The 69,563-nt window shown below is 47.2% G+C and overlaps 5 protein-coding genes and 1 pseudogene across 6 annotated transcripts in view; all 6 read left to right on the top strand.

The window, feature by feature from the left end:
- Positions 1 to 19,016: 19,016 nt before the first annotated feature.
- Positions 19,017 to 25,606, top strand: LOC120700121 (homeobox-leucine zipper protein HOX33-like). The gene is made up of 18 exons (XM_039984309.1): positions 19,017 to 19,436; positions 20,930 to 21,089; positions 21,266 to 21,384; positions 21,472 to 21,562; positions 21,648 to 21,743; positions 21,809 to 21,922; positions 22,015 to 22,098; positions 22,364 to 22,519; positions 22,639 to 22,713; positions 22,826 to 22,932; positions 23,041 to 23,236; positions 23,386 to 23,574; positions 23,660 to 23,740; positions 23,833 to 23,967; positions 24,061 to 24,392; positions 24,552 to 24,657; positions 24,760 to 24,909; positions 25,166 to 25,606. Exons 1-18 carry the CDS (start codon positions 19,213 to 19,215, stop codon positions 25,310 to 25,312), a joined length of 2,562 nt encoding a protein of 853 aa, XP_039840243.1. The 5' UTR covers positions 19,017 to 19,212; the 3' UTR covers positions 25,313 to 25,606.
- A 3,318-nt stretch (positions 25,607 to 28,924) lies between these two features.
- Positions 28,925 to 33,552, top strand: LOC120700120 (release factor glutamine methyltransferase-like). Of its 2 annotated transcripts, XM_039984308.1 has the most exons (5): positions 28,925 to 29,639; positions 30,340 to 30,585; positions 30,970 to 31,164; positions 31,950 to 32,367; positions 32,470 to 33,552. In XM_039984308.1, the coding sequence occupies exons 1-3, from the start codon at positions 28,962 to 28,964 to the stop codon at positions 31,099 to 31,101; spliced, it is 1,056 nt and encodes a 351-aa protein (XP_039840242.1). In that variant the 5' UTR covers positions 28,925 to 28,961; the 3' UTR covers positions 31,102 to 31,164; positions 31,950 to 32,367; positions 32,470 to 33,552. The 2 variants fall into 2 exon arrangements, with proteins under 2 accessions (XP_039840242.1, XP_039840241.1); XM_039984307.1 differs by having other exon boundaries at positions 31,950 to 32,524.
- A 3,169-nt stretch (positions 33,553 to 36,721) lies between these two features.
- Positions 36,722 to 42,246, top strand: LOC120700119. Its single transcript, XM_039984306.1, has 9 exons — positions 36,722 to 37,844; positions 38,961 to 39,090; positions 39,211 to 39,698; positions 39,780 to 39,860; positions 39,971 to 40,069; positions 40,338 to 40,451; positions 40,539 to 40,610; positions 41,160 to 41,231; positions 41,361 to 42,246. The coding sequence occupies exons 1-9, from the start codon at positions 37,524 to 37,526 to the stop codon at positions 41,619 to 41,621; spliced, it is 1,638 nt and encodes a 545-aa protein (XP_039840240.1). The 5' UTR covers positions 36,722 to 37,523; the 3' UTR covers positions 41,622 to 42,246.
- Positions 42,247 to 45,602: 3,356 nt separating this feature from the next.
- On the top strand, positions 45,603 to 48,786 carry LOC120701144 (annotated as a pseudogene).
- A 12,135-nt stretch (positions 48,787 to 60,921) lies between these two features.
- On the top strand, positions 60,922 to 64,343 carry LOC120700118 (diphosphomevalonate decarboxylase MVD2, peroxisomal-like). The gene is made up of 10 exons (XM_039984305.1): positions 60,922 to 61,268; positions 61,620 to 61,818; positions 62,110 to 62,173; positions 62,333 to 62,396; positions 62,491 to 62,571; positions 62,755 to 62,841; positions 62,965 to 63,122; positions 63,207 to 63,255; positions 63,664 to 63,785; positions 63,868 to 64,343. Exons 1-10 carry the CDS (start codon positions 61,050 to 61,052, stop codon positions 64,088 to 64,090), a joined length of 1,266 nt encoding a protein of 421 aa, XP_039840239.1. The 5' UTR covers positions 60,922 to 61,049; the 3' UTR covers positions 64,091 to 64,343.
- Positions 64,344 to 66,171: 1,828 nt separating this feature from the next.
- LOC120700117 (WPP domain-associated protein-like) overlaps positions 66,172 to 69,563 on the top strand; it is a 4,140-nt gene continuing 748 nt past the window's right edge. Inside the window, exons 1-4 of the mRNA XM_039984304.1 lie at positions 66,172 to 66,693; positions 67,409 to 68,838; positions 69,074 to 69,200; positions 69,498 to 69,563. The exon at positions 69,498 to 69,563 is cut by the window's right edge and continues 36 nt beyond it. Of these exons, the coding sequence (XP_039840238.1) occupies positions 66,676 to 66,693; positions 67,409 to 68,838; positions 69,074 to 69,200; positions 69,498 to 69,563 (1,641 nt within the window). The 5' untranslated portion in view covers positions 66,172 to 66,675. The remainder of the gene's footprint in view (positions 66,694 to 67,408; positions 68,839 to 69,073; positions 69,201 to 69,497) is intronic.

The following is a 69,563-nucleotide window of genomic DNA, read 5'->3' as shown; positions in this document are numbered from 1 at the left end:
TGCGCAACATAAAAATAAAACCTATCCCTAAGAGAGAGTATCAGGTATATCCACTCCCCGATCCAATTGGCTACTAGGCTTGCCGCGTACCATATTGACGGCATGTGGCTAGTACTTTCAAAGACTTAACCAACGCTACCACACACCGCGACCTTAGCAAGTTCAATAACACAGACGGGGTCTCACATGAAGTTATGATATCGATCACAACCCCGTCCGTCGTCCTTATATTGATAACAGAACGTAAACAGACAAATCCTATAAAACTCGCGAGTGACAGGCAATCACTCGACTTTTACCGGTCCTATAAGCTTAGCAAGTAGTCAAACTCAAGTCTAGTGTTCAGTATATAGGTTCCTAGGATCATGCATCTATGGTTTCAATTCAAATCCTAAGAACTGTAAATGCACAAGTAAGTAATACAGTAAAAGGTATTAATTTGAAATATAGGTTATGTCCGGGGCTTGCCTTCTCGGTAATTACTAACTATTTCAGCGCTAGGCTCTTCCGAACTTTGGTTCGGGGCTTCAGTTAGTTCCGCAGTGTTTACTTGAGCTTCGAGATCACCTCCGTCAGACTCCGGAATCAACTCGTACGTCCCGTCCGACAAAGTAGTCGTATCTATATGTAATGCAAGAACAATATTAAAAACACACATGGGCAATCGTTTATAGAGTAGTTAAATAACAAATCTAACTACACAAGGCATCATGATCAACAGCACAAAAGAAGTTAACTAACTTCATAAAATGAGTGGTGTTTGGTTCCTATAGCATTTAACTCAAGGTTTGCTAATTAAATCAACCACTCAGAGTACAAATAGTAATAAATTCTACCAAAATTACACTAAACAGAACATGAACAAAGTAATCTACCCTGTAAAAATCATGCCAAAACATTTAACCATGTAAACACAATAAATCATTTATGCAGGCAACACCTAGTACAAGCTTGAATTATACCGATCAAACTAAAACAGATCAGAAGCTCAAAATTTAACATGAGATCTACACAGGGATGATCTAGCTACTGTGAATTTTTCATGAGTTGATCTACACAGAATTTATTCTGAGAAAATAAACAAAACAGACATCGGTTTAGCAAGATTCAATTTTATCTCCTGTTCTAGACATGAACTGAAGCTCAAACTTCCTGGACAAGCTAAGATACTCAAAAAGAACATGCCGAAATAAAATCATGATTTATTACGAACAGAAACTATTTACCATAAATAAAGTGTACTAAACAAAGTTTAAATCAAAGAAAAAGCTACACAAGAGAACTGATCATGAAATTTTTATAGCAAAGCTAGTGTAACATGAGTAAACTACCACAAAAATTTGAGAGCAAGACCAACTTTCAAGCATTAGATAAGAAAAAGACTAAACATCTAGTATTTATTTACCTAGTGACACAAAACCATTTACACAGCAAAAACTTGCAACTAAAGCCTAACATATTATGGTTCCACTGCATAGAGCTCTTCAAGAGGATTCCAAGACATCAAAATTTTCTATTTTATGAATTTTCTATGAATTGATCTAGAATTTCAAAGTTCACAGCAAACTAATACAAACAAGTCCTTATAGCACTATTTCCCTGAGTCACTGACAACGCAGACAACCCCCTGGGGTTTTTCAAATTCAAACCCGAGGTCCTCGGGTCGGGTCAGAGGGGGAGCGCGGGTTTTGACCGGCGATTTCCCGGCGAGGGGCTCACCGGCGGCGAGGGTGGAGGGGTGCGTGAGCCTCACGGGTGCAAGGCGCACCTCTGGGTGCTTGGAATCGAGGCTAGGGCGGTCGGAGGTGGGGTGTCGACGGCGAGCGGCGGCTTGCGGGCTCGGAGCACGGCGGCGGGGTAGCTCCGGTGAGGTTTGGGCGAGGGGAAGTGGCCTGGGAGCTGCGCTAGGACGAGGCGGCGCTAATGGTGGGGGCTGTAGGGGTGGAGCGGGCCTGCAGTGGCGGCTCCGCGGCGGGGTGAGCTCGCCGGGGTTCAAGCAGGGCGGCGGAGGCGTTCTGCGGCGTGGGAGCGATGAGAGAGCGAAGGGACGAGCGAAATTGACCTCTGGGGTTTAAGTAGTGCTTAAGCGCTCGCTAGAAGAGGGCGGCGTGCTCTGCAGCGGCCGTTCCACGGCGGCGTCGCGGTGGCGGCCGACGGGGTGGTTCTGGAAGCGGCGGGGCGCGTGGCAAGGGAAGAAGAGGGCCAGCGCGAGGCAACAGGAGGGGGAGGTGGTCGTCCGCGACGCGTGGGCGCCAGCGCACGGCGGAGTAATGGCCGGAATGGCCGGGAAGGCGTCGGCGTCGGCGCTGTCGGTGGCGTCGGCGGCGAGAAGCAGAGCAGGGATGTGGGAGATGGTCATAAGGGTCGATTTGTAATTACCAAAAATTCCAGGGACCTCTCTGTAAACAAGCAATAACTTTTAAACTAAAGCTCAAATGAAAAAGTGCCCAACATGAAAGTTGTTCAACTTTTCAAGATCTACAACTTTGATGTTGTGCAAAAATTTATTTGACCAAAGATCCAAGAGCTAAAATTAAAATCATTGAAGAGATTTTGAATTCTAGGAAATTTGTCTTTTTCAAAGCAAATTCACTTCAACACTAGACTCAAAAGCAAAAATGGCTGCCATGCATTAAATGCACTGAAATTTTGCAAAAACACCCTCCACTAAAGCTATAAATACACAACCTACTCAACACAACTGCAGAAAGGACCTTGCATAAAATCATAATTACACATATAACCTTTCATAATTACAAAAAGATCCTTTTTACTTAAATCAAGCACATAATGCATAGCAAACCTACACAATTACTGTGCAGACACCTAATTAAATTACTGTGTAAACACCCGGGGTGTTACATTCACAATGTCGAACCGAGAGAAATCCCTGGCGCAGCGGGAGCAGGATTTCAGCCTGGAGGTTGTTGGCTTCGCGGCTCAGCGGTCCGACCTCGAGGCTCGCCTCGCGGCTCAGCAGTCTGAGCTGGAGACTCGCAGCGAGGACTTCGAGGTCCGGAGGCAGGAGCTCGACGTCTTCTCTGCTACTCTGCAGGGATTGCACGAGCAACTGCAAGAGAGAGCAGGTAAGCTGACTAATGCCGAGGCGGAGCTGGAGGAGGCCCAGAAGTCCCTTTATGCACGGGAGGCCCACGTCACCGGCATAGAGAAGGAACTTGGCCGCCAGCTAGACTCGCTTAAGAAGCTGAAGGAGTCGGCGGAGCGGAAGGAGGCCAAGCTCGAGGAGAGGTCCCGCGAGCTCGAGGAGAGGTTCCGTGAGGTGGAGGTGGCCTAGGCGGCTCTGGACACCCGGGTGCAAGAGGCGGTCCAGGAGGCGGTCCGGAAGCACCAGGAGGACCAGCTCGTGGAGGCCCAGCGGATCGCTGACTGGGCGACCGAAGCGAGCCTGGCGCTGGTGCCACTTGGACTGAGCCCAATCCAGGTGGCGGAGCCACCAGCTTCGATAGCTGACGCCCTCCCAGTGCTGAATTCTGCTTCGGATAGGCTCCAGTGTCTGGGGCCGGTCCTTGCTGGCCAGCTCGAAACCGAGGGTCATGAGCTGATCCGGATGGTGGCGGAGCACATCCTGACCTGCCTCCGGAGCCATGACCCGGCCATCTCGCTGGCGCCCGTGGTCAATGGCCCTGTAGCGGAGACGGAGGCCGCCGCTCGGGACAGCGTGCGAGAGGTCGTCGACTTCGTTGCCGCCTACTTCAAACGGGAACCTGCGGACCCTTGAGCTGGGCATTGTATCTTTTTCCTTTTGCACTATGTAACAAACATTGTACTAGCTGAAATTTTTTGAAATAGAAGAAACTTCAACTTAGCTGTTTGTTAGTTGCTGATTTGCGGTATACAGCACCCCGGCGCCCTGGCCCCCTGGCGGATAGGTTCAGTTGATTGGACCTGTCTGCCACGTGAGCCGTAGAAGATACTCCGGACCTCCTTGGGCATAGGGCTGCATAGTTTGTAAGATGAGCAAGCGCCTTGTTCCCTGTGTAGCATACAGAACTACAGGGAGAAGAATCAAATTCACTTATACAGTAGCAATGATACTGCAACTTAGCTGTTTGACGCATGCAGAATCCATTCATGATGTCTGGGACAAAGCAGATGCTCCGGGCCCCCTGGGAGATAGACTCAGTTGTTTTGAGTCTGTCTACCATTGAGACTGGACCTTGATCTGCATGAAGGCTTTGAAGCGGATGCTAGGACCCCCTGGTAGGTAGGCTCAATGGTTTGAGGCTGGCTACCACCAGTCAGGACTTAACCTGTGTACCACTTCAAATTTACAGCTTAGTAGCAGGCCCGCATGACTCATCCCTGACCAGTGCCAGGCTGGTACAAGGTCCGGGGCTCTAGATGCGCAGGTCCAGGTTGCTCAGTGCTTGTTACAGAGTGGTGGAGTGCGTAGGCTTAGGGTACGGGACCAGGCTAAGGCGCTACACAGGGCTCCGGACCACTCCAGGAAACAGCACGATCTTTCCGGACCTGGCTTCATCGTCCCAGGCCTCTCGCAGCAGTGGGCAAGGTCACTTTGTTGTACTCGATCCTTTGAGTTATAGGACTGGACATGCCGTGTTGGACTTAGGAAACCAACTCTTGAGCTGGAACGGGGTCCGGGCCCTTAATTACCCGGCTCCAGGTACTAGAGTACTCGTTACAGGGTGGTGGAGTGTGTAGGCTTTTGGGTACGGAACCAGCTAAGCGGCTACACAGGGCTCCGGACCACCCCAGGCAACAAGCACCCGCTCTCCAGAGTAGGTCCCTAGGGGTCTGGACTCCTCTCCAGCAGCAAGAGGGTCCGGATCTGTACGGCAGTCCAGCAGCCCAATTCAGATCTTAGTTGTAGCAACAAGAGTTGAGGTCCCCGCGGGGGTTAGAAAGGTGAAAACTTCGAGAATCGAAATGAGAAAATTAACTTGACACAAAGACAGAACTAGGAGAAAATCTTTCCTTTGCAATCTTGATGTACATGACTTGCGCGATGGATGCCAGAGGCCGGGTTTACGAGGTCGGACCTCTACCGTTCTGAGCCGCGCGTTAGCCGACGGTGTGATGGATGCTAGAGGTCGGGTTGACGAGGGTAGCCCCCAACCGCTCTGGGCCGCACGGTAACTCTATCTTATTACAAAGGAAAAGTTTATTTTCCGGCTCTACCTAGGTGTAAAACTTACGCAGATGCTCTATGTTCCATGGGTTGGGCAGCGGCACTCCATCTTCTGTGGCGAGGCGAACGCATCCGGGCCGGCATACCTCTGTAACCCTGAAGGGCCCCTCCCAGCTGGGGAAAAGTTTGTGGAGCCCTGCTCGGCTCAGGATCCGTCTGAGGACGAGGTCGCCAGCCCAGAGCTCCCTACTGTGCACGAACCGTTGATGATAGCGCCGGAGCGCCTGGTTGTAGCGTGCATTTCGGATTGCTGCTCACCACCTTCGCTCATCAACGAAGTCCACGTCGTCACATCGCAGCTGTTCCTGCATGGATTCGTCAAAGGCCTGGACCCGTGGTGAGCCCAGGTGAATTTCTGGGGGAAGGCATGCTTCAGCCCCGTAGACCAGGAAGAACGGAGTCTCCCCGGTGGCTCGGCTGGGTGTGGTCCGGTTGCCCCATAGTACGCATGGAAGCTCGTCAACCCATTTGGCACCATGCTTCTTCAAGCAGTTGTAGGTGCGGGTCTTGAGTCCCCTGAGGATCTCTGCATTCGCTCTCTCAACCTGTCCATTGCTGCGGGGGTGTGCTACGGACGCAAAGCATAGCTGGATGCCGATGTCCTCACAGTACTCTTGGAAGAGTCTGCTTTTGAATTGGGTCCCGTTATCCGTGATGATGCTGTTTGGGATGCCAAATCTGCACACAATCGACCTGAGGAATGCGACTGCTGATTTCTTAGTGATATTCACCACAAGGGTAACCTCCGGCCACTTGGTGAACTTGTCGATGGCGACATAGAGGAACCGGTACCCGCCGACAGCCCGGGGGAATGGCCCCAGGATATCCACACCCCACACAGCGAATGGCCATGAGGGCGGAATCATCTGCAGAGCTTGAGCCGGGGTGTGTATTTGCTTTGCATGGAATTGGCATGCTTTGCAGGACCTTACCAGCTCAGCCGCATCCTGGAGTGCTGTTGGCCAGTAGAAGCCATGCCGAAAGGCCTTGCCAACAAGCGTGCGAGAGGAGGAATGACTTCCGCACTCGCCTCCATGGATCTCCGCGAGCAACTCGCAACCCTCTCCCTGTTAAATGCACCGCATGAGGACACCGTTGGCGCCACGGCGGTAGAGATCCCCTTCTACCACCGCGTAGCGTTTAGCCAATCGGACTATGCGCTCAGCGGACACATCGTCATCAGGGAGGATGTTATCTTTCAGGTAGTCCCAGATCTCGGAGGTCCATGCATCGGGAGCTCCCTGAGTAGGTGGGGATGGCTCTGTGAGGTCACTAGGATCCTCAACAAAGCACACGGCCCAAGTCGGGCACCATAGGTGGAGTGCTGCCGGGACCGCTGGCTTCGAGGTGCTAGCTTGATCCCCTTCACCCAGCTCGGCAGGCTGGGCGGTAGGTCTCAGCAGCCGTCTTTCGAATACACTTTCGGGCACGGATGCCCAGGTAGATGCTCTTGCAGAGAGATCATCTGCTGCTGAGTTGTGCTCGCGGGGAACGTGTTGCAGTTCCAAGGCATCGAAGTCCTTCTCGAGATTCCTCACGTGTATGAGGTATGCCGCGAGCTGGGGATTGTTGCAGTTGCAATCCCCTCGGACCTGCTTGATGATTAGCTGGGAGTCCCCCTTCACCAGAAGCTGTCGGACCCCCAATGAGAGGGCTTGCGTCAGGCCAAAGATCAGAGCTTCGTACTCCGCCATGTTGTTGGTGGCCTTGAACTCAAGGTGCACCATGTACTTCAGCCGATCTCCGTTTGGGTCGATGAGGACCACACCAGCTCCGGCCCACTTTTCGCGGGCGGACCCGTCGAAGAAGAGTGTCCAGTGGGGCTCGGTGAAGACTGGTGCCCTGATTTCCGGCTCCGGGGGTCCAGCGTTGACGACCGGACCCCCAGAATTGCTTGGGGAAGGAGTCCACTCCGCTATGAAATCAGCCAGGATCTGGCTCTTGACTGCATGGCGTGGCTGGAAGTCCAGTTGGAACTCGGCCAGCTCTGCCGCCCACTTGGCGATATTGCCTGTGGCGTTGGAGTTGTGCAGGATCGCTCTTAACGGGTAAGAGGTCACTACGACAACTCGGTGTGCCTGAAAGTAGTGGCGCAGTTTCCTAGACGCAATAAGTATTGCATAGATAAGCTTATGCGTCTCAAGATACCTGGCCTTCGCCTCGTGGAGGACTTCACTGACGTAGTAAACTGGCTTTTGGACGGTCCGGACCCTGGTTACAGGGTCCGGCTCGCCCTTATCCACCACATCAGGTCCTTGGGCCCCCAGCGGCTCTGGGTTCCCACTGGCACAAGGCTCCTCCGAACCCCCTTGTGCGGGGTCTGGGGCTTCAGGCAGAGGTGAGGCTGACGGGCCCCCGTGTCCGGGGTCCGGCTCACCATCTTTGGCCGGGGAGACCCTAGTGTCCCCCTGGCGAGCTTGCTCCGTCCTTTCGGCGACCAGCACCATGCTGACTGCCTCCGCAGACGCAGCAAGATACAGAAACAACGGCTCACCGGACTCTGGAGCCACCAATACTGGCAGCGAGGTGAGGTGCTGCTTCAGCTCCTGAAAGGTCTGTTCCGCCTCTTCGGTCCAAAAAAATGGACCGGACCTCCTCAATAGCTTGAAGAAGGGAAGGGCCCTCTCAGCCAACCTCGATATGAAGCGGCTAAGAGCAGCGAGAGATCCAGTAAGCTTCTGGACGTCCTTGATGCGGCCAGGAGGCCTCATCGCTTCGATCGCCTTGATCTTGGCTGGGTTTGCCTCGATGCCTCGATGTGAGACCAGGAAACCCAGCAGCTTCCCTGCTGAGACGCCGAAGATGCACTTCTCTGGGTTCAGCTTCGTGCGCGTGGCGCGGAGCCGGTCGAAGACGAGGGACAGGTCCTCCACTAGTGTTGACCCTACCTTAGTCTTGACCACAATATCATCGACATAAACCTCAACAATATCTCTAATAAGATTACAGAATGTTTTGTTCATAGCTCGTACAAATGTGGGTAAGGCATTCCTTAGACCATACGGCATGACAATGTAGCAATAAAGCTCATCTACTGTTACAAAGGCAGTATGCTTCCAATCCTATCTAGACATCTGAATCTGGTGGAAACCAGAGTATGCATCTAGGAAAGACAAAAGGTCACACCCGGAGGTGGAGTCCACGATTTGATCGATACGCGGAAGAGGATAGGGGTCTCTAGGACATGCCTTGTTGAGGATGGTGTAGTCGATGCACATCCGAAGCTTCCCGTTGGCCTTTGGGACGACGACCGGATTGGCCAACCACTCGGGGTGGTGGACCTCCTCGATGAAGCCGGCGTGTAGGAGCTTATGGACTTCTTCGCGGATGAAGTTCTGTCGCTCCACGGACTGCTTCCGAGGCTTCTGGCGCACCGGCGTGGCGTCGGGGTAGATCCTCAGAATGTGCTCGATCACTTCCCTGGGGATCCCGGGCATCTGTGACGGTTCCCAGGCAAACACGTCGACATTTGCCCGGAGGAAAGCGATGAGCGCATCTTCCTATTTCTCCTCCAGGTTCCCCGCGATGCGGGTGGTCTTGGTCGAGTCCGCTCCAATTTGCACCGTCTTCACGGGAACATGGTCCGGATCGGACGGTTGGACCTTGGGAGACTTTGCAGGCGCATTGGGTTGCGAGGTGGATGGATCCTCCTCGGAACGTGCAGCCTCTGCCGCCAGAGCATGCAGTCTCTCAACAGCAGCGACAGCAGCGGTGCGGTCGCCCTGCACGGTGAGGACTCCGGCAGGGGTAGGCATCTTCAAGACCAAATACCCGTAATGAGCAATGGCCATGAAGCGGTAGAGTGCCGGTCGGCCAATGATGGCGTTGAACGGGAGGTTCACCTCCGCAACATCGAACAGAACGCTCTCTGTGCGGAAGTTCTCCTCGGTCTCGAACGTGACCGGCAATGTGATGCTCCCCAGAGGGAACACCGGGTGTGGGCCCACTCCAGAGAATGGGCGAGAGGGAGTCAGCTTGGACTCCGGGATCTGCAGCTGCTTGAACGCTGCATAGCTGATGACATTGAGGCCAGCCCCACCGTCAATCAGCACGTGATAGAGCCTTACGTTGGATATGACAGGAGCGGTAACTAGAGGTAGTACACCAGCTCCGGCCATATTCTCCGGGCAGTCGGATGGCCCGAAAGAGATGGTGGTGTTCATCCACCTCTGGTGCGGCGCCGCCTTCGGGACCCCCGGCTTCACCGAAAGGACCTCCCGGCGAAGGGTCTTCACGTCCCGTCGGGAGACAAGCTCCCAGCTTCCGTCGTACATTACGTACAGCTTCTTGCGGCGGTCGCCGTTGTCGGAATCAGAGTCGTCGTCGTGGTAGATGCCCTTTAGCTCTCGAGCGGGGGATTGGTACCCCAGCTCCTTCTCCCCGGCGGCAGCCCCGCTGTCGGAGGCCTTCTCCTTGCCGGCCCGCTGGCGAGGAGGGGGTGAGCCGTCTTTGGAGGACAGCTCACGCCGCCCACTGACCCGCTTCGCGAGCTTCTGGATCTCGCGGCAGTCAGCGGCGCTGTGGCGAGCGGTGGGATGCACTGGGCATGAACCTCCGCTTCCACCTTGCGGGCGAGGGCGTTTGCCATGTGCATTCTAGCCCCCAGCCGTTGCTGCCGCAGCCGGCACCGCCGCTGGCGCTGCTGCTGCAACGACTGGTCCGCCAGATTGCGGTTCCCCGCGATTCCGGTTCTTGTTCTTCTTCTTCTTGCCACCGCCCTGAGCGGTAGCACTGGAGCCGCCAGCCTTGGCGTCTCCGTCTTGGGGGGCTGAGTGCCATGCACGGCCCTCAGCGGCCCTGGCACACTTGTCTGCCAGGGAGAAAAGCGTAGTGACGCTTTCCACCTCGTGCATCGCCAGCTTCTCGAGCATCTTCTCGTCACGTACCCCCTAGCGGAAAGCAGTGATAATAGATGCATCTGAGATACGAGGAATGGTACCTCATACCTTGGTGAAGCGCGAGATGAAGGCCCGGAGCGTTTCTCCAGGTTTTTGCCTCACGGCGTGAAGGTGTGCCTCCACTCCATGCTGCGGGTACGCACTGGCGAAGTTCGCTGTGAACCTCTGTAAGGATCGATGGACCAAGAGGGGGGTGAATTGGGCCTTTTTCAAAATTCTAAAGCAATAAAACAACCTTAACCTATGCAAGGCTAGTAAGGCTCAATTCACCAACCGGCTAAACAAAGCAAACTACACAAGCTAACAAAGATATGAAACTAAGCAAGGTAGAGCTAAGTTATGATCTCTAATGTCAAGCACATGAAAAGTTGCAAGAAAGTAAATGCTTGAAATGAAAGAGTGGGCAAGAGACAACCGGATTTTTCCCGTGGTGTCGATGTGTTGGCACACACCCTTAATCCACGTTGTGACACTCACTAAGAGTCTTGTCACCTCCCATGTCACCGAGACTTGGGCGCTCACTAAGAGTCTCCGTTCACCATCCCGGCGTGGTGGAGCTCAAGCCACGTACACACTTCTTCGGGCTCCCACAATCCTTGGCAAGCTCCGGAAGAAACACCTTCAATCACCAAGATCGTCTAGGTGCTGCCAAACACCAAGAGTAACAAGCTCCTAAGCCTTCACTTGACCTACACTCAGTTGGCCCTAGCTCAAGCACACTTGCTACACTTGCAAAGGATGAGTTCTTCAAGGTTGAAGCACAAACTAAGCACTAGATCTTCTCTCTTTTGCTCAAAGCTCTTTCTCTTCTTCTCAAGGGTGGCCTCAGGTTTTCAGGGTGTCAAAGGCAACTGAAATGAATCAGGAGGTACCCTTATATAGAGTGGAGGAGGTCACATAGCCGTTGGAAGCTTTCTGCAGAAAAGACGCGACCACCGGAAGAACCGACGGTATAGAAAATATGGGCATCGGTTCAACCGGTCTCTCTGTGTCAAAGAAGTAGCCGTTGGAGTTCTGACACAGTATCCACGCTTGCGTCATTGCACCGGTGCATGCTCCGTAGGGGCATCGGATCAACCGGTGCTGAAAAGGTTCACTGATCAACTCAAACAAGCGTTCTGGAACAAAGTACATCCAATGCACCAGTGCTTTGATTCTGAAGCGTCGGTTCAACCAGTGCTGAAGAGAAGTTGGAGTCCACCAAAATATGCTCCCTGGAACAAAAGACTTTCATTGCACCGGTGCTTTGATTTCGGAGCGTCGGTTCAACCGGTGCTGAAGAGAGGTTGAAGTCCACCAAAACATGCTCTCTGGAACAAAGGACTTTCATTGCACCGGTGCTTATCTTTTTGACCATCGGTTCAACCGGTGCTAAACTTGATTTCTGCCTTCATCCAGAGAAGATAGACCGACAGGTCATCGGTCCTTCCGCCATGCATCGGATGCTCCGATGCTAGGGCACCGGTTCAACCGGTGCTCCTGATTTTCTTTGTTTTCAGCTGTTTTGACTTGGATTTGAATGTGACTTTGATTGTTTCTTCTTCCAAGAGTTGTGTTGACTTCTATTGACCATCTTTTGCTGTTTTTGAGTGAGTGTGCAAGATTTCTAAGGCCAACTCAAGTTTGATCAAGCTACTAACTCATGAACCCCTCTTAATAGTACGATCAAGAACTAGAAACTATAAAACCTAACTAAAACAAGTGTCCTTCAACTCCTTGTGACACTTGAGACTAGAAAGGTCCTTAATCTTTCAAATTGAGTCCTTGGTACGCATGATTGTTTTGAATTGAGGGGTCTCCTTTCATATTTCATATGAGACTAATCCAGTTATTGAGCTTTCCTTTAAAACACATGTTAGTCACATACGGTTGTCATAAATCACCGAAACTTACCATTATCATCTATCGGCCTAGATGCGCTACAACCTCGCACAGAGCTCTTCCCAGGACTGGATCGTCCCAGGTGTGAGGTTCATGAGCCAGGTCCGGGCTGGCCCAGATAAGGCTACATGAAAGTAGCTTGCCATGACGGCGCCGTTACCACCAGCCGCTGTGATGGCGGTAACGTACACCTGCCGGAACTCCGACGGGTTAGTGGTACCGTCGTACTTTTCCGGCAGGTGGGGGCGGAACTTGGATGGCCATGCCACTGCGCAGAGGTGCTCCGCCAGCGCAGCGCAGCCCACCCCAGCAACTGGTGCGCCTGGCTGTATCCGGGCGTTCACCGGGGCTTGGGTGCCACCACGTCCAAGTCGGCATTGAGGTTGCGGCCCTCAAAGTTAAGACGGTGCTCTCGCGCCCTCTCGACGGAGATGCGGGCATCCTCTCCCGCGCGCCGGCGGTTGACCTCCGCCCGCAGGTCTTCTGTTCGTGCACCCCTCACGGTAGGGGAGCGCACGGACGCCGACGCACCGCCCTGACGCTGGCGGTAAGGTACCCCCGCGTTGTCGGGCGGAGGTCGTTGCCCAGTCCTTGCAGAACTGGGGGAGGCCTGAGCCAGGTGGAGGAGACGGTCAACGTCGTCCCGCCACTGCTTCAGGGCGTCTGGCGAGGCTGCTTCAGCCGGGGGGTTGCGAAGCAACTCCCTAGCCGCTGCCAGCGCTCCGCCACTCGCAGCTTGTGAGGGGGCCCTTGATGGGCGCCCTGACTCTTGCCGGCGAGCAGCGCGCGCCGCCGGCGAGCAGCGCGCGCCGCCGCCGATGGTGGCTGCTCCACGGGCACAGTTGCCCCTGGAGCAGGGACACAAGAGGCGTGTGGCGTGGAGGACGCCACACCCTCCGTCATCTCCACGTCGTCCACCCGAACCATCGGGGCGAGGAAGAGACGAACTGCGACCAGCTGTCCCCCTACCTGGCGCGCCAAATGTCGTGGTGCTGCAAACCACAGCCGGGTGGTGGAAGGTACCCGCCCTAGCCCAGAGGGTGTGTACTCGGGGGTTAGCTAGTCCCAGTTAGATCTCACTCAAGAACACGATGAACATAGCAAGATTTAGAGTGGTTCGGGCCGCCGGAGCGTAATACCCTACGTCCACTGTGTGTTGTATTGCCCTCCCACGAGAGTGAGAGAGTTCGCGAGAGCTTGTGTGTCCGGAGAGCTTGTGTGTGCGCAGCGAGCGCCTCCCTTTTATATCTCAAGGGAGGCGCGTACATGGCTGTTGGGTCCCCGACAGGTGGGCCCAATGATGTAGTATAAAATAACGTACTGTTCATACATTATGGCGTCGCAGGCAAAGGAGATCTCTCTCCTGGAATCCCTTGCCTGCTCCTAGAGTCCCTCGTTCATCATGTCCAGGCGCTGTCTTGTCGGGACGATGCCAGACGTAGCTAGCGGCGTCGCCTGCCACGTAGCTGAACGGGCTGTGTAGCTTGCGGCGTAGGCGGCATAATGGAAATGTCGTGGGATTTCTAGGGGACCCACTGCTGGGTGGCGGAGCGCACCCGCCTAATCCCAGAGAGGGAGTACTCGGGAAGGTACTAGGCGATTGGGCTGATCTTGTTCTGAGACAAGCACACAAGAACACACGATCTAGAGTGGTTCGGGCCGCCGGAGCGTAATACCCTACATCCACTGGGAGTGATATTGATCTTGGTTGTGTATGAATCTATCCTCTGCCGGGCCTTGGCTTTTACCCAGCCTGAGTTTTTCTTCTAGCGGGCGCCCCCTTTTATAAACCAAGGGGTGCGGATACATAGGACATTGGGGCCCCGACAAGTAGGCCCAACGTGACTGTGCGGCATACTGCGCAGAGTATTTAAATGGCTACAGTGGTTACGAATCTTTCCTCCGATATGCTTCCATGCCCTGCTGACCCTCTGACGAATGGTGGTCTTCTCGTGTCCCGTCAGCAAGGTGCCCGTTGGGGGAACGTAGCTTGCGGCGTGACCTGTTGAGGCTATTATGTATGCGTCATAATGGGTGAAGCCGAGCCGTCGTATCCATCTGTTATGGCAGACTGACAGGCGCGGCGTGGGCGGCGCCAGCAGCCCCACTATGCATCTTGGTAATACGCGATCAATAGTGCCCCCTGGTCAAAGAATCGCCTCGGCTTCTGCTACATCAATGCGGACGTCCTCCTACCGCAATGAACACAGCGGTAGGTGAACCTTAATATGGAGACCAAGCGGCTTTATATACGTGTCTGTGCTTGCAGACACGTGGCGGCTCCGGACCACCCCGAGGCGGAGTGTCGATTCCTCCCCTTGGCGAGGGGTCCGGTTACTATACCGGGGGTCCGAGACCCCAAAAAAGGGGGGTCCGGGATTCCGCGGGGATCCGGACCTCCACGGGAGGTCCGGAGCCTCCGGCTGTTCGGGCTGAGCGCCTGCTTCTTTCGGAACACGTGGTGCTCCCGGACCTTTCCCAACCAGAGGACGGGTCCGGGACCGTTGTCGGGTGAACAGGGCTTCCGGGCCGCAGGGATTCGGCTGCTGGACGTAGTTAAGGATAACTACAAAGCTCTTCTTGTATAGACACAGCAAGAGGGGGTACCCCAGTCCTGGGGTACCGACAGTTGTGGAATGAGTTTTGTCAGTTATCCACATTTAACACTTCTAATGAGTAGTTAAACATTCGAAGTTACAGTAGAACACTAAAATTTTTGGAGACTAAACGGGCTGGCTAGCCGTTGCCGATGACTTGGTAGGCGGTGGTGGTGCTAGCTGCTAGTGCCTTGTGCCCGTGCACGCACGGTCAAAGTACGAGCGGCATTGCATTCCGCCATCCGCTAGCTCCTCTTTTCTCCGAGCCATGCGGATTTCCAGACCTACTCCAGGTCTCCACCCTTGCTATAGCCAAACCCATACCATATATAATCGGGGAAATTCCCTACATGGCCCTCAAACAAATCACGCTTCCTTCTATGGCCCTACAAAATTGCAACTTCTTTATTTGACCCTGATTTCATTTTCCTTCCCTTCCATGGCCCTGCCGTTACATCTGCAGTTAACTCCCAGTTAAGTGACTGTGAAAAGACAATAGTACCCCTGGCGCACAAACAACAGATATTGAGATCTCATGGAGAACATATATTAGAGATGTACAGCACAATATTATGCAGCAAATTCTCCACATTTTTAACACACTAGATTCACGTACAATATAATAGATTTACATAATAATGTAAATCACACCGGCGGGGGAGAGGCGCGGTAGCTTCAGAGGGAGTTAGGGGTATTTTTGTCTTTTCACAGCCACTTAACTGAGATTTAACTAGAGATCTCACGGCAGGGCCATATAAGGGATGCAAGATAAAAATAGGGCTAAAGAAGGGAGTTTGAACTTTCCAGGGCCATAGAAGGAAGTGTCATTTGTCTCAGGGCCTTATAGGGAATTTTCTCTATATAATCCGGTGTGAAGATGTGGGCGTGTTTGGTTTACGCATATAAAGTTTCGTGAAAAGAAAATTTTGCATGCATGAGTATTAAACGAACTCTGTTTGCAAAACATTTTCACTGATAGATATAATTTTGCGAGCTGAACCTAATGAGCCTAATTAATTCATGATTGGATACAGTAATGCCACAACAATCATACTCTAATCATTCTTGAGTCGTACGATCAAAGATCACATTAGCTACACTTCTATTACAGTAACCGTGTTGCGGAGTTGATTTTGTAATTAGATTTTATTTAATACCTCTAATTAGTGGTTAAAATGGAAAAAAGTATTCGCGAAATTTTTTACATGCGTTGCAAAATACTCGCGGCTTTCAGAGAATTTATTTATATTAGTGCCATTTCAACCAAAAAAACGCTATTTCTTTCAGCACATTGGCATTATGCTTTTGCATGTATATTTGTCCACACGTACAGATGCACTGTACGCCGGTCGCCGAGCTGAGCAGTCAAACAAACACTCGGGCCCTGTTTAGTTCCCACCCCGTAAACATAAAAGAACTGTAAATGCATTAAAGTGAAAAGAAATCTTGCTAATTCGAAGTACTAAATGAAGTCTATTTATAAAATTTTTTGCATGGTTGGGTTGTAAATCGCGAGACGAATGTAATGAGCCTACTTAATCCATGATTTGCAACAGTGATGCTACAGTAACCATCCGCTAATTATTGATTAATCATGAATTAATTAGCATCATTAGATTCGTCTCGCGATTTACAACCTATCTGTGCAAAAAGTTTTATAAATAGACTTCATTTAGTACTTCAAATTGGTAAGATTCTCTCGTAAAAAAATTTTACGTTTACAGGGGCGCCAACTAAACACGGCCACACCACCGAGCAGAGGCCAGGCCGGCAGGGGATGTTCAGTTCAGAGTCGCATCAGGCCGTGTTTAGTTTCAGCGTAAAATTTTTTTGCGTTGAAATCTTGCTAATTTGAAGTACTAAATGGTTACTGTAGCATCACTGTTGCAAATCATGGATTAAGTAGGCTCATTAGATTCGTCTCGCGATTTACAGCCCGTCCATACAAAAAATTTTATAAATAGAATTCATTTAGTACTTCATGCATGCATGTATTAAAATATTTGATGTGACGTTTTTTTTTTGCATTTACGGACTTTACGAGTAAAAATATAAACAAGGTCATAGTATAGCACTTAGGCCATATTTGGTTTGGGGTCTAATTTAGATTATTAAATAAAATTTAATTATAAAACAATCTGTAGCACTTCTAGTAAATTGACAAAACCAATCTAGTAAGACGTTTGATTGTACTATTAGAGAATAATGCAGGCTCGACAAAACGACAACGGGGATCATCGCTGGGATCCGCCGCTGCAGGGACGAATCGCGTTCCCCGGCGACCCGGCCCGGGCCGACACCGCGACCTCCGATCCCGGCCGTCCATGACGATCCGACGGCCGGCGACCGGTCAAACCGAGTCCGCTCCGGCCTACATAGGTGCCTAGTGCGCGTACGGGTCCAGCGTCAATGTGGCGCGCCCGGACCAGGGATCTTCTGCACCCTCTCCTCCATTGCTTTGTGGCAGCATGTGATCCCAGTAGCTGCCACTGCACTGCATTGGCATTGCATGCGAGGAGTTAGAAGGGATGGATGCTCCTACTCTTTTCGAAAGAAACACAGAATTATTCTTCAAAAAAAGAGAGAAAGAAACACGGAATTAGCAAGTTTTCAAACTCGTGAGAAATTTCTGGTTGTGATTTCTGAAACTGTAACGTCGCTTTATTTTCTGTAACTGTTCAGGGAGATTCAGAGTATACGCCTGTAGCAATATCAAAGGCGCGCAGTTGTTTTAACTGTTTCGATCTGCAGATCAAGAGCAAAGCAGAGGAGGGCAACAGTTTTATGGCTTGTGTGGTATGTGAGCTGCTGCATGCAAGCACTGCTGCATCGACCGACCTCTCAAGGCTTTTACTGTTGCTTGATGAACAGAAGAACTGCAGAAGGGAGGGCATCATTTCACTCCCTGCCCGGCCTTGCCAAATGCGCGTCCCTACATTCAAAGCAGTTTTGCACTAGCACAAGAAAAGAAGTTCGAAAAACTTGCCTCTGGATCTTCTGAAATCCAATCTTTTGCTTCTTGTTTCGGCCACACTTCACCAGCATCTCCTCCTATCGCATGCGAAAAATGCTAGTGCTGAATCATACTGCTGATGCTGACAGTGATTCGAAAGCAGCAGAACCCGGATGATGCTTTTGCCATTTCCATTTTCAGTCCGAGACAGTAGACACGGTCCGAAAAAGAAAATTTTCGAAATCATAACGGGAGCCTGATTTGAGCTGACAGTGCCATCACTTCGAGCGCTGCAGCAGCCAGCAGCGCAGCACTGTAGTGTAGTTTATGAGGCACTGTGTATATATGCTCATGCGATTAATTTTTTCATGAAAAGAGCCGAAGTCTTGAAAAGAATAGAAGCCATGCTCCAGGAAGAATGAAAGAAAAAAAATATATTCTCAGTCACACAGACTTCTAAAAAGCGTGATGTAAAAATACTTGATGCCAAAAGAATCTCGCTTTGACAGAGCTTTATGCTGTTTAAAGCTGCCACTTATCCTGTGAACTCTACCAAACCTTTCTGTTTCGGACAGCACAATGCTCCAACTTTGAACAGTTTGAGATGGCAAAACATGTTCATGCTATGTTTTAGAAGAGGTTTATGTAAGGATTAAGGAATTTATAGGTTTTTTGTGCTGATCTCATGAGCCCCTGCGTATAGTGCAGCGGTTAACAGACCTTTACAGAAGTGGCAAATGTATTTTTTGGACCAATAAGGGAAAAATTTATTGTCACCTCCTTGTTCAAAATATTACGCTCTTATTATGTTTTATTCGTTTAGTACCTTGATTTCTACTCGCTTTGTTATAACAACAAGTTCATGTTAAGAAATTTACAATTTTCTATCATGATTTTCAAAGCGTGCTCATAGAACTCGTGCTATTACAATTTTTTTCAAAGTAGGGGAGATCTTTTCGAGACCTAAACAAGGGAAGAATTCATCATAGATATTCGTATACCAAATGGCATAATTTATCACATTAATACCATATTTTCTATCCAGTTCTTTAAACTCATAATACAATATTTTATTTTTTAGGATAAGAGTTTTATTAATAATTATTTAATTTGCTCAAGACTTTATGATCTTCGATTCATCTTAAAATGTTTGCTTATATATGATATCTAATAATTACCTAAATGATGTATTTTGGAGAATTATTAGTCGTAATGTTGTCCTGATGAATTATTTTGTAATTCACATGGAGAGGGGCAGTCTATATGTTGTCATGTTAAAAGCTTAACTTTATTAGTTAACTCAAATACCTCTACCAATTCTTCAAAGAAATTAAAAAAAACTCCCTTGTTCTTAACAAGAAAAAAAATCCACAACAAGACTCAAAGAGTAAAACCGGAGGAGAGGAGAGACTCAAAGAGTAAAACCGGAGGAGAGGAGAGGAGAGGGGAGGGGAAAAACCAGCACCCACACGAGGATGCTGAGATAGGACTATATAGGAGAGAGAAAGCTTGGCAGCAGCTGCTGCTGCTATAGTACTCTATTAAAACAAGCCCACAGAGCTTTCTTGCTCCTCTCCACTCTTCAGCTCTCTCTTCCCCTTCCATCACTCACACCCACCACCTACTCCCCCAGAGCCCGCCATGGCAGCACCCTCGGGAGCTTGCGGCTCCAGCTCCCCTTCTTCCTCGTGCTAGTGTTCTTAGCCGTTGACGATGGCGGCGGTGGCGAGCAGGGAGAGGCTCTCCCCGGGCGCCGCGCCGCAGGTGGACACGGGCAAGTACGTGCGGTACACACCGGAGCAGGTGGAGGCGCTGGAGCGCGTCTACAGCGAGTGCCCCAAGCCCAGCTCGCTGCGTCGGCAGCAGCTCATCAGGGACTGCCCCATCCTCAGCAACATCGAGCCCAAGCAGATCAAGGTCTGGTTCCAGAACCGCAGGTCAGTCATCTTCCGCTCGATCTATTGTCCCCCCTATGGTCATCCTGTTGCTACTCTTCCTGCATTTACTTTTTGCGCAGGAGGGCAAAGTTTTGTGCAGTTTTGGTGTGAGAGATTCGGTTTTGTACTGACTTTGGTCGGTTGCTTTGCTTGTTTTACGAATGATGGGTCATGGGAGAGGTTGATGGCCTTTGCCTCTGCAAAGCTTGGAATCTTGGGCAGTTTTAAGCAGATTTAACATGTTTGGTTGTGGCAAAATGGGTCATTCTGTAGTTCTGTAGGGCTGATTTAGTGTTTCTTGATGTTCTTTGCAGTGGCAATGGGTCATTTTCAGTGGGTAAATCTGTTTATTCTTCAGAGATTTTGTGAAAATGAGGCCCTTGTTGGTTTGCTTGTATCTACGCTTATACTCTTCGATTTTCCTACTTTTTAGATTTTGAGAAGCTTTGCACAATGATTTGGGTTTCTGTATCTCCAGTATTTATGTCACATACTTTTTTGCCGTCTGTAGGTCTGGTAGGGAGCTAAAGCAACCATCTTTTGTCAGATTTGTTGGGATGCAGTATTTGGTTTGTGCGTTCTTGCAAATGTGATAATGACTTGCTACCTGAGAATTTCTTATTTTCCTGTGCTTGCATTTGTTGGAATTAATCTTGTTGCCTAGCCTAAGGCTGAATGTGAGGTGTGAACCTTTTCACGTGTACGCCAAGAAGTCAAGAATGTAGGGTCACTTGTGTTAGCCACCAGCAAAATCAAGAAGTTGCTTGTTAAGTTGCTATTCATGCATGCTTGTACACAGATACGTTAATCAGAGCCAGCTGATTGTTATCTTTTTAAAATGGTACTTGCAACATGAATTCGAGAACAGAAGGGAAAATAGAAGCAACTGCTAGTTGTGCCCCACCACTGCATCCCTGACTAGAGTTTTCTCCCACGAGCAAATGTGTATGTCTGGCTGTTGACCGATCCAACAGCATTATGAGTTGAGGCCCGTCTTTCCACTTCACTGCTGGTTCTCTTATTCACTGTGCTCGCGGCCCCTCTGAACATCACCTCGCAGGCATATCACTTTGCCTTCTTTTTGAGTTGATTAAAAGCTGGGTAACGGTTTTGTTCTTGGTGGTGCCACTATGCAAGAATGAGAATAACGACACCTTTTAAGCAAAAAGCTTTGGTGAAGGGTAAAAGGAACCGAGAATCTTTCACCCTGAGCTCAGGAAGTGTTAATTTTGACCAGACTTAATAGATGCAGACGCACATCACTTTCAATTCGGCAATGATTCACATACATTGGTTCTTAGATAGTAGTAGCCATTTTGTCTCTTTCGCTGCACCTTTTCCAGACATTCCTGTATAATGATCACCCATTCATTCCATAAGAGAATATTACTGAAATGCTTTATTATCCCTCTCTTTCTGTTCATTCTCTAGTCTTTTACTTTTGTGTGTATGCGGCGTGCCTGCCACTTACCGTGCTTTCTTGTGATTCGCAGATGCCGGGAGAAGCAGCGCAAGGAGGCCTCTCGCCTGCAAACTGTGAATCGGAAGCTGAGTGCAATGAATAAGCTGTTGATGGAGGAGAATGACCGGCTGCAGAAACAGGTGTCCCGTCTGGTCTATGACAACGGGTACATGAAGAATCAACTTCACAGTGTGAGCTTCCTTTCTCTTTTCAATATTACGTCAGCTTAGACTAGAAATGATTTGGTTTCATAATTCATGGCTTGTTGCATTCTTGATTCAATAGTCTGTTACTGGCATGGATGGTTGTTTCCAGTTTCTGTCCGTTTTTTTTTTGTTTGCGGTAACATTTGCTTGTAATTTGGCAGCCTTCTGTAGCCACCACAGACACAAGCTGTGAGTCTGTGGTGACAAGTAGTCAGCACTACCAACAGCAAAACCCAGCAGTTCCGCCTCCTCCTCAAAGGGATGCGAACAACCCAGCAGGGTAACTGGACAACCTGGTTCCATTCATCTCCCAAGGCTATGCTTGCTCTATATAATCTTGACGAAGTGTTATTTTCACTTTGTGCAGTCTACTCGCTATCGCTGAGGAGACCTTGGCAGAGTTCATGTCCAAGGCGACTGGCACTGCCGTCAACTGGGTGCAGATGGTTGGGATGAAGGTAATGTACTTGTACACACCGTACAACATTGTGATGCACCTTATGTTAATCTTTCTAACCATTTCAATGGTGGTACTGATCACAGCCTGGTCCGGATTCCATTGGAATCATTGCTGTTTCGCACAACTGCAGTGGCGTAGCAGCACGAGCTTGCGGCCTTGTGAGCCTTGAGCCCACAAAGGTGTGTTGATTATCATTGGTCTTGCTTTGTTGACAGGAGACATCTCCTAATGAATTTCCATTTAGGTTGCGGAGATCCTTAAGGATCGCCCATCGTGGTATCGCGATTGTCGGCATGTTGAAATCGTCCATGTTATCCCTACGGGTAATGGTGGAACGATTGAGCTCATCTACATGCAGGTATATGTCTGCACAAATGGTTCTTTACGTGCTTGTTTAGGTACTAGTAGCTGTGCTATTGTTGACAGTGATATTTCTGTTTCAATTTGTAGACTTATGCACTGACAACTCTTGTGGGACCGCGCGACTTTTGGACGCTCCGATACACCAGTGGTCTTGACGATGGCAGTCTTGTGGTATGACTTGAGTTCTTGATTTACCTGCTGCTGTTTTATTTGTCTGATTGTTATGTTCCGGCCAAGCTTATTTTTTTGTTTTTTCGGATGGAACTACCTGCCTTTTTTTTTTTACCTCCTCTTTGCTCAGTAGCGCAAATGCTGTTCCCAAAATTGTATCTTTTCACCATTGTGTTAATCGGTGCTTAGCTGCCGCTTTTGCATAACCATTATATTTGCTCCTTACCCACAATATTGGTAACAATGTGGCTGTGTTTTGCTGTAGATCTGTGAAAGGTCATTGACTCAGTCCACTGGAGGTCCTTCTGGACCTAATGCTCCGACATTTATCAGAGCTGAGGTCCTACCTAGTGGTTATCTTATTCGACCGTGTGAAGGTGGAGGCTCCATGATTTACATTGTGGATCATGTTGATCTGAATGTAAGTAGCAGTGAGCCTTTCATACTAATGAAGTGCGCACATGACAATTTTGCAAGATATACATCTAATTTTTTCTTTGAGCAGATATGTGTCTAATTTATCTTGTACTTCTACAACAGGCTAAGAGTGTGCCTGAGGTTCTTCGACCACTCTATGAATCACCTAAGATACTGGCGCAGAAGATGACTGCTGCGGTATGTATCACTGTTTGTTCTCATTGTTGCTAAGCACTCGGTAGGAATTTGGCGGTACACCTGAATCTGTATTTTTTACTGATGCAGTGACATGAGCTGGTTTTGTGTACAGGCGTTGCGACACATTAGGCAAATTGCACATGAATCAAGTGGTGAAATCCCCTTTGTTGCTGGGCACCAGCCAGCTGTTCTCAGAACCTTCAGTCAAAGGCTGAGCAGGTACGTAGCCCTGTGATCTTGAAAGGATTGGCCAGTCTGTCTTGTAAATTGTAATAGTATTCCCTGCTCATCTACCACTGCTCTGAAATCCAAATACTAATTTTGCAGAGGCTTCAATGATGCTGTGAGTGGTTTTCCGGATGATGGCTGGTCTCCTTTGTTGAGCAGTGATGGCCCTGAGGATATTACAATTACAGTCAACTCATCTCCAAACAAACTTGTTGGATCTCATGTCAGCCTCTCCCCATTCTTTTCTGCTATAGGGGGTGGCATTATGTGTGCCAAAGCATCGATGCTATTGCAGGTTTGTACATGGGCTCGATTGTGTTCCTTCTTGAGTATCAATATACTCCATTTAGCTGCTTGTTGCAATTGTAAATGAACAGTCTTCATGCTTGTTTGATTAAATAAAATTATTCTTGTATGGTTATTGTATTTCTTTGGATATTGTAGAATGTGCCACCTGCTCTACTTGTGCAATTCCTGAGGGAGCATCGCTCTGAATGGGCTGATCCTGGTGTTGACGCTTATTCTGCTGCCTCTTTGAGGGCCAACCCATATGCTGTTCCAGGTCTAAGGGCTGGTGGGTTTATGGGCACCCAGGTTATACTACCCCTTGCTCGTACCTTGGAGCACGAAGAGGTAATTGATTAATTGTGCCCCCTTTCACCTGTCTTGTAACAAACAGCCAATGCAAGTTCCATCTAAGTAACTCTTTTGATTACAGTCCTTGGAGGTTATTAGGCTTGAGGGACATGGCTTTAGCCATGACGAGGTGCTTATGTCTCGAGATATGTTCCTTCTGCAGGTATTATGCATTTTCAATCTGTTTCTTGCTTTGTGCTTCATAGTTCTTTTCCCACATTCTCCTGATGGCTTGTGTATTATCTGTTATCATAGCTTTGCAGCGGGGTTGATGAGAATGCTCCTGGTGCATGTGCACAGCTAGTCTTTGCACCTATTGATGAATCTTTTGCTGATGATGCACCATTGCTACCCTCAGGCTTCCGTGTTATACCCCTGGATGATAAAATGGTTACTACATTCGATCTAATTAGTTAATCTTGGAATCCTATTTCTTGGCCTTGTCACTTTTCTTAGTGGCTATTCATTATGAACCTGCTGCAGGACATGCCCACTGCCACACGCACACTGGATCTTGCTTCGGCCCTTGAGGTTGGATCAGGTGCAGGCTTGCGTGCCCCAAGCGACGCTTCAGGCGCATGCACCACGAGATCAGTCCTAACTATTGCATTCCAGTTCTCGTTTGAGAACCATCTTCGTGAAAGCGTAGCAGCAATGGCCAGGCAGTATGTCAGGGGTGTGATGGCGTCTGTGCAGAGGGTGGCCATGGCGATTGCACCCTCCCGCCTTGGCTCGCATATCCAACTGAAGCATCCGCATCCACCGGGCTCTCCTGAGGCACTTGCACTAGCTACGTGGATTGGCAGGAGCTACAGGTACAACCCTACTTCTCAGCTTGCTGAGTGTTCTTTGTTTGATCCACAGTCCACACTGGATTTTATTAATAAATGTTCTGTTCATCTTTAGCATTACCCTGTACCTGGAACTGTGTGTTATTGAGTTCTATAAAGTTGCTGATGGTTTCAAAATTCCAGGGTGCACACTGGAATGGAGATCCGCTGGTCGGACACTGAAGGCGCTGAAAATCCCCTGATGCCCTTCTGGAAGCACAGCGATGCAATACTCTGCTGCTCTCTGAAGGTCAGTTGGTGAAATTCCTGCTGCTCTCATGATCACATTGCACTGCCTATCTTGTGCTATAACCTGAAACCGGACATCGGTTCCGGCTGCGGACTGTTGCAGCCTCCCTTCACGCTCAAGTTCGCCAATAGTGCTGGCTTCGACATCCTGGAGACGACGATGGTGAACATCCAGGACATGCCGCTGGAGGCAGTTCTCGACGACGAGGGGCGGAAGGCGTTGTTCACTGAGCTCCCCAAGATCATGCAGCAGGTACAGTTATTTGATCAGCTACCGTTGTGCACTTGTATCCTGTCCCCCGCATCTGTCTCTGTCCGCCAGCATGACCATGACTAACAAAACAACTATACGTCTTCAGCAGGTACAGTTATTTGATCAGCTACCGTTGTGCACTTGTATCCTGTCCCCCGCATCTGTCTCTGTCCGCCAGCATGACCATGACTAACAAAACAACTATACGTCTTCAGCAACCTAACCTGGCTGATGACTCGTTCCTTTTTTTGTGCAGGGCTGGGCGTACCTCCCCGGCGGCGTGTGCCGGTCGAGCATGGGGCGGCAGGCATCGTACGAGCAGGCGGTGGCCTGGAAGGTTGTTGGCGACGATGGCGCGCCGCAGGGCCTCGCGCTCATGCTCGCCAACTGGACCTTCGTCTGACGCCGCTCCTGCGCTCTCGGCCTCACCATTTTCATCAGATGGTGACTGTATCCTACCTACTACGTAGTTTGCTTGCTTGCATCGCACCTGTTTGCATGTTGTGTGTGCTGTAATGACGGGAGACCTGCTCCTGCTACGTTCTAATTTCCTGCTGTATCTTTCCTATGGATCAAGACAGTGCTGCTGCAACTTGTGTGAGGTTAAAGACCTAGTATTATCCTTTGTCAATTGTCATGAGATGTATTGATGGGCTTGGACCATGCCATGGTTTCAGTGTTGTGCTGTTCTGGACAATTCAGAGATGATGTGCATTTACTGTTTCTGTAAATTTCCCCGCTTCGTTTTTTTCTTCTTCTGTTCGTGTTCTTCGCCTTCTGGTTCTGAAGATGGCTGCTGTGCTGGTCTGATGATAAAGATAAACCCAGCGAGGAGACGAGTGGTTCGAGGCATGGCGACGGCGGCGTTGCCTGTTGGCCCCGGAGCAGCCATGTGCTCTGCCCGTGTCGCGTTGCGTGCGCGTGCAGCAGGGAGAGGGAGCGGAGCAGAGCGCGCACGCGCCTGACATGCTCCGGGTGGGTTGTTCGGCTCCCGGCCACGCCACGCCCCCATGAGCGAGCTCGCGGATGAGGACATGACGTGGCCAGCCGACCCACGAATGGGCCCACGTGCCAGCGTCAGAACGGCAGGGGCCAGTGGGGGCAAGTAATAAAATAAATGCTGCCTGGTCGTCGGCCTGCCCGTGCCCGGCCGGTCGCCGGCGGGCGGTGTAACCGCCGCTCCAGCGGCCGCCGGCGCCATTACTATCCCGCTGCCGATAACTCGCCGGAGGAGCTCGTGCAGTCGTGCTAGCTCGAGTACTCGCAGCATGGGTGCAGGGCGGCAGCCGCTCCTTTCCTCTGCAGCCAGCTAGCTCCTGCACCGGCCTGCCGTCACTGAGGCTGTGTTCTCTTCCAAAATTTCTCAATCCAGGCCCTGTTTGGTTTTCCCTAACATAGCATAACACACAATTCCCGAAAAAATAATCTTATATGCATGGAATACTAAACGAAGTTTATTTGCAAAACCTTTTCACGGATGTGTGTAACTTTTCACGACGAATCTAATAATAGTAATTAATCAATAATTAACTACAGTGATACTACAGTAAACATCCTCTAATCGTGCGGTCAAAGACCTCATTAGATTCGTCTCGCGAAGTAGAACATGACTGTGGAGTTAGTTTTGTAAATTATCTTTATTTAGTATTCTAATTATTGGTCAAAATTTTTGTGCTACTTTTGCTAAACCAAACCAAACAGGGCCCCAAAATTTTTGTGCTACTTTTGCTAAACCAAACCAAACAGGACCCCAAACTTCACTATCTACTTATCACATCAAATCTTTTACCTCGTGCATGGAGTATTAAATGTAGATAAATAAAAAAGCTAATTGCATAGTTTTGATGTACACGACGAGACGAATTTTTTGAACCTAGTTAAGTCATGGTAGGATAACAATTACCACGAACAAACGAAAAGTGCTACAATGTGCCACAGTATCCGATGTGACTCTTTTTACCACTATTTTACGGATCTAAACACAGCCTGGGTAAAGTTTAGGTCCTGTTTAGATTTTTACCCGTAAATCCGGTAAACGCAAAAAAAAATCACATCGAATGTTTTGACACATGCATGGAGTACTAAATGAAATCTATTTACAAAACTTTTTGCATGAACGGCCTGTAAATCGCGAGACGAATCTAACGAGCCTACCTAATCCATAATTTGCAACATCGATGCTACAGTAACCATCTGCTAATTATAAATTAATCATGGATTAATTAACATCATTAGATTCGTCTCGTGATTTACAATCCATCTGTGCAAAAAAATTTATAAATAGACTTCATTTAGTACTTCAAATTAGTAAGATTCCAACGCAAAATTTTTACATCTAAAGAACTAAACACGACCTTAAACTCTGCTGCTGTCGTCGTCGGCTGGGCCTGCGCCTCTGCCGGTGACCAGTCGGTCGAGATGCTCCATTGTTCGTTGCAGGGTTGCAGGCGGGAAGGAAATAAAAAAAATTACTCCCTCCGGCCCACGATTCACCATGCAAATGGGTTAGGTTAAAATGAATTTTATTGGTTGGGTTTTAATATAGAGTGCATTTGGATAGATTAAAATGGATTGTATTAGATAATAGGGTAGGGTGGAGTGGGTTCTATGTATCTATGGATTGTGGTGGGTTGGAGTGGGTTGAAATGAATACTTTGTAGAAAATAGTAAGACTATATATAATGTGGATGTTGCGTTGAGAGTCGGACCCTGGAAATAAAACTTCGCGTTCGTACTATAAAATTTTATCAAAATTAACCGAAATTTGTTGAAGATGACACAGTATGACTAGCAGCTACTCTGTGAAAATCAGTGTGGCTAGAAATACATATGGACCCTACGTCAAGATCCGGACCCTGGAAATAGAATCTCGCGTTCACACTATAAAATTTTATCAAAATTGACCGAAATTTGTTGGAGATGACTCAGTATGACTAGCAGTTACTTTGTGCAAAGCAGTGTGGTTATACCTATACGTAGGCCCCACGTCAAGAGCCGGACCCTAAAAAATAAAACATCGCGTTCACACTATAAAATTTTAACGAAATTAACCGAAATTTATTGGAGATGACTCAGTATGAATGGCAGCTACTCTGTGCAAAGCAGTGTGGCTACTCTGTGCAAAGCAGTGTGGCTAGACCTACATGTGGGCCCCACATCAAAATCCGGATCCTGGAAATAAAACCTCGCGTTCCCACTATAAAATTTTGTCGAAATTGACCGATTTTTTTTTAAAATGACTCGGTATGACTGGTAGCTACTCTGTGCAAAACAGTGTAGTAAGACCTACACTATAAAATTCTTTTGAAAAACGGGTTCTTATTAGGTTGTAACCATAGTTTGGCTAATAGTTTATTATATTATGAGCTGAAATGTTTAGATTGGGTTGGTGTGTGATGGTGGTGGTTTGGAGTGGAGTGATTAATATTAATTTATCTCATGAGAATAGATTGGGGTGGGTACAGTTTGGTTTTGAGCCCATTTGCAAGATGACCCATGATATAAAGTTACATAAAAAATGTTATGAGCCTCGTACATAGCTACACATGCTTATATTCTGAGACAGATGATCTGCATCCATATGAATCTGATTCGCTTCCATTCATTCTATAGTACTTCTTTCGTCCTACTCCTATGAAAAATGCAATTCTGAAAAATTCCACAAAAAATACAATTCTAGAAATTGAATCTCAATTACCTGTCCAATTAAATGGTTAGATTTGAATTGCATAACAAAACTAATTATACGTGGCAAACAAATGAGGTTATGAGAGTTTTTTTATGCCACCACTGTTCTGTTTGAATCTAAATCCATACAATCTGATCCGCTTACATGCTACCTGCAGCCTCGCAGGACCGGAACGACAGGACATGGCGCGCTCCTTTTTTTTTCTTTTTTTTTTAGAAAAACACGGCGCGCTCCTGTAGGCCGTGGGCCTGTCGGTGCAGCGTGGCATCTCTTGGTCCGTGGGTTTGGGCCCAACCCAGTCCATCACCATCCAGCCCCCTCCCCTTCCTCGCGCCGCACCCGCCACTTCCGCCGTGAAGCCGCCATGGCCACGCTCTCGCTCTCCTCCCGCCCCCTCACCTTCCTCCGCCCGAACCGCGCCAAGCCTCCCCTCCACCGCCTCCTCCGCCCCAAGCCCCTCGCCTCGTCCTCCGCCTCCGCGCTGACGCCACCGACGCCCCGCCCCGACCCCACCGACACCCCCGACCCCACCCCGCTCTTCCTCCGCCCGGCGTGCCACCCGGCCCCGGCCGCGGCGCTCGCCGCCTTCCGCCGCCGCGCGGCCGCGCTCGTCCCGCCCTCCGCGCCGCACCTCCACCGCCACCTCCGCTGGCTCCTCTCCGACGCCGCTGCCGCCGACCCCTCCTCCGACCCGGCGCTCCTCCGCGCGCCGCTGGACGACCTCGAGGCCATGTGGGCCCACCACGTTCGGGGCCGCCGCCCGTTCCAGTACGTGGTCGGGAACGAGCACTGGCGGGACCTGGTGGTGGCCGTGAGGGAGGGCGTGCTCATCCCGCGCCCCGAGACGGAGGCCGTCGTCGACATGGTAACAAAAGTGGAGGGGTTCGCGGACGGGTGGTGGGCGGACCTCGGCACGGGCAGCGGCGCCATCGCCGTGGCCGTCGCGAGGGAGCTCGGCGCCGATGGGAGGGTGTTCGCTGTTGATGTCAGCGAGGTGGCCGTCGAGGTCGCCACGCTCAATGTCCAGAGGTACGGGGTGCAGGTGAGCCCTGGCCCCTGGGGGATTGCGTTTCTCTTTGGAATTGAGGAAGACTACCTAAATAAAACCTTCCATTTTTATCAGCATTGGTCAAAGTAGCTGGGGGTATTCTGAGCTAATTTAGGTTACCTTCACTTCATCAGTGACAGAGGTATACCGAGCTACCTTATGTGAGAATCTGTTCCAATGTAGATTGATTTGTACCTGCTAGTGTATGGCTGAAATGAGGATGCCGATAGTTAGCTGGGTGGATATGTAGGTGGAAGTGGAAATGATTGGGACCAATGGGAAAGGAGGGGTTTTGGTTGTCAATTTAGGTAAAAGTCAGGGAATTTCAAGTTTGGGGCATAGTCTAGTGTGATTAGGACCTGTAGTAGTCACACCCGTCTTTCAGTCTTTTTTGGACTTTTGTTGAGGAAAGCATGTCCAGAGATGCTCCTTTCTAGCCTATGTTCAGTGAGCATGAGTGTGAATGTTTGTTCGAGGTTTCAAACTGCTACAAGATTATATTTGCACACTTGCATTTTTAGCACATGCTCTGATAGCTTGTCTTATATCCACCTAAAGGTTTATGAGCGGCACAATACCTCACTCTAAGTAGTGTCGATAAAAGTCTGGGAAATAAAAGGGAAAACTATCAACAAGCTTGGTTTACATTCAGAAGTACTTTCTGTTGATTAGATTTTTGCTATGTTGAAATTAGGGTAAAGTTGAAATAAGGCATGGTTCGTGGTTCGAACCTCTGCAAGATGTGAAAGGAAAACTCATGGGGGTGATTAGTAACCCTCCATATATACCAACCGATGATCTACCTGGACTTCAACCTGAGGTTGGTTGGCATGAACCAAAGTTGGCGCTTGATGGAGGCAAGGAAGGCCTTGAGCATCTTCTCCATCTTTGTGAAGGGTTATCTTCAGTCCTGAAGCCTGGGGGTTTCTTTGTTTTTGAGGTATGACATCTTCCAAGACATTTTTCCGAAGTCTGGTATTTTATCAGTGAATATATGACTGGATGAGTTCAACATGTTTCTGTTATTTGGAAACTTTTTTCCTTGCCGAACTGCTCTCTTGTCTAACTGAATTGGAACTTTTTTTTTCTAAAAAAGACTTGCTCTTATGGAAGTATCTCAAGCTATGAGACAAAGAAAACTGCTTCTGCACCCATTATGATTCATGATTGCCCCAACCCTGCCTCCCTACTTAGCCTTTGACTATCTCCTGCACAGCAACATGCACATTGTTCTTGTTTGTTTTGGTGCTTAGCAAATCTTATATTGTTATTGTTGCTCCAAAGAAATGTAACACTTAAGTACCACTTTGCTTCTATTTGGCAGACTAATGGCAATAAGCAGTCTGAGTTCCTTGTTGATTTGATAAGCACAAAGTGGAGTTCTTCTTTTCATAACGTGGAGGCAGTATTAGACTTTGCAGAAATCAAGCGATTTGTAACAGGATATCGCAGATGAACACCAAAGCATGGATGTCGATGTAATACTTTGGAGACAAATAATTTTTCCATTAAGACTTTGGTAAGAATCATTCCATTTGTGGCTTGGGTACACTGTGGTAGTTTTATACATCACTTGCATAGTGTCTTAGTTTTTAATTGTTACGTGTTTTCTCTTGTGTTTTTGACTCAATTTCATAACTTAATTACTTATACTATAGTAATCTATCAGCAGTTCAGCACAATTGTTCAACTTCTATAAGAACTGAACATTAATTTGATAATTTCTTATACTTGTAAGAATCAAGTGACACTGAATTAGCTTTATGTTCGTGATATCCTTTTGGTCTGAAATCTCTACAGCACTGCTGATTTGATTTTAGTCCCACATAAACTCCTCAGTCCTCACTGTTGTTGACTAACTCTTGTTGCTAAACTTCTCCAGTAGATTTTTTATGCATCCAAATTTCATTTGCATTATAGTGACAAAATCATAGTTTGGACACCAGAGGTTTTGTTACCATCATCATTACATTTTTTAGCCAGGAAGTGTTGACAAAATTCATAAGAAGCTGCATCTTAACTGTCCATGGATTAAATAACTGAATATAATTCATATGTAATGAAATAATTTAGTGGAATCAATAAAACTACGTTACGGAGACCAAAACTAGCAAACTCTTTGGGGCCTTGGGGGCACCTAAACCCCTTTTTGATCATTTGTATTTTCCCCAATTATTTCTTTATTTTCATGTGCAAAATTTGTTGATTGTATATGCATATGCTGCACTGCTGCTTTTGCGTGTTTCGTAAATATTCTTGCTTTTGCAGTATTTAATCCTTCTCATTTTTACCCTTATTTATCAGGTCCTTGCCATTTAAAAATGGGATCAGTCTGGGGTGGCTTCTGCAGAAAGCAAACAACTCATACCATTGCCCTCTGCAGAGCTTATCACTTGCAGTTTAAGTCTGGTGGTCACAATGATATAGTGCAAAGTCAATCATCAATGGTCACAATGATAAATATACATTCTTTAGGTGTGCGAGGTAACATTTTCACCAAAGCCAAGCTGAGGACCGATCAATTGTCCAACTGCCCAAGGAAGCTGTACAATAGACAAGAATTGGCAGTTTGCATTCAGAAGACGTAGCGTGTATTTGGTCGCTTGTTTTGCGGCGTGTTGGGCGATGATTGTGATTTAAAGTGGAGGCTTTTGTGGCCTCCAAAATTATTCCGCCGTCCACACGCCACTTTGTGTGCTTAATTATTGATGCCGTGGGCCGGGTGATTATTTTTGTAATTTTGTTTCTTTTTTGGCCCCTCCTTTGGATCCATCTTCAGGTAAATTCTATGGAAGATGACGTCTTTATTGTTTTCCCTTTTCAGTAATCCCAGAAAAGTTGAATGAATAAAGCAGAAGAGATACCTAAGGATGACTTTACACTGCAGTAACAATTTTGTGGCTGGATTGCAGATGAATTGCTATACAAATTACCATGGCAGGTAGAATTCTTCTATTGCTTCATAATTCTGTTCTGCCCTTTTATCGAGTCATGGTATGATGCAAATTTGATCGGCTGATGATTCACACATAGCATTTTCGAAGTCCGTGCTCACTAATTTATCCTTTGTGAAAAGAACACTAGAGTTTTACTGCTAAAAATATTCCGAAAATCATGAGATGTGACACCTAAGGATTCCAGCACAGGGGTCGCTGAAAAGGAAATGTCGGGGGTCAAGAGATGCCCCTCATCTTTGCTGCCAATTTTACTAGCAAAAGCTACACTTCTATGCAAAATCTTTGGCCAACTCCTTGACTACCACTAGAGATTGCTGGAAGCTGGTAGTGAGCAGGTAGCATGGCAAGTCTGACGGCTTGTGAGTTGTGAAGTGGTTCTCTCCTGTTCATCTACCTCACCCATCATTGTCCATCCAACTGTCGTTTGTTTTTTTAATGAAAACCTGGTCGTTTGGTTTGTTTATCCACCAATTTGCAGTGCTATTGTTGCATGGTATGAGGATTATGCCAAAGATGTGATTAGTTGATTTGCCAACTCCCAACTTGGGTTGAACAATATTTGGTTTTATTCATTGAAAACACTATATTTTGAGGGTTGATATATGGGTTTTTCATTCTTGTGGAAAGAATGGGCATGTGGGGATTATAATGTGCATAAGAGGGTTAGAAAACTTGCAGGGAATGTGGTTGATGGTGAGGTTTGCAGGGTTGTTGTGTAAGTAACACCAAGCACCAATGAGGTCAAGACTCGAGAAAAAGAGATGTGCATGTTGGAGTGAGTACTTAATCTGTCTCTCTTTGTTTTAGATTGTAGATTATAGAATGACAATTGAAAACAAAGAGCACCAAGTCAATTTAGAAATCTTATGCCGGTTTGGTGAACTAGTCTTTCCACCGCAGATAATGGTACAAAAACCCTGCAAAATCCAAATGCACATTTAACTTGCCAAGTCAAGATTTGCAGCCCGAAAGTATCTGTGTCTGCTACCCTTGTGCCATGGCCCATGGCATATGCATGCAATCATTGAGAAGCAAAACCATATTCTTTTCTTTGCCATCTGACCTCGGATTCATGATGCAATCACCCTCCTGAGTTGTGATCTGCAAAAATTTGGGTCAAATATATCCTAGTAGCTATTGAAGAATGAATTAAATATGCAAAGAAAAAGATAAAGAAAAAAGGAGGGAGAGAGAAGAGAAAAAGAGGGAAAAAATTGCCAAGTCGCTTTGCTTGGAGGCCAAAACATATCTTGGTTGGGGTCATGCAGACGCTTCTTGACCAGTAGAATCTCACATCTCATCTCATCACACTATCACAGGTCAACTAGGAGGCGTGCTTGTTTCATCTTTTTTTTTTCAAAAAAATTTATATTAAACGATTTCTTTTATCTTTACCATGCAGACCTATAATTCTACTAGCACCCACCCCAATAATTAGGCATGTGGATGGCATGTGACTCACTGATTCCATTTTGCACAATCAACCCCCTGACATGCCAAATTGCATGGAAAGGACAGAGAGAGTGATCTTGGAATGTTCTCTTGCAGTGCAGGCTTCAAACAAAAATGATTAATCATTAATGTCAAGACATTGGCAACGCACCATTAACCATTTGCATAGAGGACAGGTCGGTCTTTTGTACGGCACATTAGTTCTCGTGGTTCATCTCCTCCCATCCGCACACCATTGCTATGTTTGATCCAGCACTTCCCAACTGTTTTGGTGCCAAACTGTAACGACCAAGGACAGGAATGGAATTATCTATTTTTGTTCTTTCATGCTTGACATCATTTTGTTCTCTTGTGTTTGGTGTCCATGTGGACACCTGTATTTGCAATTTTAGCAATATGAATAATTAGGCAGAGGAAAGCAAATGGTTGGACTTTGGAAGGGAGAAACCAACCTGCATACATGCATGGACCCACATGAAAAGAGAAAAAATAAGATGGAGAAAGAAAGCAAAAAGGCTATCAAACTCAACATTGTTACGGAATCCTTCGGACCAGAGAGAAAGAGGAGGCACGAGAGGTTGGCATTACTTTTGCAAGCATAATCATATGCTCAGGTGATGGTGAGATTGTATTTTCCTCAAGGCTAAGTAAAATCAAAACATAGCAATTATAGAACCAAACACTACTAAAGTTTTAAACAAAGAAGAATAATAGCCTAGTGTCATAAGCATTTCTTACTCTCCATTTTTTTTCCTCATGAAATTGCAGGAGATAGAGCAATAGTATGGTTAACTAAGCTTTTTAATCTCATTTTTCGGTCAAACAAGATGCCTGAAGAATGGAGGAGAAGTATATTAGTACCTATCTTCAAAAACAAGGGCGATGTTCAAAGTTGTACTAACTACCGTGGAATTAAGCTGATGAGCCATACGATGAAGTTTTGGGAGAGGGTTATCGAGCATCGCCTAAGAAGAGTGACAAGTGTGACCCAAAATCAATTTGGGTTCATGCCTGGAAGGTCAACCATGGAGGCGATTTTCTTAATACGACAATTGATGGAGAGATATAGGGAGCAGAAGAAGGACTTGCACATGGTCTTCATTGACCTTGAGAAGGCATATGACAAGGTACCGAGAAATGTCATGTGGTGGGCTTTGGAGAAGCACAAAGTCCCAACTAAGTACATTACCCTCATTAAGGATATGTACAAGGATGCGACGACGTTTGTTCGAACATGTGATGGCAACACCACTGACTTTCCTATTAACATAGGCCTACACCAGGGGTCAGCATTGAGCCCTTATTTATTTGCTTTAGTGATGGATGAGGTCACAAGGGATATACAAGGTGAGATCCCTTGGTGTATGCTCTTTGCTGATGATGTGGTGCTAGTTGACGAGAGTAGGGCAGGGGTTAATAGGAAGTTAGAGCTGTGGAGACGCACGTTAGAGCCGAAAGGATTCAGACTTAGTAGGACCAAGACCGAGTACATGATGTGCGATTTCAGCGCGACTAGGCATGAGGGGGGAGACGTTAGTCTAGATGGGCAAGTGGTGGTCCAGAAGGATACTTTTCGGTATTTAGGATCGGTGCTACAAAAGGATGGCGACATTGATGAAGATGTTAGGCATAGAATTTCAGCTGGTTGGTTGAAATGGCGGCAAGCTTCTGGCATCCTTTGTGACAAGAGGGTGCCACAAAAGCTAAAAGGCAAATTCTATAGGACAGCAATTCGTCCGGCGATGTTATACGGTGCTGAATGTTGGCCTACAAAAAGGCGACATGTGCAGCAACTGAGTGTAGCAGAGATGCGGATGTTGCGGTGGTTTTGCAGGCACACAAGGAGAGATAGAGTCCGGAACGAAGTTATTCGGGATAGGGTCGGGGTGGCACCAATTGAGGAGAAACTTACTCAGCATCGGCTGAGATGGTTTGGACATGTCCAACGAAGGCCTCCTGAGGCGCCGGTGCGTAATGGGGTTCTTGAGCGGGTCGATAATGTAAAGAGGGGTAGAGGTAGACCTAAACTGACGTGGGATGAGTTGGTTAAAAGAGACCTTAAGGATTGGAATATCTCTAAAGAGATAGTTTTGGATAGGAGCGCTTGGAGACTAGCTATCAATGTGCCTGAACCTTGAACTTATTTCTTTCGGGTTTCATCTCTAGCCTACCCCAACTTGCTTGGGAAAAAAGGCTATGTTGTTGTTGTATGAAATTGCAGAAACAGTTTTCTTCAAAAAAGAAAAAGAAATTGCAGGAGCAATTACCTCAATTTAAAAATACCTTTCACTTCGGCAAGAGGGAGAATTCAAAACCCCCCTTCGAATTCTTTGTACTACTAGTAGTAGCTGACACCTCACAATTCCCAAGTTACCCCTTCCATCCTTACTGATTTCCGTTTATTGCCACCATCCTGGATGAGTAATTCCCAAGCATCAAACCACTCCAATCTCCCGTGATCAAAATAACTCCATTTCAGGCCAAGCACGATCCCCATAATAAATGAACTATGTTACTACTGCAATGTTTTCTCATACTACTATTTTTAAACCAGTATTAATTTTCCTTCTCATCATTAAACCAGGAGATATTAAATCTGCCAACTCATAAAATTGTCAACATTTAAGTCACTATCACCACTCATACTCTCACTCATCCTCCTGCTGCTATCACTGTTGCTCATTCAATTGGTAGCCTCCCTAACCTCTCTCTGCAGAGCAAAACACTCTTTCCCTCTCTAACCTCTCTCACTAACCACCCACCCCATAGCCATATCCATCAGCACCACTGCACTGCCCATGCCTCCCTCATTGCATAGACAGTAGCAACAGTTAAACTCATCTCCCTCCCTCGCTCCTCACAAATTTCTTACAGCCCTAATCTCTCCTCATATTTCTCTCTCTACCCTCTTTTGCAAGATCTCTTCGTCGTCTTCTCTTTTTCCCTTTCAACTCCACCGCAATCCCTCTTTTGTCACGAGCCAAGCCGAGAGCCGCAAAAGCAAGCACAGCACCACCAAAAGGACGCCGCTTGTGCCAAAGCTCGGATTCCCCATTCCCGTCTATTTTACCCCCCTCCCCACCGATTCACCGGCTCGAGATCCACACGCAGGTGTCGGCGGCTCGCAATCCCCGCGAAAGATGGCGCCTTTCTGAGCCTCCTCCGGGGATTTCTCGTCGTTTCTTGGCTCCAAAGCGGCGGCTTCCAGCGGCTCCGGCCAATTCTGTGTACGCGGGTGCCTGGCCCGGTAGGGTGCGGTGGTTCTCGGCGAGTTCTTGAGCTGGTTGCGGCGCTTATTCCTCTTCTTGGAGCTATTCGATTGGTTTGTGGGGCAAGTTGATTCTTGCGACCGAGGGTCCAGTGGGCTGTTGCTGCGGCCCTTGTGGTGGATTTTTTGAATTCGATTGGGTGAGATGGGGTTCTTGCAGTTCCTGGATTGAGCATTCCGACCAGATTCTTGCGGGCTCCCATGGCGGATTTGGGGCTGTGGAAGCAGGCGTGGAGGTGGGTGTTGTCCCAGAAGCACATCCTGGCGTGGGCGCACACGGCGGCGTGCGGCAGCCGGGAGCGCCTCGCCTTCCTGGTCGATCGGCACTGGCCGGCCGTGTCCCGGGCCTGCGCGACCTCCTCGAGCCTCGCGCTCGCCGCGCTGCGGCAATGGCGCGGATGTATGGCGCGCGGGGTGCTGGCGGTGGCGAGCCTGGGCCCTGCCGCGGTGTTCGTGATCCTCTGGAGCTTCTTCGTGTGCATGACCTCTCCGGCGTGGGCTCTCTTCGCGCTCCTTAGCCTGGTTCGTGCTCTGCAAATCCTGCTTGTCTTGTTGCTGATGCACTTTAGCTCGGATTTACCGGATAAGGATTTTGTGTGACAGATTCTAAATCCTTGCCATGTGCTGCTTTTGCTATCCACCTTTTGGGATGCATGTGAGTTTACATTTCTTTACAAAAGTGTAGTTAAAGTGTTACGTGATGGATGGTGAAAAAAGTAGGATAGGATGGCCTAAACTGTGGCAGCATCGGTTGGCTTCATGTGTTGCTGCCAAATGTTTGTGTGAAGCTTTTAGTAGTACATTTCTTCTATGCTATCTCAAACTAACATAACATCTATATGAATTATGAACTGCTGCTCATTGCGTTGTTAAGTTTCCTCTGCACTACTTAGTTCTATCTAGTTTGTTTTGCTAATTGCTACCTAAGGTAGGATGGTGATGAAACACAACTTTTGGATGAGCATGACCTGACCTAATCCTGTTATGTGAATACATCATGCTATACTGGCGCAATCTATGACAGTAAAACAGTTTCAGAATATCGATCAATTATTTAATTTGGTAGTCTGGCATGATGCTAGTCCTTCTTAAAATGACTTGCTACTTATGAGAATGTACCATGTCTGTAAATATGTACCCTCTGGGGAGTAACATATGATTCCATCTCAGCAGAAGACTTTCATGCCGAATTAACTACAGTTTATTTGATTCATTAGTAGGATAATATTTGTGACTCTAGCATACTTCTTTGTTGATGGGCAGTCTAATATGTACTCATACTGTTATCTACCGTAGTTCGAGATTCTGTGTGCTTGCAATCCAGTTGTGAAGATTAGTGGGATTAATTAATTTGTTGAGAATGTTAGACCTTTTCAGCTAGATTGCACTGGGTTAGTCATACATGAATTCAAGTGGTAGAAATGGAATAAAATAAAGGGAAGAATCCTAATGCTTGGTCCCCAGATATTTTCTCAATGTTAGGTTTTGACATTTTGATGCTGACTGCATATTTCATTTGTCATCAAATGTACTAGTATAATTTGTAGCTTTAACTTGCAAGTATGGTACAAGATTTCATATTTAGAAAGATATAAGAAGATATGTTGTTTGCAAATCTTTTAATAGCTCAATTTTCAGGGGGTTGCTGGTGCAGTTGTTCACTATATGGGCTACACACCTGGCCTTTTCATTGTTGGGCTGTTTGGGATATTGATTATGTGGATGTATGGCTACTTTTGGATTACAGGAATGCTTCTAGTTGCTGGAGGTTTGTTTTTTTTGAACTCATGAGAATGCTTATTTCCTACAAGTCCATAACCTGTTTCCTTTTTCCCTATTAGTCATATTACTCTTTCACCTGATAATAAGCTTCTATGTGATAATGCAGGTTGTATGTGCTCTCTGAAACATGCTCGATACGTGATACCAATTTTGACCACATATGCTATTTATTGTGTGGCTGTTCGTGTTGGGTGGCTTGGAGTCTTCTTGACACTCAATCTTTCGTTCTTGACAAATGATCTTCTTAATAAGTTACTGCAAGGATACGATGGAAGCATCGAAGAAGAACAATTCGAAGATATGAAGGATTCTGATCCAGTTATGGATGAGTTCTATCGTAGCTGTGAATTTCCTCCGGCTCCTGACACTGAACCTGAGACCGTATCTTCTGCAAAGCCATATTGCTCAGCACCCACCCAAGATGTCTTACATGTACAAAAAGAGGAACCTCCTATTAAAGTAGTGAAATCTGATTCTAGTTCATTGGATGAGATTAAAAGGATAATGGATGGTTCAAACCATTATGAAGTTTTGGGCATACCTCGTAACAGAAGCATTGATCAAAAGTCCCTGAAAAAAGAATACCACAGAATGGTAATATGTCACAACCCCCTATAAAAGAGAAATTCATGTCATCGCGCTCTATTTTTATGGTCTTGTGTTTTGTTTCTCTAGGTCTTGCTTGTACATCCTGATAAAAATATGGGAAATCCAATGGCTTGTGAGTCATTCAAAAAGCTTCAATCAGCTTACGAGGCAAGTATTTTTTTTATGTTTATGCTTTGGTTTTTCATTCATTATCACATTTCTTTATCACCATTATTACTCTCGGTGAAGGTAACTTGTGTAGTGATACGTTCATACAGGTCCTCTCTGATTTCACAAAGAAAAACAGCTATGACGAACAGCTGAGGAAAGAAGAATCACAGAAAATGACCCCAAGATCATGCGTTGTCTCTCAACAGGTCGTTTCCTTTTTCTGTTAATTAATATACAATTTATATTGCTCGTTCTCTATGTCCGATCAAGTATTGACATATACTGTAACTTATTTACCAAGAAAATTATCATGGTGCCATTGCAAAGATGCACAGACAGCACAATACTACTAGTGAGGATGGCATGTGGGCCCTGGGTTCTCATGTCAGAGACACAGCAATGGTGTTTTTCATCTTGGCTGACCTAGTGGATGGCAATAAATAAATTTATCTGATAGACAACTTTATTTTGTAGAGTGGGGTAGAGTTTCTCTCTGAAGAGTCCAGGCGTATACAATGCACTAAGTGTGGTAATTTCCATATATGGATATGCACCAAGAGAAGTAAAACAAGAGCAAGATTCTGTCAGGTTAGGCACCCTGCATGGACTTTTCAGGGTACTTTTTGATTGATTGGGTATGGCAGCAGCTTATTACTGGGAATTATGTCGCTGTAGGGTTGCGATCAGTTTCATCAGGCCAAGGATGGAGATGGATGGGTTGAAACCAGATTTTCAACCTCCTTCAAGGTACCTTGATGTCTTACTTTAACAATATTAAATGGAGGAACTTACAAACAGTGTTGGCCTTTGTAATTGAACTGCTAAAAGACTTGTATAGAGTGGTTTCAAACAAATGGAAAATGAGGTAAAATGAAAGCACAATTGTCAATTATGTGAATTCTTTGAATCTGCCAGTGCGAATAATTTACATAGACAAGTATCAGATTCTTGCTATAAGCTAGTCTTGTGCTTTCTGTGGCCAATTTTATGTCTGAGTTTCAACCATTTTAGGCGTAACAGGCCAAGTATGTAAGGCATCTGACTATGCTACTTAAGGATAATATTTTAAGTTGGTATAGGTGGATTCCTAAATTACCTTTGTCATGGCCATTCAGCTTCAAGCCTTCAATCTCTATTAATTTTTTTCTTCACACTAGTTAAATCATTCTAATTCTGAACCGCAGCACCTTTGAAAGCTATTCAATTTTAGCATGCCAATTTTCCCAATGAAAATGTCCCAAGATACTTAGTTGTTTTAGTTCTTTGTATTTGAGTGATGTGCATTTTTCACTTCAGATGGAAATACCACGAGCTTTTGTTTGTGCTGAGAGCAAAATATTTGATGTGTCTGAGTGGGCTACCTGCCAGGTGAGTCTCTGGCTCAATCTATGTTTTGATGTGTGACTTACAGCTATGAGTTTTATTCACATGAAACGCTTCATTGCTCCGTTATGGGAAACATGAATTTACTTCTCTAATTCATTTTTCTGTTACCAGGGTATGGAGTGTAAGCCTAACACTCATGGTCCAACTTTTATGGTGAACATGGTTGGGGCAGATAGGATGCCTCAGAGATCCTACAGTTCTCGGTATCCATTCAGCTTGGATGCAGAGATGATCCCTGAAGATGAATTTGAGCTGTGGCTTCAGCAGGCATTGGCATCAGGTGTCTTTGCTGACAGCCCGAAGCGCAGGAAAAGCTGGAGTCCGTTCAAGCTGCCTCAAAAGGGGATTAAAAGTTGGCGGAGATCATCATGAGGGTATGACATTATGCAGCAAGGGTCGGCGGACCATGCATTGGAATGAAGGCAATAATGCAATGCCTCGTGAATGTAAATAGTCTGACCAACAATTTGCCTGGATAGGCAACTGATTTTTGTTCGAAAAGGAGAAACAGGACATAAAAAGAACACACGAACGAATAGGTGTGACAAGTCTCATTGTTGAACTTGGTTCCCTCTGCTAACACCCCACGAGTTTAGCTGCGAAGCAGTATGCTATTCGTCCTATGCTCAAAAGCACTGGTGGCTCTGTTGTGTATTAATTTCACTATTTCAGTAGTTTAGGGATCGACATTTGGAAGACTGCTGAAACATCATGCCTGGACTGGTAAAGGTTGAGATATGAAGGGATGTTCATGTTACATCAATGTAGCAATTTCTGGTATCATCTTCTGGAGAAGTGAAGGAAATGATGGCAGAGTTTGGCTGTAAATACACTAACAGCTTCCACCTGGAATTTACTGCTTGTAACATTGTATACCGGTTAAACCTAATGCTGTGGGAGACTTGCATAATCCGGGTCTCTGCTGTAACACTGACATCATGCTCTGTAACGTCCTGGTGATAATATAGGTCTAATTCTGGACTATTATCATTGCCCATTTCTTATTGCTACTGATAATCTGTACCCAGCTGTAACTTTTGACTGTTTCTAGGTACTGCTGTCCGTACGTTCTGTTCCGGTGAATGGTGGTAGCAGAGGTCCAGTTCTCGCTCACCATTTTCTTTTTGGCCTGGCTTCTTTTTTTAGTGCTTGTTTAGTGGTTCACTGTAGCACACTTACATTACCACCCTTGTCAATTGAGACGGTCAGGTTGTGATTGCCTAATGAATAACTTTGCCATGGGTTACTTCACTTGTTTTTTCTGTCAACTTTGCCATGCCATGCTCTTCAGGGACTGACAGCTCTAGGACAATGCAAAAATAGAGGAAACAAAAGGCCTCACACGAGATGAATGCAATAAGGTGATCCAAACACTTTTCTTTTCTCGGAGAAACAAGAAGATGATCTACGTAACTTTAGAAATCTGACAATAATGTGTCATGTGTCAATGCATGGGAATGCAAGTATAAAAGAGGGTGGAATGTCAGAAAAGTATTTTTGAAAACATATTAGATTTTTATCTGCTTCATTTTTTTTTCCTTGAAACTGCCTATTACACCACGTCACTGTCTCGCATCGTTGCCGTGACCAGAGCTGGCGCGCGAGGTGTTTGAAATCAGTAGCATGAGCTGGGGCTGGGCCACCTCAGTCCTCAGGCGGCCCTCCCCCGGCGCCGGCGACGACGTCGTCCAGCCTACCAGGCTACCACGAGGTGCGCCGCCGTAATACGGGGCAATGTGAGCTGATCACCGGCGCCCGGCGGGAGCAGCACCGCCTTCCGAGTTCGGACTCGGGTCACCGACAGGGATGGCAATGGCAGGCCGCGCACGAAGACGAAGGTCGATGTAGACGTCCTGTCCGCCGGGAAGCCGGAGGCGCGCGGCAGGGAAGGAGGACGTGAAAGGCCGCGCCCCGCCCCGGCGACGACGTCGTCCGGCCTGCCACGGGGTGCGCCGCCGTAAGATGGAGCAAGGTGAGATGATCACCGCGCAACGCGGGGCCAGCCGGCGCCCGGCGGGAGCAGCACCGCGCGCCTTCCGAGTTCCGACTGCGGTCACCGACAGGGATGGCAATTGCAGGCCGCGCACGAAGACGAAGGTCGACGTAGACGTCCTGTCCGCCGGGAAGCCGGAGGCGCGCGGCAGGGAAGGAGGACGTGAAAGGCCGCGGCCTGCGGTGCCGGGCGTCGCGGTGGCCGGCGTCGGCGCGCGGGCAGCGGAGCGGAGGACACCGGTCACCTTACGGCCTGCGCGGAGCGCAACGCCGGTGGATGATTAATAGGGGAGCGCCGTCGCCGCCATGCGGTGTCCACAGCAGATGACGCCGAGCGCGACGCCGGCGGCGCGGCGGCGGAGAGCGCCGGCGCCGGCCGGTCGCGGTGGGGTGGTCGGTATCCAGTTTACCGTGCACCCCGGACGGTATTTTATTTACCGTCCGGGTCCGGGGTCATCTGGGCCGTCGGATCCGTAAAGTGCGGCCACGATGCGACCTGGCGGCTTAATGTCGGAGCAGTTTCTGCGCCTCATTTTTTTGGAATGCTTCTGGGTCATCAACAACGCAAGCAGCCCACCAAGCCGGCCCATTTGTCATTAGAGCGGTTAAGCCGGCCCATCAACAAGGCAAGCAGCGCCGCCGCCGTTTTCCGCCGGCAGACCCTTTTGCTCCGCCGTCTAGCTCCACCTTGCCGCCCGCGCGCGCGAAGAGGGCCATCTCCGATCTCCGGCGGAGACGCTGGCAGCGCCAGGGGCGGCTCCAATGGCTTCGGAGGCGGAGGGGCAGTGGGTGCTGATGGCGGCTCCAATGTAGCAATTTCTGGTACCATCTTCTGGAGAAGTGAAGGAAATTATGGTAGAGTTTGGCTGTAAATACACTAACAGCTTCCACCTGGAATTTACTGCTTGTAACATTGTATACCGATTAAACCTAATCTTGTGAGAGACTTGCATAATCCGGGTCTCTGCTGTAACACTGACATCATGCTCTGTAACGTCCTGGTGATAATATAGGTCTAATTCTGGACTATATATAATCAATGCCCATTTCTTATTGCTACTGATAATTGTCCCTAGCTGTAACTTTTGCCTGTTTGTTGGTACTGCTGTCCGTCCATACGTTCTGTTCCGGTGAATGGTGGTAGCAGAGGTCCAGTTCTCGCTCACTATTTTCTTTTAGGCCTGGCTTCTCCAATTTTTTTTACAGCTTGTTTAGTGGTTCACTGTAGCACACTTACATTTACCACCCTTGTCAAATGAGATGGCCAGGTTGTGATTGCCTAATGAATGCGTAACTTTGCAATGGGTCGCTTTACTTTTTTTTCCCTGTCAACTTTGCCATGCCATGCTCTTCAGGGACTGATTGCTCTAGGGCAGCACAAAAAATAGAGAAAACAAAAGGACTCACACGAGATGAATGCAACAAGATGATCTAAAGAACTTTAGAAATCTGACAATAATGTGTCATGTACAAAATCTGCTTCCTTTTCTTTCTTCAAAATGCCTTGCATCGTTGCCGTGCCCAGAGCTGGCGCGCGAGGTGTTTAAAATCAGCAGCATGAGCTGGAGCAGAGCCACGTAAGGCGGCCCGCCCTCCCCCGGCTACGACGTCGTCCAGCCTACCACGAGCCGAGGTGCGCCGCCGTAAGATGGAGCAAGGTGAGATGATCACCGTGCAACGCGGGGCCAGCCGGCGCCCGGCGGGAGCAGCACCGCCTTCCGATTCCGATTCGGGTCACCGACAGGGATGCATGGCAGGCAGCCAGGCAGCGCAAGAAGACGAAGGTCGACCTAGTCCTGTCCGCCGGGAAGCCGGAGGCGCGCGGCAGGGGGGGAGGACGTGGCGCGCGCCAGGAACGGAAGGCCGCGGCCTGCGGTGCCGGGCGCCGCAGTGGCCGGCGTCGGCGCGCGGGCAGCGGAGGACACCGGCAACCTTACGGCCTGCGCGGAGCGCGACGCTGGTGAAGGGTTGGGACGGGAGTGACGTCCTCTCCATGCGGTGGCCACAGATGATACCGCCGAGCGCGACGGCGGCGGCGCGGACCGGACGCGCCGGCGCCGGTCGCCGGTCAGGGGGTGGGGCGGGGTGGTCGGTGTCGGTGCTGGTTTACCGTCCACCCCCCGGACGGTATTTCATTTACCGTCCGGGTCCGAGGCCATCTGGGCCGTCAGATCCGTAACGTGCGGCCACGATGCGACCTTGGCGGCTTTATGTCGGAGCGGTTTCTGGGCCTAGAGAAAGCCCAGTTACAGGAGGCCCAGCCCACCAAGCCCAGTTACAGGAGGCCCAGCCCACTAAGCCGGCCCATGGTGTCACTTGAGCGGTTGAGCCGGCCCATCAACAAGGCAAGCCGCACCGCCGCTGTTTTCCGCCGGCAGACCCTTTTGCTCCGCCGTCTAGCTCCTCCTTGACGCCCGCGCTCGCGATCCGCGGCATCCTCCGCCGCCCGCCGCGCGCGAAGGGGGCCCCTCTACGATCTCCGGCGGAGACGCTGGCAGCGCCGGGGGGGCGGCTCCAATGGCTTCGGAGGCGGAGGGGCAGTGGGCGCTGATGGCGACGGGGCGGGCGCCGACCAACATCGCGGTGATCAAGTACTGGGGGAAGCGCGACGAGGCGCTCATCCTCCCCAGTCAACGACAGCGTCAGCGTCACCCTCGACCCCGACCACCTCTCCGCCACCACCACCGTCGCCGTCAGCCCGTCCTTCGCCTCCGACCGCATGTGGCTCAACGGCAAGGTGCGGTGCCGGGAATGGGATTCCCCTCCTTACTCACTTCAAGTGTGCTACACTGGCTACTGTTGGCATTTGGTGCTTGTGTTCATCGAAGTGGCTGCTGTTGCCTCGATCTGGATCTGGATCGAAGTGTGCAGAGCTCCAATTTTTTCTTTTGTCGTTTGCTAAAATATTGTATGCCTATTTTGTATTTTCTGTAGTTGCAGGGTTGCTACTTTGGACAATGAGTAAGTGACAAACATAGAATCCTAGGGCGGAGTGTGGGACTTCAATTGGATGGAACATAACACTGAAAAGTTTATCATCCTTCTGTGTGGTATGGTTTTCATATGATTTTGGTTTGAATTGGAGCAGGAAGGCAACAAGTGGGTAAGAGGGAGGCGACTCGGGCGGCGCCCCAAGCTTCGCCGCGGCGGCCCCCCCCCTCCCGGCCACCTCTCCGTCTCGCCGCCGCCGGAGCTGGGCACCGGAAGTCCGTGTTCCCGCTAGGAAGGCGGCGGCGGGGCCTTCTCCCGGCTCTCTCGCCAGCCCAGGGCGCCCAGGGCGCCGGCGCCGAGCTTGGAGGCGGCGGCCCGGGGCTGCAGGGCTGCCACCCTGGTGTCCGGATCCGGCGATGCCGGGCCTGGATCAACGCGGCGGTGCCCTAGGCTTCTCGTTTTGCCTCCGGCCACCGACACGCCAGCGTCAGAATTGGAGGCGGCGGCGGCGGCCTGCGTCAGGTTTGGCGGCGGCCGGAGCTGCAGATCCGGTGTCCCGGAGGCCGGATCCGGCGCCCCCGGAGTTGGTCTTCGTGGTGCAGCGGTTCACCAGCAGGTCTTCGCGGTGCAGCTCCACGCGCGGAGCGGGTCCTGCGGGTCGCCGGCGGGCAGATCCGGCCCCTTCCCGGCCGGATCTTGCGTGTGCCGGCGCCTAGGTGGAGTGCTGCGCGGGGCTCCGGCGAGCCTGGTGTCTTGCCCGGCCGCTCCACCCCGCTCCGCCGGTGGAGCCGGTCCGGTAGGTCGCCGGTGGCCACGATCCACCCATTCCCGGCCGCAGGCGCTGTGGGGGTGCGGGGCTGGGTTCTTGCGGCTCCGGTTTGCTCGGACACCCCGCTCAGCTCCGTCAGTGGAGCAGTCTGGCGGGTCGCCCGGCGACCACCCCCCCAAGCTGCTGGTGAACCTCTGTCATTCCTGTGTTGGACTTCAGCGAGCCAGTACCTTCGTCGCCGTTCAGAGCTTTTGGGCCTCCTATGCTGGCACCGTTGTGCTTGCCTACCATGGCCGTGGTTGCGGGAGCATTGGGAGAAATCCTTGCCTGGCTTGTGCCAGCCGGCAATGGCGACACTTACGGTGTTGCGTTCCTCGTTGGAGGCTTTGTCGCAGCGCTCCCCTACTTGCAGGTCTGACGGTGACGGGTGGGCGCGGGAAACCGCAAAGGAAATCTTAAGTCCGGCATTGCGCTGGTCTTGTTGAGACATCGGTGACACCTACGGGTGCCACTCCCCTTCTTGGAGGCGATGTCGAACTTCCCTCCCACCAAGTGCTGTTGCTGACTGCTCCTTCCTGAAGCCGGTGCGCTTGCTCTCTTTTCCCTAGTGCTGGTTTTGGTGAAAGGGTGATACAAGCTGTGGATTCCCATCGTGAGTCACGTGGGTGTCCTCCATTTGGCGCCTCTGCTCTGTCGGCGCTCTTCTTGCTAGTGGTACCATCAAATTTTATGCGGGGAGGTGTTCCCACCTTTCCACCATCCCCCTGTGAGGTTTCCTCCCCTTGCATGGCGTTGGATGGTGGTACGTGGGAGCCCGGATGTGCTTTCAAAGGTGGCTCCATCAGCATCCAAGGGGAGATCGTCGTTTTCGGTGAGCCGTAGTTTGCGCCCCTCCCACCGCCTTTAGTCCCCTCTTCGTTGGCCTGACCCTCAGATGGAGGGTGACAGCGGAGCGGCGTAGCTACGAGGGGTGGTGTGGAGGTGCAATGGCCATGGTGAATCCGGCGAGTATGTTGTTCGGTGGTGGCTCTCATCGACGCTTGGTGGCCGTCTCTCTAGCGAGTGTCCTACTTTTGTATCTTGATCCGTAAAAGTTGTTGTCCTCCCTATCTATATCTATGTGTTGTGTTGTGTTGGGCTGTTGTAAAATTGCTGAATTTCAAATGTTGTAGCATTTTGGCTTGCCTAAAAGCCCATCAATATATTCAGGTGGGGATGCTCTCCCCCCCGGTGACCGTCAAAAAAAAAAAAAAATTGGAGCAGGAAATCTCGTTGTCAGGAGGAAGGTTTCAGAGCTGCCTGAGAGAGATCAGGAGGCGTGCTCGTGATTTTGAGGATGAAAAGAAGGGGATCAAGATAAAGAAAGAGGACTGGGAGAAGTTGCATGTCCACATAGCTTCGTATAACAACTTCCCCACCGCTGCTGGTTTGGCCTCCTCAGCTGCTGGCTTTGCTTGTCTCGGTACAGTCTCTTCAGACATCATGATGCTCTTATGTTATAGGTTCTCAAAAATCAGTCGGCGTTCACTTCTCGTTGTTTCTAGTGCACTGAATGGTTGCTTTTAGCCAATTACACTAGTGAAAAATGTAAATTTGTAATATTTTGGAAGTACTCTGGTGATTTTACTAATACCGCTATTATGTTTCTAATCGAACTACTATTTCTTAGTCGTTTATAAACATTTCTTCATGTTGTTGCTTTTATAAACCATTTATCAAAGCATAATAGTTTATTATTGAAATACTGCAACAGTTTTCACCCTTGGAAAGCTAATGAATGTGAAAGAAGACTATGGAGAGCTTTCTGGCCATTTGTCCTGGCAGCCTTTGGGCCCGGGACAATAGGTGGCTTTTGTCCCGGGTCCAACGGCTAGCCGGGCCAGCGGGGGGGACGGGGGCCTTTTGTCCCGGTTGGAGACACCAACCGGGACAAAAGGCCTTGGGCCCCTTATCCCCTTCCCTCTCCCCCCGCCCAAGCCATTCAGCTCACTTGTTTTCTTGCTGTTCTTGGCTCGGGATAGAGGAGTTCTTGCTTATTTCTTCACCACATTTGTGAAGATCTTTGATTCCCCGTCCATCCATCTGCTCTAAAGGTTTGGGGCTTGTTTTTCTCTTCTTCCTTGGCTTGTATAGCTCATTTCATACTTTAGAAATAGAGAAAATGTGTAGCTAGCTCATTTCTTGGACATTTAGCTAGCTAGATTGCATATGTAGGTGTAATTTTCTTTTAGATTTAGATGAGTATATGGATAGTAGAAATTTTTAGAATGAGTGTAGATACTTCATGTGATGTACTTGTATATATGATCATATTGTGGATAGTTGATTTTTTTATTCATGAATGAATTAATGAAATGAGTATATTATAGAATTTTTTGTATTATGAATGGATTATTTTGACACTCTAGTGATGTATTTAATCAGGCTCACATTGAAACCATCTAGAAGCTAAAAAAATCTTTATTTCGAAACAAGTATACGTCGTTAATCTCCATCCAACGGTGATGGCACTACCTTTCAGGGATACACGATGCGCTATAAGGACGTCGCAAATCGGTTGGTCGCATCACCAGCACTTCCGATTGATAAGAAGACAGCATTTGACGTAGTCAGCATGCCCGTTGTTGTACTGAGAGCATATCAACGAGCATGCTGCCTGTGCCAAGTGCTGTGCCTATTAATCGTAAATGTTGGTGCTGCGACTAGCCGATTGGTGACATCCTTGTACCGCACCGTGTCCCCCCGAAAGACAGTGTCATCACCGCAGGGTTGAGGTTACTGACATATACATTTTCAGAAATAAAGGTTTATTTTTCTTCTAGAGGGTTTCTGGATATTGAAAAGAGTGTACTCCTGGAACTGAAGGGTGTCAAAGTAATTAGAAGTTATAGAGATTTCTTTCAATTAATTAGAGATTTCTTGAGGATTAATGATACATTTCGTCTTTTTTATATGATTTCATTGTTATTTGCAAGAGTTATTAATCTGATCATTGTTATTGTAATAGTAAATAATTTTTGCATTGTAATGGTAAGAATTTATAATTTTGTGGAAAATAAAGGTATTTTTCAGTAAAATATGGCTTCAGCAGCTGGAGGGTTTGATATATTTTATTTATTCGATACGTGTAAAGAATTCAAATCGATTTATTTAAAATGCAGATGGACCGGCAATGGATGTACAATGCTGACCGACGTTCGAAAGAATTCATTGATGGCCTGCATAATTTTTTTGTCTGTGGCTGAGGCAAACAAGCAGAATGGTTTTATGTGCTGCCCGTGTGTTCATTGTAACAATAACAAGGATTACTCATCTTCAAGAATCCTACACAGCCACATTTTCGCAAATGGTTTCATGAAGAAGTATGTTTGTTGGACGAAGCACGGAGAACAGGGGGTTACCATGGAAGACAATGAAGAAGAAGATTTTGACGACCACTTTCCCGGGAATGCTGGAATCGGTGCATTCGATGACGATATTCCCATGGAAGAGCCCGAAGTAGATGTAGCAGAAAATGATCCCAGCGACGATCTGGGGCAGGCATTGCACAATGTGCAGGCAGACTGTGAGAGTGAAACGGAGAGGTTGAAGTTCCAGAAGTTGTTAGAGGACCACCATAAGTTGTTGTACCCAGATTGTCAAAATGGATTTAAGAAACTTGGCACCACCTTGGAGTTGCTGCAATGGAAGGCGACAAATGGTGTATCCGACAAGAGATTTGGTGAATTACTCAAACTTGTTAAAAAAATGCTTCCTAAGGACAATGAATTGCCTGCCACAACGTATGAAGCCAAACAACTTATTTGCCCTTTGGGACTGGAAGTGCAAAAGATACGTGCATGCCCCAACGACTGCATCCTCTACCGAGGCGAGTACGAGAATTTGGATGCATGTCCCGTATGCAGTGCATTGCGTTACAAGATTAGAAAAGATGATCCTGGAGATGCCGAGAGGGAGCCTCCCCGGAAGAGAGTTCCTGCGAAGGTCATGTGGTATTTGCCTATAATACCACGTTTGAAGCGTCTGTTTAGAAATAAAGATAATGCTAAGTTGATGCGATGGCACAAAGAGGAACGCAAGAAAGACTCGATGTTGAGACACCCCGCTGATGGGTCGCAGTGGAGAAAAATAGATAGAACGTACCCTAAATTTGATTTGGATGCGAGAAACATAAGGTTCGGTTTGAGTACGGATGGCATGAATCCTTTTGGTGAGATGAGCAGTGGTCATAGCACTTGGCCTGTGACTCTTTGTCTGTACAATCTTCCACCATGGCTCTGCATGAAACGAAAGTTCATCATGATGCCAGTGCTTATCCCGGGTCCAAAGCAGCCCGGAAATGACATTGATGTGTACCTAAGACCATTGGTCGAAGAACTCTTATTGCTCTGGGGCGATGAAGGTGTACGGATGTGGAATGAATACAAACAGGAAAACTTCAACCTACGAGCATTGCTGTTCGTAACGATCAATGACTGGCCTACTCTTAGTAACTTGTCAGGACATTCGAACAAGGGATACAAAGCATGCACACACTGTTTAGATGATACCGATAATATATGGTTGACTCACTGTAAGAAGGTTGTATACATGGGTCATCGTCGGTTTCTTCCCATCAGGCATGTGGTACGAAAGAAGGGCAAGCATTTCAAAGGCCAAGCGGACCACCGAACAAAACCGATGCACCGTAGTGGTAAAGACGTCTTCAACATGGTAAAAGATCTAGAAGTTGTTTTTGGAAAGGGATCTGGTAGCCAACCTGTTCCGAACGAAAACGGAATGGCGCCCATGTGGAAGAAGAAATCTATATTTTGGGAGCTACCATATTGGGAAGTCTTAGATGTTCGTCATGCAATTGATGTGATGCACCTCACGAAGAATTTTTGCGTCAACCTGATAGCATTCTTGGGAGTGTACGGAAAGACAAAAGATACAGTAGAAGCACGTCAAGAATTGCAACGTATGGAAGAACGAGATGCCTTACATCCACAACAGCGAGATAATGGACGACAATACTTAAGTCCTGCCAGCTATACTCTTAGCAAGGAAGAGAAAGAAACCATGTTTGACTGCTTGAGCAGTATAAAGGTTCCATCTGGATACTCATCCAATATAAAAGGAATCTTAAATTTGGCAGAGAAGAAATTTACAAATCTCAAGTCCCATGACTGCCATGTGCTTATGACCGAACTTCTTCCGGTTGTGCTGCGGGGGATTCTGCCTGATAACGTCCGGTTAACCATCGTGAAGATATGTGCCTTCCTCAACGCAGTTTCTCAGAAGATAATTGACCCGGAGAATTTGATAAAGCTGCAAAACGATGTGGTGCAATGTCTTGTTGGATTTGAGCTGATATTTCCACCATCTTTCTTCAACATCATGACACATCTTCTAGTGCACCTTGTCAAAGAGATTGATATTCTCGGACCAGTATTTCTACACAATATGTTCCCATTCGAAAGGTTCATGGGGGTACTCAAGAAATGTGTTTGTAATAGAGCTCGTCCAGAAGGAAGCATCGCCAGTGCCTACGGAACTGAGGAGGTCATTGACTTTTGTGTTGACTTTATTGATGACCTTAAACCGATTGGAGTCCCTGAATCGCGATATGAGGGGAGACTAACTGGAAAGGGTACATTAGGAAAGAAATCTTATGTCTGCACAGATGATTTCTTATTCAAGAAAGCGCATTATACGGTTCTTCAACAATCATCCTTGGTTGACCCATATATCGAGGAACACAAGAAAATTCCGCTCTCCAATTTCCCAGAAAAGTCTGAGGCATGGATTACACGTGAGCACATGAACACTTTCTGCAGCTGGTTGCGGAAGCATCTAATGCATAACATGGATATAAGTGAACAACTGTTCTTATTGGCTAGGGGACCATCTTGGAATATCTTAACATACCAAGGGTACGAGATAAATGGAAACACATTTTATACGATAGCCCAAGATAAAAAGAGTACCAACCAAAACAGCGGTGTTCGTATGGATGCCACGGACAATAATGGAAAAAAAGACACATATTACGGCTACATTGAAGAGATATGGGAGCTGGATTACGGTCCCAATTTCAAGGTGCCTCTATTTCGTTGCCAATGGGTTAAGCTATCTGGAGGAGGGGTAACAAAAGATGAGTATGGGATGGCAATAGTTGATCTCAACAATCTTGGGTATAGAGACGAGCCATTTGTCCTAGCCCAGGATGTCGCTCAGGTTTTCTACATTAAGGACATGTCCAGCAAGCCAAAGAAGGGGATAAACAAGCAAAAGGATGAGCCTAAGCGACACATAGTTCTATCAGGAAAGAAAAACATCGTTGGAGTGGAGGACAAGACAGACTTTTCAGAAGAATATAATAATTTTGTTGCCATTCCACCTTTCGAAGTAAATGCTGATCCATGCATCCTGCTAGCCAATGATGATGCTCCATACTTGCGCCGTGATCATAATCAAGGGACATTTGTGAAGAGAAAGTCTGTTACCGCTAATCCTTCATGTACTTGAATCATTTTATATTATTGTATAAAAACATAATCGCAATTCGAATACTTTTATTATATATGTACTGTACAATTATACTTTATGTGTTATATATATTATTTTATATATTTTTCACTTAATTACTAGACTCAATTATAATTTTCATTCAATAATGGATTACTCAACTAATTTTATTTATTTCATGAAATTACATTCACATTAACACACTATACTCTCTCACTAACACACACAATCTCACTAACACACACTATCTCTCAAACTCACACACTACTCATTAATATCATGAAATTGCTTAATTTTATCTAAAATTCACTTTTTAAACGTTAATATCGTGATAGAATCCACTTTCTGTCGAAAAGCAACAATTCGAAAAAAAATTTCACCTAATATATTTTTGCATGGTCAAAATAACAAATATGATTTCAAAAAAGTTAGATATTTCATTGACCCAATCACTTGAATGAAAATTAATTATTTTTGTTGCGTGTATCAAGTTTATATAGAGATAAGAAATTTTGTTCCATAATTTTTGGAATCATAATTTTATTAACTGAATTAACAAATGAAAGCCAATTTTAAAAGAGAAGTAAAAAGAAACAAAAACAAACATAACATTAGGCGGGAACGAGGGAAAACGGGCCCCTTTTGTCCCGGGTGGTAGATCCACCCGGGACTAAAGGTGGGCCGCGGGCTGGGAATTTTCCCGGCCCGCCCAAAAACCCCTTTTGTCCCGGGTGAAGCCACCACCCGGGACAAAAGGACCTTTTGTCCCGGGTCGTGGCTTCACCCGGGACAAAAGGCCCCCCCCATATATTTCCTTCCTCCTTCGCCCTTCCCCTAACACTTGGTTTCTCATCTGCGCCTGGTGCCGCCGCCGTCCTGCTCCCCCCACCGCGCGAGCCGAGCACCGCCGCCATCGACGTCGCCGCCGCCCAGAGCCCCGACCTCACGCCGTCGCCCAGAGCCACCGCCGCCGCCGTCCTGCTCCCCCCACCGCGCGAGCCGAGCACCGCCGCCATCGACGTCGCCGCCGCCCAGAGCCCCGACCTCACGCCGCCGCCCAAAGCCACTGCCGCCATTGACGTCGCCGCCGCCCAGAGCCCACGCCGCGTACCCAAAGGTAGAGCTCGATCTCGTCCCCTCCAACACAGAGCACTAACAGAATCACCATGCTTGTCTGCTGCTCTCAAATGTAGGTGCATTGATGCTTGGTCATCAAACTTACAGTACCACAACAATGACTAACATAATTTTCTAATTATGATCTGCATGAGAGAAAAATTATTGATAAGTAATTGACATGAATCTATGAATTTACTATAATAACATTCAGGGTCCAACTTAATTGACGTAAATTGCTGACTTCGATTTACTAGAAAGAAAACTCTTGGCAAGTAAGTAACATGGATCCATAAATTTTCTATAACATTTACTAATAAAAAAACTTTTAGTTTCGTGCTACTTAGACCTAAGTCCATAAAATCAACCACAACAAAAGAACCTGATGAAATCGGCACAATTCAAAGAAAGTAGCAAATTATATGGTTAATTTAGCATTGTACAGGATCAATGAAGGTCTAGAAAATTACGAGAATTGTGTACTAAGAAGCATGGTAAACTAGTATAAGAGCGATCAATCATTCAACAATACATTTGTTACCTAAAAGGTAAAAGTAATGCAGCCTGGTACATAAACTACTAAAGCTGCCTGTACCTAAAAATAGATGGAATCATACACCGAGGTTTCATCTCCTAAAAGATCGTCCTACTACGAGAGTCCCCTCAACACCTTCTCCATTCCATTGAACCCCAGAACCTCTCGCTACGTTGGGAAGCTCCTGCCTCTGTATAGTTCCCCAATGTTCTTTAATTTTTAGTTTTCAGAGTGTGTCGAGTGTTTGCAGCACTGAGATCGACATCGTCGACCAATTATGGCTCATTTTCAGTAGCTAGGAAGCTACACTCATGTAACTTTGGGACATGCTCATAATTTGAAATCATAATTTAGAGTTCATGTTATTTAGAGTGAAATCATAATTTGTTGTTAAGAGTGAAATCATAATTTGTTGTGTAAATTAAGGTATATTTACAAATTTTTAAATGTATGAATGTATGTATGTATGTGTAAAGTGAGTTTAAATTTCTTTTAAATATTTCATGTATATTTCTTGAATTACTTAGTGAAATATTTCTCGACCTCATCCATCGATCGGTACTTAGTGAAATTATCGATAGAATATTTCAAGTTCATTTCTTGAATTACTTAGAGAATATTACTCGACCTCGTCCATCGATCAGTACTTAGTCAAATGCTCGCAAATATGTGGATTATTTAGATAATTTTTTAAGGGTTTTATTTGTATTCATATTTTAGTTACGATGGACCCGCGACACACAGACGCGGAAGACGAACAGTTCTTGTTGAATATGATTGGCGAAGGTCAAGGAGATGTCGCTGAACAAGCTGATGATGGCAGCAATACCGACATATATTTGAATATGTCCGGTGATGGAATTGAGGCACCATCTATTCAGGATGACGCTGCTGCTGAACAAAGTGCTAATGTACATATCACAACTATAATCATTTGTAGTGACAATCATATTTTCATCTGAATCTATATGAATACTATGAATGTTTTTTATAGCCGTCTGGATCATCGTCGCAGCAGAAAAAGACGAAGCGAGGCCCAACAAAAAAACTGGAAGGGCGGTTCATTATAACGGAAGTTGGTCCAGATGGCGAACCGATCGCTCCAGAAGCTGCCGCCAAAAAATTCATAAGACAATCCGGATGTATTGTCAGGGACAACATCCCGATCAGCTTCAGGCTCTGGAAAGCTTCCAATCCAAGCGAGGAACGGGATGCGGTACCCGAAAGAGAAAAAGAATGGTGCTGGCGGGAGCTTAAGAAAAACTTCACGGTTCCAGCTGAATCCGAAGAGATATGCAAGCGCTGGACCCTGAGTAAGATGGCCGAACAGCTGCGATCATTCAAGAAAATTTTGACGAAGAAATATATCAAGACCGGGACCACACCCGTATTTACCGGCGAGCTCGAAAAGCTCAGGGGTCACTGGGATGCATTTGTGGAATACAAGTCTTCAGAGCTTGGGCTTCAGAAGGTGCAGAAGGCCAAAGACAATGCCTCGAAGAAAGTGTACCATCACACTCTAGGCCAAGGAGGCTACAAGCTTGCAGTACCCAAATGGGAGAAGATGGAGCAGGATCTGCTTGACAGAGGCATCCAACCTGCGACCATGAACTGGCCTGAAAGGTCAAGGACCTGGTTTTATGGTCACGGGGGAAGCTTGGACCCATTGACGGGTGACTGCATCTATGGGTCAAACATCCAGCGAGCAGCCCAGAGACTACAGGAGGCCATACAAGCAGCGGCCGAGGGAACATTCCAGCCGGATAGAGAGAGGGACGAGCTGACTTACGCCCTTGGGAATCCAGAGCATCCGGGCCGCACAAGAGGCAAAGGCGTGGTTCCGTGGAAGTATGGGTTCAGGGATTACATTGATTCATATAGAAGCCGGCAAAGAAGAAAGAATGATGAGCGGGAGCACTTGCGAAGGCTAGAGGAATGGCTCATGTCACACGATCAAAGACTGGAGGAAGAGGTTCAATGCCAAGTGGCTGTAGCAATGAGCCAGCAACAGCAAGCGCAAACGTTGCCTCAAGAGCCTAGTGTCGCAGCCGATCACCTGTCTCAGCGGAAAAGCAGCTGCGCTTCCACAGACGTCGCCGCCGCCGAGCCCACGGGGATCCAGGCCGCAGTTGAAGCGTTGGCCCCGCAGCGATTTCCAGTGGATGAGATCACCCACCGGACACCTTGTGACCTGCAGACTGCCGTTAAGAACTTAATGTTCACTGTTGCGTACGGTACCGCCATGCCAACCGAACCAGGCGACGTGTACCACGGGCAGCAAATTCCGTCTAGATACACAAGAGTTGGCGTGGAGCAGGTGTGCCAGGGTTGGGAGACGCTCGAGCTTGATATTCCTAGAGGCGATGGGGAGAGGACACTAGCAGAAGCCATTCATGGCTACATCCTATGGGATAAGCGCTACATTGTCCTAAAGTCGGATGATCAAACACCAAGACCGGCATCTCAGCATGCCTCTCCAAGACCAGCATCTCCGCAAAACTCCCCAAGGGCAGCACTGTCTCGGCAAGGTTCACCGGCACATTCTCCATCACCATCATCTCATGCGCCGATGAACACTCAAGCGTCACCGTCGCCTCCATGGTCACCCCCTCCGCCGCCGGCAAAGAAGCAGAAACGGCCGCCGGCAAAGAAGGTAGCTGCACCGGCTAGGGAGCCTCCAAAGAAGAAGGAAAATAAGAAGAAAACCAAGGAGGCTCCTATTAAACCCTGGGACATGAGCCTTGAAGAATGCGATCGGATAACTCAAGAAAGAGTTAAAGAGCACTTCAAGCCGAAGCCGGAGCCCGAGAAAGTCATAAATCCGATAGATTTGAAATTTTTTAAGGGAATGTGCGAAGCAAATAAGAGAAAATTCATTCCAAGAGACCCCCCTTCAGACTACGAACGCACAATTATCAAAACTACTGAGAAAAAGAAGAGACAATCAAAGTCGTCGCCGTCCGACGTTCCACAGCTCGGAGCCCAAAAGAAACAATCAATAGAGCCTCTCGTAGTGGGACAGACGACGCAAGAACAAGACTTTGTTACATTTCTGAAAGAATCAAACCTGACGGCCGCTCAGATTGCAGGGGGAGAAGATATTCCAAAGGCCGATGTGGTCGTCAAATGGACGTTTGAGATCGGCAAAACTCTTGTACCCCCCGAAGTAGTGTCTGTGCTTCCAACGCAAATGTATAAGCTGCACCAGCACTACATGCGTGCGATGGCCGATTGCATCTTCATGCAGGGCGCAAAAATTAAAGATGACGTTTTCTTACGGGGGGAGGCCATTATATGGATAAACTGGGAAGAAATTTACCAACTATTCCATCAGGAGGCCCTCGACATCTCTATGGTCGGCTTGTGGGTTCTGTAAGTATTTTACTCTCCTTACGTATTGTTTTGCATGATCTCAACATACTGATCTCTTGATTTATTCGGTATCATGTAGAATGGAGATACATACTTGCAGAAGAAAGGGATACTCTCACCTCGGCTTCATCGACCCAATTACTTGTAATTGGAGGCTTCTACGTGACAATCCCGATGACATATTCCAAAACTTGTTCAAGTACATAAGCGTTCATCACAACAAGCAAATGATATTGTTTCCTTACAACTTTGCGTGAGTGATTCCTTCCGTCTAACTCTTTCTATTCTATAATCGAATTGTTTAAACCTTAACTACCAAGAACTGCCTCCGTATAATCTTGCAGTGAACACTTTGTCCTAATTGTCATAATTCCCGAGAAGAGCCTACTCGTGGTTATGGACTCATTGAGGAGACCTCCAGAACAATACGAAAATCTTCTTAACATGATGAAAAAGTAATTCTACCACTACTCCGTCCATGACCGATAATTTGAATCACTTTGTTACTTGACTATAATTGTTCTAATCATGCACAGGGTTTGGAAAGAATTCGCTAAAAATCATCCAGGCAAATTTGACAAGGAATTGAAGATCAAGACAGATTTTCCGGTACGCGCTTGGATGATTCGTTGCACGATTCATTAGTTTTATTATATATTCATGTAAATACCTGATAATTTCTTCTCTCTTAAAGTGTACGAGGCAGAAACCAGGCACTGTATTGTGCGCATACTATGTATGCGAGAACATCCATGGTCTGGTAGGTCCTCCAAAGGGCTGGACAGATTGGGAGGAGGAAGTAAGTAAAAAAACTTGTTAATATTTGAACTCGTATTTTAATTAGTCGAAATTAATTATCCCCTTTTTCCATAGGTCGGGGAGATGCGCGATAAACTCATACCGGAGGAAAAGATTATGGCGATTCAAGAACAATTCTCCGGATTTATTGTTGAGCAAGTCATCGATCCAAAAGGCGAATTCTACTATGATGGAATATCTAATATTGACAATCACAGCAAATATGACAATATATGCGTATATATGTAATTAAGAACGAATATAACTATGTAAATATATATGTGTGTCTATGTATTAAATTTCTATTTATGAGTATGTATGTATGTATTAAATTTCCAAAAGGCGAATTCTACTATGTAATTAAGAACGAATATACCTATGCAAATATGATGGAGTATGTATGTATTATATATATAAGCACTCCAATAATATATATGTGTATATATATATTTATATAATATTGGTCCTAGACATTTTCATATGTAAAGGAATTCACATTTATAGATATGTGTATACATATATATATATATAAGTGAATTAATTTATATATGAAAACTATCTAGGACAAATATTATATAAGTAACTATATATATATGTATATATTAGTAGAGATCATACACACTGAATTCCAATACATAAGTTTAATTGAAATGCAAAAGTATAATTGAAATAGAAAAAGAATTGAGAAAAGAAAAACATGAAAAAAAAGAGACCTTTTGTCCCGGTTGGTAACACCAACCGGGACAAAAGGGTGCGCCAGCCACGTGGGCGCTGGCTGCACCTTTTATCCCGGTTGGTGTTACCAACCGGGACAAAAGGTCCTCTTTTATCCCGGTTGCCACACCCAGGACAAAAGGGCACCCCCTTTTGTCCCGGACAGGCGTTCCCGGTTGGGAAACCGGGACAACAGCGGTTTCCCAACCGGGACAAATCAACGTTTTTGTAGTAGTGTCCGATTCCGACTCGGGTCACCGACAGGGATGCATGGCAGGCAGCCAGGCAGCGCAAGAAGACGAAGGTCGACCTAGTCCTGTCCGCCGGGAAGCCGGAGGCGCGCGGCAGGGGGGAGGACGTGGCGCGCGCCAGGAACGGAAAGCCGCGACCTGCGGTGCCGGGCGGCGCAGTGGCCGGCGTCGGCGCGCGGGCAGCGAAGGACACCGGCAACCTTACGGCCTGCGCGGAGCGCGACGCTGGTGAAGGGTTGGGACGGGAGTGCCGTCCTCTCCATGCGGTGGCCACAGATGATACCGCCGAGCGCGACGGCGGCGGCGCAGACCGGATGCGCCGGCGCCGGTCGCCGGTCGGGGGGTGGGGCGGGGTGGTCGGTGTCGGTGCTGGTTTACCGTCCACCCCCCGGACGGCATTTCATTTACCGTCCGGGTCCGAGGCCATCTGGGCCGTCAGATCCATAACGTGCGGCCACGATGCGACCTTGGCGGCTTTATGTCGGAGCGGTTTCTGGGCCTAATTTTTTTGGAATGTTTCTGGGCCTCGAAAAAGACCAGTTACAGGAGGACCAGCCCACCAAGCCCAGTTACAGGAGGCCCAGCCCACTAAGCCGGCCCATGGTGTCACTTGAGCGGTTGAGCCGGCCCATCAACAAGGCAAGCCGCGCCGCCGCCGTTTTCCGCCGGCAGACCCTTTTGCTCCGCCGTCTAGCTCCTCCTTGACGCCCGCGCTCGCGATCCGCGGCATCCTCCGCCGCCCGCCGCGCGCGAAGGGGGCCCCTCTACGATCTCCGGCGGAGACGCTGGCAGCGCCGGGGGGGGCGGCTCCAATGGCTTCGGAGGCGGAGGGGCAGTGGGCGCTGTTGGCGACGGGGCGGGCGCCGACCAACATCGCGGTGATCAAGTACTGGGGGAAGCGCGACGAGGCGCTCATCCTCCCCGTCAACGACAGCGTCAGCGTCACCCTCGACCCCGACCACCTCTCCGCCACCACCACCGTCGCCGTCAGCCCGTCCTTCGCCTCCGACAGCATGTGGCTCAACGGCAAGGTGCGGTGCCGGGAATGGGATTCCCCTCCTTACTCACTTCAAGTGTGCTACACTGGCTACTGTTGGCATTTGGTGCTTGTGTTCATCGAAGTGGCTGCTGTTGCCTCGATCTGGATCTGGATCGAAGTGTGCAGAGCTCCAATTTTTTCTTTTGTCGTTTGCTAAAATATTGTATGCCTATTTTGTATTTTCTGTAGTTTCAGGGTTGCTACTTTGGACAATGAGTAAGTGACAAACATAGAATCCTAGGGCGGAGTGTGGGACTTCAATTGGATGGAACATAACACTGAAAAGTTTATCATCCTTCTGTGTGGTATGGTTTTCATATGATTTTGGTTTGAATTGGAGCAGGAAATCTCGTTGTCAGGAGGAAGGTTTCAGAGCTGCCTGAGAGAGATCAGGAGGCGTGCTCGTGATTTTGAGGATGAAAAGAAGGGGATCAAGATAAAGAAAGAGGACTGGGAGAAGTTGCATGTCCACATAGCTTCGTATAACAACTTCCCCACCGCTGCTGGTTTGGCCTCCTCAGCTGCTGGCTTTGCTTGTCTCGGTACAGTCTCTTCAGACATCATGATGCTCTTATGTTATAGGTTCTCAAAAATCAGTCGGCGTTCACTTCTCGTTGTTTCTAGTGCACTGAATGGTTGCTTTTAGCCAATTACACTAGTGAAAAATGTAAATTTGTAATATTTTGGAAGTACTCTGGTGATTTTACTAATACCGCTATTATGTTTCTAATCGAACTACTATTTCTTAGTCGTTTATAGATATTTCTTCATGTTGTTGCTTTTATAAACCATTTATCAAAGCATAATAGTTTATTATTGAAATACTGCAACAGTTTTCACCCTTGGAAAGCTAATGAATGTGAAAGAAGACTATGGAGAGCTTTCTTCAATAGCAAGGTCTGTTCATGTTAATTATACAATAGTTCCATCATTTTCGTGCTTTCTTTTTCATGTGCCTTTTCCCTAGAGACAGTGCAAGGAGTTTGCCAATCAGTATTCAGTATGTGAGTAAATTGTCTTGTAAGCCCCAGCTTATATATGTCAAACTTCAAGCAGGCAGGGATCTGGGAGTGCATGCCGCAGTATCTATGGTGGATTTGTGAAATGGTGTATGGGAAAAGTGAGTAACAATATGGCTGTGACAGAGAAACAGTGTAAGCTAAATGCATGCTTTTCCTGTTCAGAAAGTCTAAGCGAGGCCTTACTTTATGCAGAAAGATGATGGGAGTGACAGTATTGCGGTGCAGCTTGCTGATGAAGCACATTGGAAGGATCTTGTAATTATTATTGCAGTGGTATGTGTCTATCTGATCTATATTCCACATGACCTACTACATATTCTTCTCATTGTCATGTGACTTCAGTGATAGCAATCATGAATTGTGTAGTATCTCTTTTTCATGTTCCTTACCTGTAACTTTCCCTTTAATTTTGCTCTACCTGGTATCATAAATAGTTGATACACATTTGTGAATTAGGTCAGTTCAAAGCAGAAGGAAACAAGTAGCACCAGCGGGATGCGGGATAGTGTTGAAACAAGTCCCCTCTTGCAGTACAGGGCCCAGGTGATTGTGTTCTCATTATGAACTTGAATTTGTTCAAACAGTTTACTGATAGGAGCTTAAATTTCTCAAAAATAATTTTCCCTCTTCTTACTGTGCATTGCGCTGGTTGTTCCTATGCTTCAGACTGTAGTGCCAAGTCGGGTGTTGAAAATGGAAGAGGCTATCAAGAATCATGACTTTGAATCGTTTGCCAAGTTAACTTGTGCTGATAGCAATCAGTTTCATGCTGTATGTTTAGATACGAGCCCTCCCATCTTTTATATGAATGATACATCACACAGGTATGTTTTTAGCAGGGTATTGCTTTTGGATTCTGTCGCTCCTGAAATGCCAGAGTTAAGAATTTAGGTCTCAATTAATTGCAGGATAATTAGCCTTGTAGAGAAGTGGAACCACTCGGAAGGATGCCCACAGGTATTTCTATTATTCTTGATGAACATTGTTCCGCATTTTTTAAAAAATTTCTGAACTTCATCCTAGAACATAGTTAATTCTGTTGTTGTATCCCAGTGAATATTGCTCCAATAGCACAAAACCGTCCAATTGGGTCTGTTGCAGTTTCATGAATATATCAGATTGAGAAATTTTTACTGCACTGGCCAAAACACTTTTGACTTGTATAACTGGATTTAATAATTCAACTTTAAGAGTGAACCTCGGTAAACATTGCTGCCTTTGTCACATTAGCAATTGCTATATAGGCTGATTGTGATGGCGTTATTTCATCCATACTACAAGGCCATCATTGCTGTGGCGGTGCAATTGACGTGATAGTGAGACCATTTATGAGTGTGCAATTAAGATGAGCATTTCTAATGGCAGGTTGCCTACACCTTCGATGCTGGCCCTAATGCTGTTTTAATTGCACGAGACCGTAAAACTGCAGCACTTCTCCTTCAGAAGCTCTTGTACTATTTCCCTCCACATGGCAAGGATTTGAGCAGGTGTGTCTGATATTCACGATTGAATTAACTCTGTATTATTGACTATGTATATATATCTTATCTGATCAACATCATGTTGCAGCTATTTGGTCGGCGACAAATCAATTCTAAGTGATGCTGGATTGCATTCCATAGAAGACGTTGAGGCTCTCCCAGCGCCTCCAGAGATGAAGATACATGATCAGAAATTCAAGGGCGACGTTAGCTACTTCATCTGCAGCAGGCTTGGGGCTGGCCCAAAGGTTGTCACTGACGAAAGCCAAGCGCTGCTTAATTCAATCACGGGGCTTCCGAAAGGAGCGTGATTTTAGAGTACTGGTTTGGTTTGATACATTAGGATTGCGTACTATCTTGTTTTCATGCAGGGAATTAGAGCATATCCTACTCTAATTTGCAGTGCTGTAGGTTTGATCCTGTACTATTGTCGATCCATCCATTTGGGCTGGTGTTTGTTGTGTTGCTGATGCAAAATAAAAAATGGCGTGGCTAGCTGTTTTCAATAAAAGATTGTGGGATAAGCTGTCTCTCTCTCGTTTTCTCCTCACCAGACAGCTCGTATGAAGCTGAAAGTTTTTGCGAGATTGGCAAATTGTGGAATAATAAAATTCGTGTACCATCTGTATCACATGCCATGGCTACTGTACACTCAAGTTGGCCTGGCCGCGGACGTACGGCAGATACCATGTTGACAATTCATCACTACAACCTTTAATTTGTTTAAATATAGAAGCTCGGTTACAAAACGCTAAAGCTCACACGAGTACATGTTCATCCTCTTAAATATCAAACATTTTTATATGGTTGAGCTAGAACACTTGCTAATTGCCCATTTTCTACTGTTTTATTTACATGCAAGCCGCCTCACTGTAAATACAGAAGGCCCATGATGATGACCCGGTGGTATGGGCATGGAAGTCAACGCCACACATGAGGAAAACCGAAAACCTCGTGCTGATGCTCCAAGAGCATTAGTCAACACCATCTCTTGTTGTCAATTGTTTATTGTAGAAACATGGCCAACACATCAGCGATTAATAAGGAGGGAGCCGAAGGGAAGATTTCTGATGGCATACAGAAGAGAAGGATTCAGAGCACGGATAGCCACTACTGTCAATCGTGTTGTATTGCATTGCATATGGGAACATGGCAGGAAAAAAATTACAAAAACTCACCACTTGCCAATGAGAAAAGATCTGTCATATGAACCGTATTAGGGACAAGAAAAAGGACAGCAAAAGTGAGGGACCATATGCTTGGAAACTGTAAGCTGTATTTTCTTTGTTGAAGAGGAGATGCTAGCTTGTTTTATTTTTTATTATGGATAGAGACTAGATAGCAGAAGAGACAAGCAGAAACATTCGTGTGGAGCTTGTTGCAGTGTTGATGCTTGCTTATAAAATAATTTAAGCTACTAAAAGGCACTGAGATGACTGTGGAAGACAGCCCCGACCATACCAAACAACTCCAATGGCATCAAAAGGGGGTCATTGGAAAAAAGCTCCACTAGGCACTAAAAGTCTAAGAGAAATTTTACAATGATTGAAAAAAATAGGAGCAGTCACTGGTCCAGCTTCGTCAATACTCGGGCGCGGTTCCAATTTATACATTTTAGAACCTGATCATTTTTAAAAAGGTTCACATGGATCCACACGTCTCCACTTAGCTCGACCGTTTACACTACATCATTCTTTTTTGATTAAACGCACTCAAAGATCATGTCTGTTGTTATTTATTGAGTAGTATATACTCCACTACCATAATAAAAGGACTGGATTTTGCCCTCGTCCTTTTCCAATTCGGTCTCGACATAGTTTTCGTTTGTTCCTTTGATCTTGTAATAAAAGTTGCGCTTAGCTTAGCTGCCTGTAACACGTGAATCAATCACAATAGGTGCAGTGCAGTGATCAGCTCGGGCATTATTTACAACCTTACATGACGATTAGTATAGCAGTCAATTACATGCTGAATCTCAAAGATGGTCTCTGAATTTTTTTTCTCGTCTGCAGAGTACAAAGTCCAAGAATTAACCTCCAAATCCTAGTGCATGTACAGTAAGACTAACTAGTACGGTCGTATTAGTAATTGTTTTCTTCTTTACTTTTCCCGCATTCCATTTTAGAAATAGTATAAAAAACAGGTTGAGAAACGTGGGGAAAAATACTTTTCTTGTCCCGTTGGCACGATCTCCGAGTCAGTGGAGCGGGTGACGCCGTGACGGGGTGAGGACTGAGGAAGCGGCCAAGCGGGGTTCCGTGGCCGGCGGCTGACCGCCGGAGTAAAGCCAGCGACAGCAACGACGCCGTGGCACCCCGGACAAACCGTTCCAACTTCCAACCAGCTAGCCGCCGTCCCAACCCCAAAGCCCAAAGGAGGAGACGCCGCGCCTCCCTGTCAGCGTCGCCGGCTTCCAAGTTCCAACCTGTCCGCTCCCCTCCCGTGTGAGCCCACGCCCCACACGCCAAAGCAGCAACCACCCCTCCTCCTCGGCTCCGCCCGCTCGTCTCTCCACGCACGCACGAAGGAGCAGTTGCTTGGCGCCGATTCCAATTCCAACTAAGCACGGCGCTTGCAGGTGTTTTTGGCTTCGATGATTGCCCAATTAAGCAGCAGCAGCGGAGGCGGAGGGAGACAAGGCGCAGCGAAAAGGAGGCGCCTTTCCAGGGAAAAGGCCTCGCCTTTCGCTTGAATCTCGCCGCGCCGCGCCTGCTCTCGCTTTCCCGCGCCCCTCACCACTTTGGAACCGGAGCGACAGCGGCGAGGGCGGGAGCGGAGGAGTCTCTGTCTGTCGCCGTGTGGTTCGCCGCGCGGGTGTTCGTGGCGGTTGAAGGAGGAGCAGAGGGCCTCGCCTGGCCTGGGCGCGGAAGCGTAATCCGCGCCTCCGTCCGGCGAGATGGAGGCGGCCGACCCCGTGAGTCCATCTTTTCTTCCGTTCTAATGCTTCCCCATGCCTCCAGGGCTATGTAGCCGCGGCGCAGCAATTGTTGGAATTTGTTTTGTTTCTCGTTGTCTGGTTATGGCTTGGTGCTGGGTTTGGTGCGGTAGGAACGGAGAGGAATTTGTAGGAATGCTCCAGTACTCCAATTCATTCGTTTAGTTCTTGTGTTAATTCCATGACCTGGCTTGGCCGTGATAATCGCACGGTTTTCTCAGTAAAGTGGATGTATTTTTACTGTCTTATTGGATGCGAAGTCGCAATTGCTTAAGGGAGATAAATTTTTGTTTGTGACTTCTTGCTTCTTGTAATTTTTTGTGTGTGACTCTTGCTTCTTGTCGCGGCAAACATCTGTGGGACGTGGGTTTGGGGTAAATTTGGTCTACATCGATTGGGACTTGGCATGGCAGTGTCTGCTTTTTGGTAGAAGAACCTCTTCTTTCAATTGCTAGTTCACACAGTTTACACACAACAATTTTGCAATCTTCTCATGTATTCTCGTGTATTAGGTCTGCTGCTGCTCTTCATTCTCATAGGAGCATCGTTGTTCCTAACAGTTATACGTGGTTTTCTTGGAATTTTGAAGGATGAATTCACTGGATTCTGCATTACCTTCTGCTATGTCTTTGCTTGTTTGAGAAATCATCTTACACTAATTAGACTAACTCAGGTGGTCGATTTTTTTTTCCAGTTGGAGTATGAACTGCAAAAGCAGATCTCTAACATCATGATCCAGAACTACGTTTGCAGTTTGCAACGGGAATTTGAAATGAAGTTATGGGAGCATCAGAACTGTATCAGCACTCTGAACAGGAACTGGGAAGAGAGGGTTTCTGAGATTACGGTGCTGCAAGATGAGCTTCGCTGTATTTTGAATGCTGTAGTAAGTTCGGAATCTGGTATAAATCCTCACCAATCCCACAGTAGTCTAGAAGACCGAATCGTTGTGAAGATGAAAGATGATAATGAGCCTCCTGTAACAGAGAAAGCTACTGATACAAGTGATGTTATGCTTAACATCCCAGATTTTTCCCTCCTGAAGCACATGCAAAGCGAAGAAATCACAAATTTTCTCAAGTCGGAATGGCTAAAACTGCGAAGACAGCATGAATCCGAGCTGCATCAGAAGACGGAAGAGCTGTTCAGGGTGAAAAGGGAATATGCGAAAGCTAAAGCTTCGTTGCCTCTTAAGAAAGAGAGAGAGCTTGAGTTCATCAAATCGAAGTTGCTCCAGACCATTTCCAAGCTGGGTGAGATAACCATGAGAAAAGAGAACTCTTGTTTTGACTGTAAGGAGAATGAGATGCTGTGCAGATTGAAGGACAGGATTGGTATGTTACTTCATGAAAATAATTGTCTCCGAGGTTTGCTGGCTGATAAAAGAAAGGAGGTTATGTACCTCTGTTCGCAAGTACCCAATGCAAAGAGCCAAGTAGCTCAGCACTCACTGTCAGAGGCAAAACTCTTGAATAACTTTGAGAAGGTTAGGGCTGAACTTGAAGATTTAAGGATTGAGAGACACTTGAACAATTTGTTGGACTCATCAATATTCAGGGAAGTTTTTGATGATTACGAGAATCAGATTTATGATATGAATCAGGAGGGATCTTTCCTCAAAGAGTTGCTTAATGAAAAAGAAGACCAGCTAAGCATTATATATGAAGATAGACAAAAGCTCAAGTATGAAAATAATCAACTGGTATCAATTGCAGGGTCAATAATACAGCATCATGACCAAGTCAACTTGGTTAATGATGAGCTTTTGATGTTTAAGGAGAAAGTCTGTGAGCAACAACTGCTGATATTAGAGACAAAGAGCGAATATAACTCAATGAAAAGATGTTTGTATGAGGCTATGCAGCAAATCCAAGTATGCAAGCAAGAAGTACTTGAGCTGACTGAAAACTTAACTTCTATGTCTATTGCTTTGGAGGAAGCCAAAGAACATAATGCCTCACTTGAGGCCACCATCCAGGAAATGAAGAAAACACCAGCACAAAGCATTGGCAATTATAGGGGACAGACAGGGGAATCTGATCTTGCCAGTATGGAGAAGTTGTCAAAAGCATATAGTGATTTTGAAAGCAGATTAGCAGAAACTATGAAAAGAAATGAAACCAGGTATGTAAGTTAACTAATATTCTTTCACTTTTCTCTATTGTTGCTTATTTTTATCTAGGACCACACTTGCTCAGCTAGGCTCGTTGACTCTCTTGACAACAGCATATTAACTAATCACTTAATATATTTTAAGCATCTGCATGTTACTGCAGAGTAGTTTCCTGTGCTTTTATTTTTCTATATTTCAGTTCATATCATTCAAGCGTTCATTTTATGTTTTAAAAATACTGTGCAGGTTGACTAGTATAATTGGTCAGTTTAACCCACTGGTGCAGCAAGTTGCTGCATTAAGGAAAAAGGAATTCTGGTATAAGCAAATAATCGAGATTAAATGTTCAAATCTTCGGAAAGCAGAAGCCGAGGTTAGTCTTGTTTCAAAAGTTTCTTCCATTCTTTTTTTTAAGCTGCCAAGTTACATTTACCACAGTACACAAAAAGTTGTGTAAAGAGACTTTACATTCATGATGAATAAAATTCGAAAGCAACGATATTGCTTTTATTGGTGTTAAACATTAAAAAGTGACGACTGTGCATGGTTGCTTATCCGCTGTCATAAAGGAAAAACACCTGTGGCTCTATACTGCGCATACTCTTAGTAATGTTATTTTTTTTCCATGTAATAAGAGAGGTATCTGATTTCTTTTCCTATTGTAATTCAGGTTGATGTACTTGGCGATGAGGTTGACACCCTTCTAAGTGTCCTGGGAAAAATCTATATAGCACTT

This window comes from Panicum virgatum, chromosome 3K (assembly GCF_016808335.1).
Source record: "Panicum virgatum strain AP13 chromosome 3K, P.virgatum_v5, whole genome shotgun sequence".
In the NCBI taxonomy this organism is placed as follows: Eukaryota; Viridiplantae; Streptophyta; class Magnoliopsida; order Poales; family Poaceae; genus Panicum; species Panicum virgatum.
Note: the sequence above shows the minus strand (reverse complement) of the source record. Positions and strands in the feature narration are given on the sequence as shown.

Bases quoted from the DNA above. Each gene is read 5' to 3' on its own strand.
- LOC120700121 (XM_039984309.1), top strand. From the start codon at position 19,213: ATGGCGGCGGTGGCGAGCAGGGAGAGGCTCTCCCCGGGCGCCGCGCCG. The intron at 19,437-20,929 runs GTCAGTCATCTT...TGTGATTCGCAG, and splicing joins GTCTGGTTCCAGAACCGCAG to ATGCCGGGAGAAGCAGCGCA. The intron at 22,933-23,040 runs GTACGTAGCCCT...CTAATTTTGCAG, and splicing joins TTCAGTCAAAGGCTGAGCAG to AGGCTTCAATGATGCTGTGA.
- LOC120700120 (XM_039984308.1), top strand. From the start codon at position 28,962: ATGGCCACGCTCTCGCTCTCCTCCCGCCCCCTCACCTTCCTCCGCCCG. The intron at 29,640-30,339 runs GTGAGCCCTGGC...TGTTGAAATTAG, and splicing joins TCCAGAGGTACGGGGTGCAG to GGTAAAGTTGAAATAAGGCA. The intron at 30,586-30,969 runs GTATGACATCTT...TCTATTTGGCAG, and splicing joins GGGGTTTCTTTGTTTTTGAG to ACTAATGGCAATAAGCAGTC.
- LOC120700119 (XM_039984306.1), top strand. From the start codon at position 37,524: ATGGCGGATTTGGGGCTGTGGAAGCAGGCGTGGAGGTGGGTGTTGTCC. The intron at 40,452-40,538 runs GTTAGGCACCCT...ATGTCGCTGTAG, and splicing joins CAAGAGCAAGATTCTGTCAG to GGTTGCGATCAGTTTCATCA. The intron at 40,611-41,159 runs GTACCTTGATGT...TTTTCACTTCAG, and splicing joins GATTTTCAACCTCCTTCAAG to ATGGAAATACCACGAGCTTT.
- LOC120700118 (XM_039984305.1), top strand. From the start codon at position 61,050: ATGGCTTCGGAGGCGGAGGGGCAGTGGGCGCTGTTGGCGACGGGGCGG. The intron at 61,269-61,619 runs GTGCGGTGCCGG...GAATTGGAGCAG, and splicing joins GCATGTGGCTCAACGGCAAG to GAAATCTCGTTGTCAGGAGG. The intron at 63,256-63,663 runs GTATTTCTATTA...TTCTAATGGCAG, and splicing joins ACTCGGAAGGATGCCCACAG to GTTGCCTACACCTTCGATGC.